Source organism: Rhinopithecus roxellana, chromosome 17 (assembly GCF_007565055.1).
Source record: "Rhinopithecus roxellana isolate Shanxi Qingling chromosome 17, ASM756505v1, whole genome shotgun sequence".
Classification (NCBI taxonomy): domain Eukaryota; kingdom Metazoa; phylum Chordata; class Mammalia; order Primates; family Cercopithecidae; genus Rhinopithecus; species Rhinopithecus roxellana.
The window spans coordinates 111890249-111960830 of record NC_044565.1 but is presented as its reverse complement, the minus strand read 5'-3'; the positions used below and the strand labels follow the sequence as shown (position 1 = coordinate 111960830).

The 70582-nt window shown below is 47.5% G+C and overlaps 2 protein-coding genes across 3 annotated transcripts; both read left to right on the top strand.

Moving 5' to 3' along the window:
- The first annotated feature begins 18356 nt into the window (after positions 1–18356).
- ITPRIPL1 (ITPRIP like 1) lies at positions 18357–23495 on the top strand. Of its 2 annotated transcripts, XM_010362078.2 has the most exons (3): positions 18357–18611; positions 18793–18899; positions 19688–23495. In XM_010362078.2, exons 2-3 carry the CDS (start codon positions 18890–18892, stop codon positions 21343–21345), a joined length of 1668 nt encoding a protein of 555 aa, XP_010360380.1. In that variant the 5' UTR covers positions 18357–18611; positions 18793–18889; the 3' UTR covers positions 21346–23495. The 2 variants fall into 2 exon arrangements, with proteins under 2 accessions (XP_010360380.1, XP_030777140.1); XM_030921280.1 differs by lacking the exon at positions 18793–18899.
- Positions 23496–28969: 5474 nt separating this feature from the next.
- Positions 28970–66845, top strand: NCAPH (non-SMC condensin I complex subunit H). Its single transcript, XM_030920533.1, has 19 exons — positions 28970–29079; positions 35745–35964; positions 36120–36210; positions 36844–36936; positions 37247–37385; positions 38527–38651; positions 46746–46935; positions 48220–48311; positions 49093–49295; positions 54000–54148; positions 55089–55195; positions 55860–55982; positions 57071–57181; positions 58793–58975; positions 60271–60387; positions 61741–61841; positions 62303–62395; positions 62771–62846; positions 66300–66845. Exons 1-19 carry the CDS (start codon positions 29061–29063, stop codon positions 66357–66359), a joined length of 2292 nt encoding a protein of 763 aa, XP_030776393.1. The 5' UTR covers positions 28970–29060; the 3' UTR covers positions 66360–66845.
- The last annotated feature ends 3737 nt before the right edge of the window (positions 66846–70582 follow it).

The following is a 70582-nucleotide window of genomic DNA, read 5'->3' as shown; positions in this document are numbered from 1 at the left end:
AAGAACTACATCTCTGAAAAAGGAAAAAAGAAGGAAAAGAAAAAGGAAAGGCAGAATGCGAAAGGAAAGGCAGAATGCGGTCAGTGCCACAAGGGGGCACTGTGGGAAATCACTTCTGACTTAGGAGAGCCTGGGAGGCCTTATAGCTGTGATGCAAAGGGTGGCTAAGGATTTCCGTAGAGGCAGGAGGTGGGGGATTTCACAGGGACAGAGAAAAAGAAAAAGCATGAAGGCGGGAAGACACAGGTGTATCTTGGGTACTGTTAAGAGCTCCATTAAAGGCCGGGCGCGGTGGCTCAAGCCTGTAATCCCAGCACTTTGGGAGGCCGAGACGGGCGGATCAGGAGGTCAGGAGATCGAGACCATCCTGGCTAACACGGTGAAACCCCGTCTCTACTAAAAAAAAAATAGAAAAAAAAAACTAGCCGGGCGAGGTGGCGGGCGCCTGTAGTCGCAGCTACTCAGGAGGCTGAGGCAGGAGAATGGCGTAAACCCGGGAGGTGGAGCTTGCAGTGAGCTGAGATCTGGCCACTGCACTCCAGCCTGGGCGACACAGCGAGACTCCGTCTCAAAAAAAAAAAAAAAAAAAGAGCTCCATTAAGCGGAGTGCAGGGCAAATGTAAAGAATGAAACAATGTGATGAGAGAGAGAGTCTAATCTTAAATCTCTTCATTCAAAAAAAAATGCCATTGTGAAGAGTTTTTACTTTATTTAGGAGACAACAGGAAGCCATAGCATGTTTCTTGTCTGAGGAGTTTTGTTTTTTACATCTTCATAGCATGTATTTGATTAGACAGAACACTTAGATTAAGCAAAAATTTAGTGTATATGTGACAAGCATTTGTAAAGTTCCACTTTAGCATACACTATCATTGAATCCCCATCAAGCCCTGGGAAATATATTGATGGCCCCCATTTTACCAGTGAAGAAATCAAGGCCCCAAGAAGATATTTGAGTTATCTGGCCTCATCTGCCGCAAAGCCAGGCCTTCTGTTCTCACCCTCTATGCACAGGGGCGTCCTCACAGAGCTGAGCTTCAGGAAGGTGATTCTCACGGTGCTGGGTGTGGAGTCCTAATTAAGGAACAGGAGTCAGGCTGGCGGGACCAAGGGAAAGCAAAAAGAGAAAGCGGATAAGCCATGAGTCTGCCACCGCACCCGGGCCATCTGCTGTGTTTCCAAACAGGCTTGTTCCCTTCCAGGTCTTCACTTTAGGAGGCATTGGTCTTTTTTAACGAAGAGGCAGTTTCATGAGGCGGTTGAACGTATAGACTCTTCTGTTATACCATCTGGGTTCAAATCCCAGCTTCACCCTTTCCTACCTGTGTGATCTTAGGCCTGTTTTTAGCTACTCTGGGCCCAACAGGGATAATTTTACCTACACCATAGGGTTGCCTGGCACCTAGAACTATACCAGGAAATAGCAAGTGTCAGGTTTTATCCAACAGCACTGTGCTTCCTAAAAACATTCCTAAACACTCTGTGTTTGGAGGCAATTTTATGACTCACAAAGGAAAACTGCCCCATTCTTGGTCATATCTATCCTTTCTTATCCCAGATGATCTTACCCAACCTGATGGCCCTTCCACCCAGTATACTTGGCTCTGAATGACTGCTGTTTCCCAGACTGCAGGCCTCATGCGGAGGTAACAGGTTGCCAGCACTGGGTATATTCAATGATGTGACCAGGTTGGGTGACTGTTCCCAGAGTACTGTCAGCTGGCCTCACGTGATCCACCTGCCTCGGCTCCCAAAGTGCTGGGATTATAGGTGTGAGCCACCATGCCCAGCCACCACCAACTTTTTAATAAGCCGATAAGGCTGGGCATAGTGGCTCATGCCTGTACTTTTAGAACTTCGGGAGGCTGAGGCAGGAGGATTGCTTGAGCCCAGAAATTTGAGACCTTCCTGGGCAACATAGTGAGACCCTGCCTCTACAAAACAGTTTTTAAAACATAAGCCAACAGACGTGGATACAGTGTGCCCTCCATTCACTGGTGACTGTGCCTGTTGTGAGGAGGGTCACCAAGCATAAGCTCTTCTTGGAAGCAGACACAGGCAACTGAGGGCAGCCTTAGTGAAAACCTCAAGTGCCAATTCATGCCAGAGCCCAACACAGGATGGGCAATCTTTGAGGCTGCTGGTGTTATCCTCAGTTCTCCATGCATTGTGCCTGGCACCCCACAGTTGCCTCTCATAATGGACATCTGCACTCTCCAGACAGGTGACAAGTTACCTGTCCTTCCAACAGCAGCAGTCTAGTGGCATTGCTTCTGGTCTTAGCCAGTGCTGCCGCATTGGAGCAATTAATATTTTGTTGCATTTCACCCAGATTATTAAATGAGTGGAATTCTTTCTGAGATGGGATCTGGCTCTGTTGTCCAGGCTGGAGTGCAGCGGTGTAGTCATAGCTCACTGTAACCTCAAACTCCTGGGCTCCAGTGATCTTCCCACCTCAGCCTCCTAAGTAGCTGAGACTACAGGCACATGCCACCATGCCAGGCTTATTTGTTGATTTGTTTTTGTTTGTTTGTTTGTAGAGATAGGGTCTTGCTTTGCTGCCCAGGCTGGTCTTGAACTCCTGGCTTTAAGCAATCCTCCAACCTTGGGCTCCCAAAGCACTGTGATTACAGGCCTGAGCCACCATGCCCGGCCTGAATGGGTATTTTTAAAAATGAAACTTGGTGATACTAGTGAAAAAGCAAAGGTTTTATAATTTACTACAGTTGGAAGTCAGTAAGCAGGCCAAAAGTAACAAACCTTTGCCACACTAGTTGGAACTCATTGGACTTAAGCCAATCCCCAATGTGTTGGGTTGGAGAATAAAATAAGGGTGTAAACAAATGCTTTGGAAATGTCATTGAAGAAAATATCTAAAAGGCAAGATGTAATTAGATATTCTATATATTTTTTGTCTCAGGACAAAAAAAACTTAAGGGATCCCTCCTTCCCTTTATAGTGTTTAAGTTCTTTTTTTTTTTTTTTTTTTTTTTGAGACGGAGTCTGGTTCTGGCGCCCAGGCTGGAGTGCAGTGGCGCAATCTCGACTCACTGCAATCTCTGCTTCCCGGGTTCAAGCGATTCTCTTGCCTCAGCCTCCCGAGTAGCTGGGATTACAGGCATAGGCCACAATGCCCAGCTGATTTTTGTATTTTTAGTAGAGACGAGGTTTCACCATGTTGGCCAGGCTGGTCTCGAACTCCTGACTTTCAAGTGATCTGCCCGCCTCGGCCTCCCAAAGTGCTGGGATTACAGGCATGAGCCGCCATGCCTGGCTGTGTTTAAGTTCTTTTTTTTTTTTTTTTTTTTTTTTTGAGACGGAGTCTCACTCTATCGCCCAGGCTGGAGTGCAGTGGCCGGATCTCAGCTCACTGCAAGCACTGCCTCCCGGGTTTACACCATTCTCCTGCCTCAGCCTCCCGAGTAGCGGGGACTACAGGCACCCGCCACCTCGCCCGGCTAGTTTTTTTGTATTTTTTAGTAGAGACAGGGTTTCACGGTGTTAGCCAGGATGGTCTCAATCTCCTGACCTCGTGATCCACCCGTCTCGGCCTCCCAAAGTGCTGGGATTACAGGCTTGAGCCACCGCGCCCGGCCTAAGTTCTTATTTAACTAGTACATGTCACTTTTTGTACATGTTCAGGAGTGTGATGTAGTCAGAACTGCCTTAATTTCTTTGACCAACTCGAATGATTGTGTAATTATTGGCATTGGTTGAGTTTATTATGTGCCAGGCATTTATCCTATTTTATTCTTCAGCACCGTCTGAGGTCAGGGTTGGGAAAGGCAGTCTGCGTGGTCCAGAGCATGCCTGCGTGTTCTTGCTGGGTATGCCAGGAATGCAAGGCCCTGGCCACACTTTCCTAGGCCCTCTCCCAGAGCTGTATGTGTAGTGGGCAACCTTGAGGGATAAGGTAATGTCTTCCACCAGGACAAAGAGAAGAATGGCCATGAAATAGGTAGTTTCCCTGAAATCAGAATTCCTTGTCTGCAATGCAAACCATTCCATGCATAGCATCCACCTGGGCCTCTCCATGTTGCCCCTGTGGGACTTGAGAGAGCAAGGAGAACTGACACAAACAGGATGCTAGTGCTGATTGTTGTGCCATGAGCCATACATTATTCTGTCTCTGACCCAGGCGTCTTGTGTCTTTTGTCAGCATCCATGAAACAGCAACAGTAACTATCTTTTACATATGGTAAAATTCCAGACTTTTGACAGTTTGGATGGAAGGGATTTAATGTCATGACTCTGGGGCTGCAAGCCCTGCAGCCCAGCCAAGAGGCAACATGATTGTGGGTGCTGAGTCACTGGGTCCCTAAAACTGAGACAAATGGCATCAGCAATGAGGATATAGAGCTTCCAGTGGACCGAAAGTACTGGAACGTGCAAAATCTCGTTTATTGGAACAGAGCTGCTGTCTCCCTTTGTGCGACTGTTTCTTTGGACCCCTCCCCAACCTCCGCTATGTTAAGGAAAAAGCTGAGTATGTTGGGGAACTTCATGGAAGGGGCTTTGTTACCGGAACCCAAGTCACCATCCTCCCCGGTCCTGTGGCAGGAAGCGGTGCTGGGTGAGGCTAGAGTGGTTTTAGAGCAGCCTGAAATAAAAGACACTCAGTCCCTCAGGGTCAGAATCAGAGGAGGCTGTGACCAGAAAAATCCCAGCTACTGGATGAGCCTGAGGACAAAGCCTAGGCAGGCAGACACAGAAACTAAAGGGCATCACAAACAGGAAATCTGACTGCCGGCAACACAAAGGGGTCACCACCTCGGTAGAAGCAGGGACCAGAGCCCCTCAAGAGTGAATGGATGGACACGCAGAACCCCCACCCCCTCCTCATCCACATGGAGAAATCTCCACTCCCTCTACAACTCACGGCCCCAAATTCTATATGGTTTCTGTGGAAGCAAGTCCTCATGCGTCTAGTTTTAGTCCCTGGAGAGCTGGTTTCTTGGCCCCTGGATAAGGTGAAAACTTGGTAGGCACCAGAAGAGACTGCCTTGTTCCCTGCTATCAGTCCTTCCCACTCCCACTTAGTTCCTTTGTCTTCTCTCCATTCTGCATGCTCTGTCTCAACGTGGGACTAAAATATATATTGTGATTAGTTACAGGGTTACTGATTGAGTAAAGTTTTGGTTTCTAAACTTGTTCTTAAAATGCAGTTGCATTGAACATTTGATTTGCCTTTTTTTATTATTATCATTGTTATTAAGACCAAGTCTCACTCTGTGACCCAGGCTGGAGTGCAGTGATGCGATCATAGCTCATTGCAACCTCTAGCTTCAACTCCCGGGCTCAGGTGAGCCTCCTGCCTCAGCCTCCCAAGTGGCTAGGACCACAGGCACTGGCCACCATGTCCAGTTAATTTTTTTAATTTTTATTTTTGTTGAGATGTGGGGGAGGGTGGTCTGGCTATGTTGCCCAGGCTGGTCTCGAACTCCTGGGCTCAAACTATCCTCTGGCCTCAGCCTCCCAAAGTGATGGGATTGCAGGTGCAAGCCACTCTTCTGACTTGTCTTCCTTCAGAAGACACTGAATTGCTTGGTACTGTCTGGGTCTCCAGTACTTTATCTATAAATAGGGATGATGTTGAAAAGACCAAATTAGTTAATACAAATAAAAGACTTACAATGGTGACTGCTGTTGCTGCCCTTCATTGAGGTGTAATCTGTGACACAGTTTCCCCATCCTAGAACATCCTCAGCCCACATCATAAACAGCTGGGCAACATCTCATGGGAAAGCCAAGGAGATAGGAAGCAATACCAATGCAGCAAAGAAATAGGGAAAGAAAGCAAACAGCAGGATGCCTACCACCCTAGGACTTCATGAAACTCCTGGGGGCCCTCCCCAACTGCTTCTCTCTCTCATCTCCCTCTACCAGGGGTAACCACTTTCTTAACTTTTATGTTAGTCATTCTCATGCTTTATGATTTTGCTGTCTATGTACAAAATCTGAACAATAGACCAGCCTGGCCAACATGGTGAAACTCCAGCTCTACCAAAAAAACACAAAAATTAGCTGGGCATGGTGGCACGTGCCTGTAATCCCAGCTACTTGGGAGACTGAGGCACAAGAATCACTTGAACCCGTAGTCAGAGGTTGCAGTGAGCCGAGATGGCACCACTACACTCCAGCCTCGGTGACAGAGTAAGACTCTGTCTCAAAAAAAGAAAAAAAGAAATCTGAACAATATATTGCTCAGTTTTGAAAAAGTTAGTAACAAGCACAAACCCAGCAAAAAAAGGGCTGTATGGCCCCATTAGATGGAGGCCAGGAGAGGCCAGACACAGAGTCCTGCACTGGAAGCTGGCCTCAGCATCCCTGAGAACCTATCAGGGTCACTCCGGCTGTGAGAAGGCAAAGCCACAAAGCAGTTCCCAGAAGCACAAAGGTCAAGGCAGTGTGGCATTGGCAGCATTGCGGTATATACCAGGACAGTTTTTTGGGAAGGGGCACAAGGAAGATACTTGCTTTTGAGACTGAGTTTGGCTCTTGTCACCCAGACTGGAGTGCAGTGGTATGATCTTGGCTCACTGAAACCTCTGCCGCCCAGGTTCAAATGATTCTCCTGCCTCAGCCTCCTGAGTAGCTGGAATTACAGGCACCCACCACCACACCCTACTAATTTTCATATTTTTAGTAGAGACAGGGTTTCGCCATGTTGGCCAGGCTGATCTTGAACTCCTGACCTCAGGTGATCCGCCCACCTCGGCCTCCCAAAGTGCTGGGGATTACAGGCGTAAGCCACTGTGCCCGGCCAGATATTTGTTTTTAAACCTGGCATGGCCCAAATTGTCTTTATCCTACTCTCACACATGTTTGATACTTTGGCTGAGTATAAAATTCTGGACTAGATACCATTTTCCTTCAAAATTGTAAAGGCATTTCTCTTTCATCTTTTTTTTCTTTCTTTTCTTTTTTTTTTTTTTTTTTTTGAGATGGAGTTTTGCTCTTGTTGCCCAGGCTGGAGTGCATGGTATGATCTCGGCTCACTGCAACCTCTGCCTCCCAGGTTCAAGCAAGTCTCCTGCCTCAGCCTTCCAAGTAGCTGGGACTACAGGCATGCATCCCCATACCCAGCTAATTTTGAATTTTTAGTAGAGACAGGATTTCACCATGTTGGCCAGCCTGGTCTCAAACTCCTGGCCTCAGGTGATCTGCCTGCCTCGGCCTCCCAAAGTGCTGGGATAACAAGCATTTCGCTTTCATCTTATTCTAGTGCTGTATTTAAAAATCTGGGTTGGCAGGGCACAGTGGCTCACACCTGTAATCCCACCACTTTGGGAGGCCAAGGCTGGCAAATCACTTGAGCTCAAGAGTTCAAGACCAGCCTGGCCAAGATGGTGAAACTCTATCTCTACTAAAATTACAAAAATTAGCTCGGCGTGGCGGTGCTGGCCTGTAATCCCAGCAGGTTGCAGTGAGCCAAGATCATGCCACCGCACTCCAGCCTAGGCTGGACCTGTTTAAGACCCTGTCTCAAACAAAAAAAAAAAAACAAAAGCGAGAGAGAGAAATCTGACACCATTTGTCCTGATCCTGTATATGTGATCTGTGTTTTTTTGTCTCCAGAAACTTGGGGAATCCTGTTTGACCTGAGTGCTCTAACATTTCATAATGAAGTGACTAAGTGTGAGTTTACTCTCATCCATGGGCTGGGCACTTAGTTTCAATCTGGAAACATCTTCCCTTTATAGGATGCTTTTTTTATTACTTCTTTGACAAGATTTCTTCCTGTCCATTTCCTGTGCTCCTTCTGGGGCCACTAATCATCGTATGTTAGACCTACTGGGTTTGTCCTTGGCAATTTTCTTGACTCTTGCCAGCTCTTTACATTTTTATTCTAATTTGGGGAGATTTCCTCGATTTTAACTTTCAGTTTCTGTATGAAGTTTTTCATATTTATTATCAAGGTTTTCATTTCCAAGAACTCTTTCTGGACCTCATTGTATCGGGTCCAAATACATCTTTCACAGTTATAAAATGTTCAAATAAATATTTGTTGGGACTGAGCATGGTGGCCCACACCTGTAATCCTAGCACTTTGGGAGGCTGAGGCAGGAGGATTGCTTGAGCCTAGGAGTTTGAGACCAGCCTGGACAATATGGCAAAACCCTGTTGCTACCAAAAATACAAAAATTAGCTGCATGGTGGTAAGCACCTTTAATCACAGCTACCTGGGCGGCTGAGGTGGGAGGATGGCTTGAGCCCAGGAAGTGGCAGTTACAGTGAGCTGAAGTCACACCACTGTACTCCAGCATGGGTGACAGACTCAGACCCTTTTTCTTTTTTTTTTTTTCTTTTTCTTTTTTTTTTTTTTTGAGGCGGAGTCTCGCTCTGTCGCCCGGACTGGAGTGCAGTGGCCAGATCTCAGCTCACTGCAAGCTCTGCCTCCCGGGTTTACGCCATTCTCCTGCCTCAGCCTCCCGAGTAGCTGGGACTACAGGCGCCCGTCACCTCGCCGGGCTAGTTTTTGTATTTTTGGTAGAGACGGGGTTTCACCGTGTTCACCAGGATGGTCTCGATCTCCTGACCTCGTGATCCGCCCGTCTCGGCCTCCCAAAGTGCTGGGATTACAGGCTTGAGCCACCGCGCCCGGCCTGACCCTTTTTCAAATAAAGAAATAAATATTTGTTGAATGGAATGAACAAGTGATTAGGACAGATGGTAGACAGAATCTACTCATATCCTTCAAATCCCTATTTAATCAAGAGCACCTATTTTATCCTCCCAACAGTACAAGTGCTACATTAAGAAGAGAAAAAACAATAAAGAAATATATTATAAGCAAATAATACACATTGATATGCTATTGAGATTTTTTTCCTTTTTTGGAGAATGGGGTCTTGCTACATTGCCCAGGCAGGTCTCAAACTCCTGAGCTCAAGCTATTCTCCCACCTCTGCCTCCTTAAGTGTTGGGATTACAGTGTGAGCCACTGCGCCCAGTGCTATTCATTTTTCTTTTATTTTTTTTTCTGAGACAAAGTCTTGTTCTTTTGCCTAGACTGGAGTGCAGTGGTGCAATCTCAGCTCACTGCAACCTCCGCTTCCTCGGTTCAAGTGATTCTTCTACCTCAGCCTCCCCAGTAGCTGGGATTACAGGCCCCCACCACTACACTCAGCTAATTTTTGTATTTTTAGTAGAGATGGGGTTTCACCATGTTGGCCAGGATGGTCTTGAACTCCTGAGCTCAGGCAATCCTCCTGCCTCGGCCTCCCATAGTGCTGGGATTACAGGCATGAGCCACCGCACCCGGCCCAGATTTATTAAGCAACAGTGGTGCATTTCATGCACAGGTAGCAGCTAGTCTAGTAATAATTCTCCACAAATCATTGGGAAAAAGGCGGCAATTTTCTACTTTTCCTTTATGTTCAGGAGCATCAGCAATATACAACTCGATGTCCACACAGGTCTTTGTTACACAGCATGAGTCACAAAATGTTTGCCACCAGAGCAGGATAAGTTTTTGAGCTTGTAATAGCAAGCAACTGGTTTGAAGAAAATCTTGCAGTTATAAAATAAAGTGATTTTTTTTTAATGTGTTGTTGAGAGAAGTGATTTGTCATGTAGTTATTTATTGTATCAGTTATTTTGCCTGGTTACCCTGATCTCCCACCTCTAACCTCAAAACTAAACATTTTAGTTGAGATCTGTTTATTTTCTTATCTGATTATTGGCCATATATCTAATTTCTACATCCCCTTGGTCAAGATTTCGTGTGTATCTTAAGCTTGCTTCCCATAAGTTATCCCCAACTGCCAGACATCTTATACAAAAAGAAGGTACAGTCTCTATCCCACTGTAAACTCTCCTATTTCTCATAGCTGGATCATCCTGTCAGTCACTCATTTCGTAACATTTAGCAGTTGCACATCACGAATTAAGCTAAGTCTAATTTTGGTCTTTGCCCTTAAGGATCCCAGTGTGATGCTGTAAGGACCCAGTGAACACTGTTGAGTCCAGGAGGGAGGTGACGAATCCGTGAGCCAGGTGCTCTAAATATACAGTAAAGGGCCATTTAGTCTTCACACCAACCTTACAAGAAAAGAACTTTTATCATCACGTTTGCCAGATGAGGAAGCTGAAGCTCAGTGAGGTTCGGAACCTTGCGGGACCGAGTTGGCAGGAGGTGAGACGGGGCTCTAAGCCCGACTCCCAGACCTCTTTCTCCCCCATCAAGCTGCGTCCACGCAGTTAGGAAGCATCGCTTGGGCCTTGGGGATGGGCCGCCGCCAAGGAGAGCTTTTTCCCGTCCGCTCGGGGAAGAGCGCGCAGGGGAAAGGGATTGTGGGTCCCGGCACGCGGCACTAGGCTCTCCGTCCCCCGCCTGGTCTTTCCTCTGCTCGGCCCGTGGGGCTGCCGCCGCCCTGAGCTTGCAGCCGGGACTCATTTCCAGATCTGCCGAAGGCAGGTCTTAAGGGCCGGTAGCTCAGAGGAACGACCGTGGGCAACCGCTGCGACGTCCGAAACTGCGTCTCCTTTTTCATTCTGAAATGAAATTCGTAGTTGGTTAAAATGGGCCTCGCCAGCATGATTTACACACAAGACGAGCGCTCGCTGCAATCACATGAGGAGAAAAGCAAAGGACGAATTCATAATGCGGTCACTAGAGCCCCGAATGTGCCTAGGGGAGCGCCCGCCGAGCGCCAGCGGGAACAGCGCCCAGCGGAAGCTGCAAGGTGTGGGGCCGCCCCGCAGGCGCGTGCACAGGCTCGCGAGCCGAAGGGCCGCGCATCTCAGCCGTGCGCCCGGTCCTTGCCACCCCAAACTCCCGCAGCGAACAACGCGTCCCCGGGGGCGGCCCTGCGGCTGCTCTTGGAGGCGGCGGAAGAGGCGCGTCCGCGGCTTGGGAGACAGAGGCGGGGTCGGGGACGAAGGGAGGCGGCTCCTGGGTCCCAGAAAGCTGGCGAGGAGGAGGACCCTCCCCCGACCTCCACTCCCAGCTCTCCGAACCGTGAAGACACTGCCTCGGCTCAAAGCGTCTCCAGCCGTCCTAGGTGCACCTGTTTCTGTAGAAAACGTGTTTTGTGCTCACGAGGCACAAGAGGGAGTGCTTTGGGCACACGGCCCATTCATACGCTGGACACTGCATGTTTATTTGTGTGAAAAGAATACCTACTTATTGCTAGACAGCTGCAATCAATCCCTCCACTTTCAGAAGACCACTGTAAACATTTAGGGATCCACCCTTTGAAACTTTTCCGAGGCATGTGATGCACAGACACACACACATAATGAGAGTAAGCCATAGCATGGTTTTTGTTTGTTTGTTTGTTTGTTTTTTGAGACGGAGTCTCGCTCTGTCGCCCAGGCTGGAGTGCAGTGGCGCGATCTCAGCTCACTGCAAGCTCCGCCTCCCGGGTACACGCCATTCTCCTGCCTCAGCCTCCCGAGTAGCTGGGACTAGAGGCGCCGCCACCACGCCCGGCTAGTTTTTTGTATTTTTAGTAGAAAAGGGGTTTCATCGTCACATATGACGAAAATATGTGTGAGATTTACGCAGTGATTTAATCTTGGTAAAGATAGCAGAAATTCATGGGTGTGCCACAGGAATCTTTTACAAGAAGTTGATGGTTTGTGAATCATTTAAAAAATACCTTCATGAGGGCGGGCGCGGTGGCTCCCGCCTGTAATCCCAGCACTTTGGGAGGCCGAGGCGGGTGGATCACGAGGTCAGGAGATCGAGACCATCCTGGCTAACACAGTGAAACCCCGTCTCTACTAAAAATACAAATAATTAGCTGGGCGTGGTAGCGGGCGCCTGTAGTCCCAGCTACTCGCGAGGCTGAGGAGAATGGTGTGAACCCGGGAGGCGGAGTTTGCAGTGAGCCGAGATCGCACCACTGCACTCCAGCCTGGGTGACAGAGAGAGACGCCGTCTCAAAAAAAAAAAAAAAAAAAAAAAGCTTCATGAACCCATGGCTCAGTTTATACCAATGATCATAATTATTTTTCCATGCAGAGTCTGCAATTCACTCTAGCAATGGGAATCTTCTATCTGTGGCTTCTTCGCATCCCTTTCCAACATTACCTGAGACAAGGAGAGAGCTCCCCTTCTTTCTAACACCAGCAGCATGTTCCAGGCTTACCTTACTTCCTGGGTGTCCTGACATCTTGTGTTGACACCCTTCCAACAAACCCTGATTTCCTTTAGAGGAGAACAGCATAGTGGGCCCAAATCTGGGTTTTTTGTTTGTTTGTTTTTGAGACAGTCTAACTTTGTCACCCAGGCTGGAGTGCAGTGGTGCAATCTCGGCTCACTGCAACCTGCACCTCCCAAGCTCAAGTGATTCTCCTGCCTCAGCCTCCTGAGTGGCTGGGATTACAGGTGCACGCCACCCCACCCGGGTAATTTTTTTTTTTTTTTTTAGAGTAGAGACAGGGTTTCACCATGTTGGCCAGGCTGGTCACAAACCCAAATCTGGTTTTAAGACTGAGGATCTGGGCTGGGTGAAGCAGCTCATGTCTTTAATCCCAACACTTTGGGAGGCTGAGGTGGGAGGATAGCTTGAGCCCAGGTGTTGGAGACCAGCTTGGGCAACATGGAAAGACCTCATCTTTAAAAAAGATGTCTGGCGACAGTGCCAGATTCCGTCTCAAAACAAACAAACAAACAAACACAAAAAAAAGTTGTGGATCTGAATGTCTTTATGTATAGTGGAAATGGAATTGTCTTGGAGTATAAATTCACAGACTAGTGCTTGTTAGAGACAAGCTTTGTAACCTTTGGCAGTAACTGTGCTGCATCTTCTCTGCACCTGGAGACCTCTCTCCTGCTTCTCCTCCTTACTCTGTGCCCTGGGGCTCCCTGGTGATCTGGCCTCGTTAGTTTTGGCCAGTGGGAGGCGAACCCAGCAATCTTTCTATGGGGTACCAGAGGATTGACTGCGTTCTCTCCACTGAAGACCCTCTCTATGTAGCCACCCCCTTCGAATTCTGGTAACAAGCTTCCCTCCCCTTTATACTCAAGCAGAGGTGGGCTCCCAATTGGTACTGACTCCAGGGACATCCATCCATCCCTTGTAGTCGTCCCTAACCCCTGAAACGCTTTTGTCCTTAATTAAACTCTCTTCAATTATCCAGGTTGAGTATGCCATCAAATCCTGCCGGGATCCTAACTGATACCATAGGATTAAGGATGATTTTTTTAAGCCGTTTTTTTAATGCTTTCTGTATTTCCTAAGCCTTTCACAATGATGATGTTTTTCATTTATGAATTTTTAAAATGTCATCAAGAAACATTATGAAAAGTCCTTTTGCTGAGAGTCATCTGAGCAACTCGTGTTCCAAGGGGCACATTTTAGGAATGTGGCACAAATCACGTCTAGAAGGAGCTCCTCCTCAAACTTGCAACACTTATCTCTGGATGGCGGGGTGTCAGGTAGCTTCTTTCTTCTATTACTACTATCTAGTATGCGTTTTTACAATGAATGTGTATCATTTTTACAAAAAGACAGCTTTTTTTTTTTTTTTTTTTTTTTTTTGAGATGCAATCTCACTGGTCAGGTTGGAGTGCAGTGGTGTGATCTCGGCTCACTGTAGCCTCTATCTCCCCCAGCTCAGGTGATCCTCCCACCTCAGCTCCTCAGCCTCCCCAGGTAGCTGGGCCTACAGGTGTGCATCACCACAACTGGCTTTTGTGTGTGTGTGTGTGTGTGTATTTTTTGTAGAGATGGGGTTTTGCTATGCTTCCCAGGCTAGTCTTGAACTCCTGGTCTCAAGCGATCAGTCAACCTCAGCTTCGCAAGGTATTGCAACCATCAGCCTCCTCACTCGTCCATTTTTTTTTTTTTTGAGACAGAGTCTCGCTCTGTTGTCCAGACTGGAGTGCAGTGGCCCGATCTTGACTCTCTGCAAGCTCCACCTCAGCCTCCCAAGTAGCTGGGACTACAGGTGCCTGCTGCCATGCCCGGCTAATTTTTTTTTTTCTTTTTTCTTTTTGTATTTTTAGTAGAGACGGGGTTTCACCATGTTGGCCAGGATGGTCTCAATCTCCTGACCTCATGATGCACCCGCCTCAGCCTCCCAAAGTGCTGGGATTACAGGCGTGAGCCACCCTGCCCCGGCCTTTTTTTTTTTTTTTTTTTTTTTTTTTTAGAGCTAGGGCTCAGTCTGCTCAGGCTGGAGTAGTGGTGCAATCATGACTCACTGTAACTGCAAACTCCTGGTCTCAAGTGATGCTCCTGCCACAGCCTCCTGAATAGCTGGGACTACAGCCTTGTACCACCATGCCTGGCTAATTTATTTTACTTTTTATTTTTTGTAGAGACATGGTCTCGCTATGCTTCCCAGGCTGGTCTCCAACTCCTGGCTTCAATCCATCTTCCCAACTCAGTGTCCCAAAGTGCTGAGATTACAGGTATGAGCCACCACATCCAGCCATAAAAATATACAATTTTACAAATAGATTTCTGAGGGAAATGTGCACTTTTTGATGCTTAAAAGCAAAGGTCAGCTAACTTCTTCTGTAAATGGCCAGAGAGTAAATGTTTTAGTGTTTGCAGGCCAAGAGACAGACTCAAGATACCATGTAGGTACTTATATAACAAGAGAGAAAATAAATTTCCACACATTCTTGTTGACAAAAAGTGGCGCGATCTCTGCTCACTGCAACCTCCGCCTCCCAGGTTCAAGCGATTCTCCTGACTCAGCCTCCCGAACTGCTGAGATTACAGGTGTGAGCCACCATGCCTGGCCGAGTACAATTTTTATGTGGGTCTACTAATGAGAATAACATAATTCTTTTTTGGGAAATAACATGTCACTTAATGTTAGTGTTTCTTATCATCCAGACTGATTGCAAACATTCATCTATTAATGTTGATCTGTAATGAGATTTTACATATTTCTTCTTCGAAAATGTAGATGGGCACTGTCAAATACTGACATGAATGCACGAGCACATGATTTCAATTGATCTTCGAAGGCATTTATATGATTAGAATCTTCTCTTGATATTTGCCTTTTAATGTCATTACATTGCAGATTAATCACTTCTAATTGAAGGTTAGAGGGAAGCTCTTCAATTGCAAAGTTAAATGAATTTTGAAATGTAGAACTGTCCTTTTTACTTGCACTAATGTCTGACAAAGTCTGCTGGAACTGTATTTTGAGCTCTGAAAATACATCTGCTGCAAATTTATGTAAAAATAGAGATCTTACTTTTGTTTTACCTTTTGTCAGCACAGGAAGTGTATTAAGCAGGTCAATATCACTTGTGAGTCAAACAAAGTTAGTTGTTGAAATGACTTCATCACAGTGTAAGTTTCACACATAAGCACCATTTTGCCTTATAATTTTAGGTTGAATTCATTAAGAAACAGTATCAGGCAACCAACTTCATTTCTGTACAGACCATGAATTAACAACCATCTAACCTAACAACCACTTTTTTTTTTTTTTGACAGCATCTTGCTCTGTTGCCCAGGCTGGAGTGCAGTGGTACGATCTCAGCTCACTGCAACCTCCACCTCCCGGGTTCAAGTGATTCTCCTGCCTCAGCCTCATGAGTAGCTGGGATCACAGGCATGCACCACCATGCCCAGCTAATTTTTTTTTTTTTTTTTTCTTGTATTTTCAGTAGAGACGGGCTTTCACCATGTTGGCCAGGCTGGTCTTGAACTCCTGACCTCAGGTGATCCACCTGCCTTGGCTTCCCAGAGTGCTGGGATTACAGGCGTGAGCCACCGCGCCCATCCAACAACCACTTTTAAAACAAATCCTTAACCACAAACACACATTTTAAAGCACATGGTTTTACAGATGCTGGTGAGAATGGGGAGAAAAGGGAACTCTGATATGCTGTTAGGTAAACTAGTACAGCTGCTATGGAGAATAACATGGAGGTTCCTCAGAAAACTACAAGTAGAACTACTCCCATGATCTAGCAATCCCATTACTTAAAATCTATCCAAAGGAAAGGAAACCATTATATCAAAGAGACATCTGCACCCTCATGTTTATAGCTGCACTATTCAGAATAGCCAATATGGAATTGACCTATGTGTCCAACAACAGATGAATGAATAAGGAAAACGTGGTATATGTACACAATGGAATGCTATTCAGCCATAAAAAAACAATGAAATCCTGTTATTCACAGCAACTTGGATGGAATTGGAGGATATTAAGTGAAATAAGCCAGGAACAGAAAGGTAAACACCACATGTTCTCAGTCACATGTGGGACCTAGAACACGTTGATGTAACAGAAGTAAAAGGTAGAACAGAGGATGCCAGAAGCTGGGAAGGGGAGGGGAAGGTGGTGACAGGGAGGGATTTGTTAAAGGATTCAAGATTATAGTCAGATAGGAGGACTAAGTACTAGGGTTTCACACTGCTGTAGGGTGACGATAGTTAACAATAATAGACCAGGCGTGGTGGCTCATGCCTGTAATCCCAGCACTTTGGGAGGCCAAGGCGGGCAGATTGCCTGAGTTCAGGAGCTTGAGACCAGCCTGGGCAACATGGTGAAACCCCCACTCTACTAAAATACAAAAAATTTGCCAGGCTTGGTGGCATGCACCTGTAATCCCAGCTATTTGGGAGGCTGAGGCAGAATTGCTTGACGCAGGAGGTGGAGGTGGCAGTGAGCTGAGATGGCGCCATTGCACTCCAGCCTGGGCGACAGAGCAAGACTCCATCACACACACACAAAATAAGAGTAATAATACATAGTTTCAAATAGCTGGAGGGAGGATTGAACCTTCCCAACACAAAGAAATAAATGTTTGATATGATGGATATGCTGATTACCCTAATCTGAAATCATTATACATCATACGCATGAAACATGACTGTGCACCCTATAAATATGTACAATTATTATTTGTCAATTAAAATAATACAACTTAAAAACACATGGTCTTAAACATGATTGTTTTTGCACACTCTGAAGCATATATTTTGTGTCCTGACATCATGTCATAAGTGAAAAGATAACAGTGACTTTCATTATTACCGCTCCAAATGCATGAATGCTCAATAACCTGTGATCTACTTTCCATAATTCACGTTTATAAAAAGTAACTTTGGAACTTCAGTCATTGTCAGCCAGCAGACAGTTTTTCCCGCTCCACAATTAAATAAGTCAGAATTTTTGGAAGTACAAGTTGTTTGGGAGCTCCCTACACATTGCCACTGGATAAGAAGACCTGAAACCCAGCCGGGTGTGGTGACTCACACATATAATCCCAGCACTTTGGGAAGCCGAGGCGGGCGGATCACCTGAGGTCAGTAGTTCGAGACCAGCCTGGCCAACATAGTGAAACCCTGTCTCTACTAAAAATATAAAAATTAGCCGGCCATGGTGGCTTATACCTGTGGTCCCAGTTACTCAGTAGGCTGAGGCAGGAGAATCACTGGAACCTGGGGCGGGGAGGTTGCAGTGAGCCGAGATGGTGCCACTGCACTCCAGCCTGGGTGACAGAGCGAAACTCTGTCTCAAAAACGAACAAACAAACAAAAACCCTGAAACCTGTCTTTCAGCAGAGGGATTTTAGTGAATTAGTATCAATTTTAGTGAATTAGTCATCACTTCCTTTTCTCCTTGGAGAGCTGACACAGGACAGGAAGACTAAGTGCTCTTTCTGATATCTTAAGATCCCTTTCAGGAAACCCATTCTGTTGGTCTTTCTTAAGGTGTGATAAAGCTTGTCCAGCCTCCACACTGTATAAAGTTCTCTTTTATACACCCATGTATCAGCAGAGCTGCCCTGTAGGTAGGATTCTTACTCCCACGTGGCTAGTGAGTAGCAAGCAAGGCCACAAGTAAGGTCTTTGGGTGCTGTCTGTTCTTCCAGGAGAGTCACTTTGATATGAGAAAGGGGTTGGGGAAAGACGCCTGAGTCTGGGCGTGGTCTGGGAGAGAAGCACTTTTAGGGTGCTGCAACCACATCTTATTTCTTGTGCCATTTTTCTCAGGGCCAGCCCGAAGTGAGAATGGCTTTTCTCGGTCAATTCCCAGTTTTGCCACCATCATCCTTAGCCGAATCCTAGTAAGTCTATTCTCCACTGAACTGAACCGAGTGCAGCTGACGGCAGGCACGCGGTGCCCCATTTGCCACCCCAGGGAGGCCGAGCAGCGGCGAGTGTGTGGCCACGGCCCCTCCACTCCAGCAAACCCACGGTGTGTGGCCATGGCCCCTCCACTCCCAGCAAACCCACGGTGTGTGGCCACGGCCCCTCCACTCCCAGCAAACCCACGGTGTGTGGCCACGGCCCCTCCACTCCCAGCAAACCCACGGGGGCCTGGGTGCGGACGGAGACCCGCTGTGCGGAGGCCGCGGCCCCTGCAAGCTGAGCCACCGGGGTTTGGGCGGGGAGGAGCTTGTACTGGGTGGGCGGGGAGGAGCCCGGACGGCGGGAGCGGCTGCGGCGCGCGGCTGCCCTCGGAGCCGCGTGCTGGGGGTCCTAGGGGCCCCCCGCGCCCAGGCAGACTTCAGACGCTCAGCCAACCATGGTCTGTAACCCAGGAAAGGGGAGCAGGGCCACTCCCGCGCGCGGCCCCAGCGCTGAACCGGACGCCCCCACTCTGCCGGGAAAAAGGCAGTGGCGGTCAGGCCGCGCTGTCTCTTTAAGACCGTGTTCCTCCTAACACCGAAGGTGAGTAACCCGGCCCTGGGTCCCGGGAGACATCCCGAGGTGGAATGGGCCCTCGGCCTCCTACGGGTAGGCGGGTGAGAGTACAAGTCTCTGGGCGTGGCATCTGGGGAAGTTATGAATGGGGGGAGGGGCGGGTTCCGAGTTGAACCAAAGCCCCCAGGTACCTTGTGCGTTTTAACAGGGCTCCTGGACAGGGCGGGGAGACTAACTAAGCAAGGCCAAGTTCCAAAGGGAGGAGAGTCCCAGCTGGTTTCAGCGTCCACACGGTGCAGTCCTTCATGAATCTGGGTAAGCGCGGTAGCTTGTGAATTAGGGTGAATGGCAGAAGCTCGGGCTTCACGGGTGGGTGGGGAGGCAGTGGAACTGAGCCCTGCGGCTGTCAGGTAGGCCTTGGGCACCGGGTTCTGCAGACAGTTTTCTGGACTAAGACGTGAAGTTAGCCTGCCCACACACTGGGTATCCACTGGCCCCTTAGGAGCTCAGAGGGTACCGTAGCAAGCAGCTGGCAGCACTGTGCCTCCCTGGCACTCCCTGGCAGAGAGGGAGAGGCTGAGTGATGAGGCTCACTGCATTTTGGGTGAGCAGAATAAAGACTGTGAAGTCACAGAGGAAGTGGAATGCTACAGCTGGCTGCCGGGGCAGAGGAAAGGTGTCACCCAGGCAGGCTCGGGGCTTTCTGGCTATGAAAGGAGCCTCTGGGATCAGCAGGGCACGTCTGGTGCCCATGGTTGACTGATGAGTCGGGTGAGGCCACCCTACCACAAGGGTCCCCCTCCCTATCCTACACAGGAATGAAAACAGTCCCATGTCCACTTTCTGGAAGCCTAAATACCACCCACACCATGTGGAAGGAAAGCAGGAGAGAGACTGAGGGGCACATCCTGCCACCCTCTTTTCTCTCGAACCTCCTCCCAGGCCGACACCCTTGCTGTGTCCAAGCCAAGCTCTGTGGGCTTTCTGTTTCTCCTGAGTAGTTGATTTTCAGAATTTGGGGTACCAGGGCTCTGGGGAGTGTGAGCTAGAGAGCCGATGAGTCTGGAAGATGACCACTGACTCCTACTCTCCCACTTCTCCAGATGCAGAGGCCTCCATGGCTGTGATAAGCCTGCTGTTCTTGGCAGTGATGTATGTTGTTCACCACCCCCTGATGGTCAGTGACCGGATGGACCTGGACACATTAGCCAGGAGTCGGCAGCTGGAGAAGCGAATGAGCGAGGAGATGCGCCTGCTAGAGATGGAGTTTGAAGAGAGAAAGCAAGCAGCTGAGCAGAAGCAGAAGGCAGAGAACTTGTGGAGAGGAGACACATCCAGCGACCAGTTAGTGCTGGGGAAGAAAGACATGGGGTGGCCGTTCCAGGCCGATGGACAGGAGGGGCCTCTGGGCTGGATGCTGGGAAACCTGTGGAACACTGGCCTCTTTTGCCTTTTTCTCGTCTTTGAGCTCCTGCGACAGAACATGCAGCAAGAGCCGGCCTTTGATTCCAGCAGTGAGGAGGAGGAGGAGGAAGTCCATGTTGTCCCTGTCACCTCTTACAACTGGCTTACTGACTTCCCCTCCCAGGAGGCCCTGGACTCCTTTTACAAACACTATGTCCAAAATGCCATCCGTGACCTGCCTTGCACCTGTGAGTTTGTGGAGAGTTTTGTGGATGATCTCATCGAGGCCTGTCGAGTGCTCAGCCGCCAGGAGGCTCACCCACAATTGGAAGACTGCCTGGGCATCGGGGCTGCCTTTGAGAAATGGGGAACCCTCCATGAGACCCAGAAATTGGATATCCTGGTGCCCATCGTCCCCCCGCAGGGCACCATGTTTGTCCTGGAAATGAAGGACCCGGCCCTGGGCCGCCGCTGTGGCTGTGTGCTGGTGGAGTCAGAATGTGTGTGCAAGCGTGAGAAACTCCTTGGGGACGTGCTGTGCCTGGTGCACCACCACAGGGAACCCTCAGCAGTCTTGGGGAAGTGTAGCAGCTCCATCAAGGCAGCTCTCTGCACTGGCCTCCACCTAGACGTGTGCAAGACTGTGCAGTGGTTCCGGAACATGATGGGCAATGCCTGGGCCCTTGTGGCCCACAAGTATGACTTTAAACTCAGTCTCCCACCATCTCCCACCTCCTGCAAGCTCAGGCTAGACTATCGCTCAGGCCGCTTTCTCTCAATCCACTTGGTCCTGGGGGTGCAACGAGAAGACACCTTGGTCTACCTGGTGAGTCAGGCTCCTGACCAGGAGCAGCTCACCAGTGTGGACTGGCCTGAGTCCTTTGTGGCCTGTGAGCACTTGTTCCTGAAGCTGGTGGGGCGCTTTGCCCCCGAGAACACCTGTCACCTCAAGTGCCTCCAGATCATTTTAAGTCTCCGGCAGCATCAGAGCTTACCCCACGGAGCATCCCGCCCCATCCTCACATCTTACCACTTTAAAACAGCTCTCATGCACCTCTTGTTACGGCTGCCCCTCACGGACTGGGCCCACAACATGCTCTCTCAGCGGCTCCAGGACATTCTCTGGTTCTTGGGCCGTGGCCTCCAGCAAAGGTCCCTCCATCATTTCCTCATTGGTAACAGTTCTCTGCCCCTGACCATCCCGATCCCTAAGACATTTAGGAGTGCTGAGCCTGTCAATCTCTTCCAGCACCTGGTGCTCAACCCCAAGGCACATTCACAGGCAGTGGAAGAGTTCCAAAACCTTCTGACCCAGGTGAAAACTCTGCCTCGTGCCCCACTGGCTGCAGCACCTTGATGTAAAGACCATTTAAAAAAAAAACAGATGAAGGTATTTCTAATTCCTTGGGCTACACAAGTGTTTATTTTTCAGATCTATCAGTGGCATATGTGACCTTCACCTTGCCAGTGGGGGCTATGATAAGACACCTTAGGGAGTGTGTGAGGTGGTGATGAGGATGGGCCTAATGACCCTGCGGGGCCTAATCAAGGCTGGGTCATCTGAGGTTTTGTTCTGCTAACTTTCATCATGACCCAGAGAAGGCCGAGGGTAGCGGATGTTATGGGAGGATCTTGCTGCTAAGGAGGTGAAATCCAGAGGGGTACTGTGAAGTTGTGTTTTTGTATCAACACTGGAAGCGAGAGAACCAGAGAATACCTTCATTCCAGCTTATTCCTTTTTGTGATTGACTCCCAGGTGTGTTCTCTGTGAATTGGTTTCCTTGTTGAACTGTTAGCTTAATTCTCATCTGAGCTGGTGGCACTCCATTTTATCCCAAATACTGTGAAGGGCAACTTCTCCTACTTTAGGATCTAATTTTTCAAACCTTCACTATGTTGAAAATATAACCAAGGCCGGGCGCGGTGGCTCACGCCTGTTAATCCCAGCACTTTGGGAGGCCGAGGTGGGTGGATCACCTGAGCTCAGGAGTTCAAGACCACCCCGGGCAACATGGTGAAACCCCGTCTCTGCTGAAATACAAAAAATTAGCTGGGCATGGTGGTGCGTGCCTGTAGCCCCAGCTACTTGGGAGGCTGAGGCACGAGAATCACTTAAGCTCCAGTGGTGGAGGCTGCTGCAGTGAGTTGAGATCGCACCACTGCACTTCAGCTTGGGCTACAGAGTGAGACTCCGTCTCAAAAAAACAAAAAGAAAATATAACCAAGATGTTTACATTCCATTTTCTTAACTTAGCTCTATTTTCATATGACAAGAGAGTTGTTTTTATCCATCTGAAAAAACTACCTAATTTATTCACATTGATTCACATATATTGTCAGTAGTAACCTGTCTCATAATTGAGATAATGTGTTTACTATAATCAATGAAATGGCTAACATCTGATGACCTTTTTAGGGCCCGGAGGCAACATTATAAAGGCCTTCACAAGGACAATCTTTTTGGGGGCTCTGAGATGAACAGTTGCTTTGTTTTTTGTGGGGAGCCACTTGTTAAGTGTCAAGAAGGTTTAGCTGCCATGTTTAGCTGTGCTTTTTCTGTCTGGTCATGCCTCCTCTGTATTTTTTTTTTTTTTTTCAAAAATGACAAAGAGATTACTTGAACTGTGTGTGTGGTTTTGAAAGGGGTCCTCACCATCCAGGCTCACTGCCAGGTTTGTATAGGAAAGGATTGGGAAGCAGTCCAGCTCTAAAGTTGTGATTCTAGAGATATGATTGGTGTGTTTTTCCCTGTTTTCAAAACCATGGGATGCTGAGGAGGAGTGTTAAGAAATGCAGCTATAGTTATGGGTGTGGTTGTTTTGGAAATGCCAATGCTGTTCTGTCTGCACTGCCAAGAAGATCTGCTGGGGAGGGTAACCTGTCCCCAATGAACTTGACCTCAGCAAGGATCAGATGCTGGCTGTTATGGGCTTCAGTCATAGAATACACACCCTCCCCTCCAGCAAAAATAAATTTAAAATGTCCCAAAGTCAGGTGCGGTGGCTCACACCTGTAATCCCAGAACTTTGGGAGGCTGAGGTGGGCAGATCACTTGAGCCCAGGGGTTCAAGACCAGCCTGGGCAACCCGTCGCGATCCCGTCTCTACAAAAAATGAGCTGGGCATGGTGGCATACACCTGTGGTCCCTGTTACTCTGGAGGTTGAGGCAGAAAGACTGCTTGAGCCCGGAGGTCAAGGCTGTAGTGAGCTCTGATAGTGTCACTGTGCTCCAGTGACCCAGGGCAAAAAAAGTGAGACTGTCTCTCAAAAAAAAAATATTGTCCCAGAAGCTGATGCCAGTCAGTATTTGGGGCTCCTAGTGCACAATAGCTACCGTGTTCCCACGTTGCCTGCATCCGTCCGGTACTGCTTTCAAGGCAAGATGCAATCCTGGTGGTTCCCTGCTGGTGGGATTTTGGTGTTCTAGAAACGTCCATATACTTTTTGTTTAGAAAATTATGTGCTGATGTTTTAAGTCAGAGTCAATAAAGGAGGCTATTTTCTGTATACATGGGAATCTCTGCAGTAACACACTCAGCAGATCAGCATTCTCACATGCCTGTTCCCAAGAAGTTCGTGTTACCCTGATAGCTCCATTCAGTACCTCCTGGTGTTGCTCAATGTACTTGGAACGAGTCTGCCTTGTGGTTGCCCAGTGGTATGGCCAGTAGCCAGAAAAGAATAAGAAACATCTAGGTGACTGATTTTCATGGCGCCCAAACCAAAATATCAGCCAAATTAGAAGATCTTAGTGGTTGCAAACAAGCATACACTCTAACAAAAGTCTTCTCAGGTAGGAAGAAGGTGGTATGATTTCTAGGAGTGCATGGTTGTTTCTAGTCTAATAGATAAAAAAGAAAATAAAGGCCGGGCGTGGTGGCTCACACCTGTAATCCCAGCACTTTGGGAGGCCGAGGTGGGCGGATCACTTGAGGTCAAGAGTTCCAAATCACCTGGCCAACATGGCGGAACCCCGTCTCTACTAAAAATTTAAAGACGTTTGCCAGGCGAGGTGGCACACGCCTGTAATCCCAGCTACTCAGGAGGTTGAGGCAGGAGAATCGCTTGAACCCACGAGGCGGAGGTTGCAGTGAGCCGAGATCGTGCCACTGCACTCCAGCCTGGGCGACAGAGCGAGACTGTCTCAAAAAAAAAAAAAAGAAAAAGAAAACATACAGTTAGGATAGTGGGCAGATGACTACAAAGGGAGCGGTCAGCAAAACTTGGGTGGAGCAGAGGGTGCAAGAAAGAGTATTAAACACATACATACACACACACAAAAAAACAAGTAGTAATGGAAAGAACAGACCTGCAGTACTCTGGGAATACTCTTAGAATTTTTTTTTTTTTTTTTTTGAGATGGAGTCTCGCTCTGTCGCCCGGGCTGGAGTGCAGTGGCCGGATCTCAGCTCACTGCAAGCTCCGCCTCCCGGGTTTACGCCATTCTCCTGCCTCAGCCTCCCGAGTAGCTGGGACTACAGGCGCCCACCACCTCGCCCGGCTAGTTTTTTGTATTTTTTAGTAGAGACGGGGTTTCACCGTGTTAGCCAGGATGGTCTCCATCTCCTGACCTCGTGATTCGCCCGTCTCGGCCTCCCAAAGTGCTGGGATTACAGGCTTGAGCCACCGCGCCCGGCCCACTCTTACAATTAAAGAGGAAACCTCCCCAGCTAGGAAGCTAAGCTTTATTCTAAAACAAAACCTGGCTGGCCCCCAGGATACAACAGCAGTTATAGTAATGGGAATGCTTACTGTTCACTGAGCTTTGCCAGTGTTCGGGACACTGTTCTGATGGCTTTACATCTGGTAACTCATTTAATCTTTACACTGTAACCCCATGAAGTGGGCCCTTCATCCCCTCCATTTTACATGCGAGGAAACTGAGGCGCAGAAAGGGTATGCAACTTCCCCAAGGTCACTTAGCTAGTAAGTGGCAGAACCTGGAAGAAACTATCTGCCATCGCAACCTTTCAGCTTGGTCTTGGAAATAAAACAAGATGTAAGGGTTAAAGGGCTTTGAGAAGCAAAAAGCACTATATTTTAAAAGATGGTATGTTACTGTTTAGAAATTCTAGAAGACAGAAATTGTTGGTTCTTAGCCCAATCTTGAGGTCAAGAATTTCATATCACAGGCAAAAATTAAAGGCATTTGTGCTGGGCACAGTGGCTTGCTCACACCTGTAATCCCAACACTTTGGGAGGCTGAGGTGGGTGGATCACCTGAGGTTGGAAGTTCGAGACCAGCCTGACCAACATGGAGAAACTCTGTCTCTACTAAAAATACAAAATTAGCTGGGCGTGGTGGCAGGCGCCTGTAATCCCAGCTACTCGGGAGACGGAGGCAGGAGAATCACTTGAACCCAGGAGGCAGAGGCTGCAGTGAGCTGAGATTGCGCCATTGCACTCCAGCCTGGGCAACAAAGCAAAACACCATCTCAAATTTAAAAAAAAAAAAAAAAAAAAGCATTTGCTTTAGAGGCCAAAATGAACGCAAAGCCATTTCAACTACGTGCCCACTGAGTCCCAGTGACTTGATGGTTTCTATCACAGACTACATCATTATACAAGCCAGCTGCAGGCTGGAAGGTCAGGGCACATTTGAAGTCAAAAGATTGCTTGTTCAGGTAGCCAGTGGATAACACTATTGTTCACCTAAACTAAGGCAGTTTCCCATTTATTTGAGGGAAGTAGAATCTCCATGAAGAATAAAATGGGGTGGGGAAGGGAGACAACACTAGCTCTGCTTTCTGGCAGCCTAGGAGTAGTGGAGGAACTTAACTACTTTACTTTTGCACAAGCAGTGGTATTGAGCTTTGTACACCACTGATATCAGTGATAAATCGTTCACTTTTTTTTTTTTTTTTTTTTTTAAGACAAGAGTCTTGCTCTGTCACCCAGGCTGGAGTACAGTGGCACAATGTTGGCTCACTTCAAGCTCCGCCTCCCAGGTTCATGCCATTCTCCTGCCTCAGCCTCCCAAGTAGCTGGGACTACAGGCGCCTGCCACCACACCCGGCTATTTTGTGTGTGTGTGTTTGTGTGTGTATTTTTAGTAGAGATGGGGTTTCACTGGGTTAGCCAGGATGGTCTTGATCTCCTGAACTCGTGATCTGCCCGCCTAAGCCTCCCAAAGTGCTGGGATTACAGGCGTGAGCCACCGCGCCCGGCCAAATCACTCGTTTGGCATCCTTCATAGCCCTAAAAACAAAACAAAGATGGCATTCAGAGCAGGAGGTGGAAGACCTGCCCTCACGAGGCAGCCGTGGCCCAGAGAGACACTGGGCATGGAGCTGGCTTTGCCTTCCTGCACATGAAGCTGGAAGCGGCTCAGGCGGCTCCATTATCCCCACAGAACAGCCTCAAGGCTCACCTAGTGGGTCACCTGGTAGCTTTCCTCCACCAGGGCTTCCAAGCTGTTCTTCACCTCCCAACCCTTGCTGCTCTTAGTGTACACATGGAATCCAGAGGATCACACTTGTCCCAGTGTCCGCCCTCAGATGCATTCAGCAGAGAGAACAAGTGAGGGAGATGACAGGGACCCTAGCGTATACTGAGCAAGTCCAGTGAAGGGGATACTGCCTTCCCCATTTTATAGATGGGGAAGAAAATGGGGTCCAGAGAGGTTAATGTGCCCAACCCAGGATTTAAAATTGTCTTCCAGCTGTACTCACTGAATACATATTTAAGTACTTGCGGTGTCCAGGGCCAGCACCAGGCCGTGGGAAAACCATAGTGAGCAGATACGGCTTCATCTTCATGGAGCTGACAGTCTATGTAGGAGACAGACATGAAATCATCACCCTAGTACATGGAAAATTGCAGCTGTGAGAAGTTCTCTTGAAGCCTCCAGTATGGAGAGTTGTGTGTATCAGGGAAGGCCTCCTTGAGGAACCTGAGGGGAGTGGAAACCTGACTGGAGCTACAGGGGTGAAGATGGGGATGAAGAGGATCCTGAGGCCTGGAGGTAGGAGCAGGCGTGATGAGGGGAATCTGAAAAAAGGCCAGGGCAGCTGGAGGGCAGGGAGCAAGGGGAGCAAGGTCCCTGAGGAGGCTGGAGAGGCTGCAGGGGTGGGAGGGGGGCAGGAAGACCCTTCCATGGCCTCGTAGGACGATTAGAAGTTCCCAGGGCAGTGGAACCCCTGAAGGGTTATACTTCCGGGAGGAAGTGGTGGGGGACAAGTGGGAGTGACAGCTCAGATTTGGACTCCTCATATACTACTCAGGGCCTGATGGGGGGCCAGAGCAGGCCAGTGAGAAGGTAATGCGGATGGAAGGAGAAAGGCAGGATTGACGATTTTTAGGAGGTGAAAATAGCTTGCTTGATAATGGCATGCGTGGGGAGAGGCCCTCCCAGGGAGGGGCCCCCCAGGATGACTCCTGGGTGCCGATTTGGGTTCTTGGATGGCTGATGGTATCATTTGCTGAGATGAACAGTGTCAACCCGTTTTCTCTAACCCATACAGCTTTACACTGAAGATCTGAAGGTGTTCACTAGAAGAACAAGTTTATAACAACAGATAGGCTTAAAAAGTGGTTTTCAGCCAGGTGCAGTGGCTCACGCCTATAATCCCAGCACTTTGAGAGGCCAAGGTGGGTGAATCACCTTAGGTCAGGAGTTCGAGACCAGCCTGACCAACATGGTGAAACCCCATCTGTACTAAAAATACAAAAATTAGTCGGGCATGGTGGCGGGTGCCTGTAATCCTAGCTATTCAGGAGGCTGAGGCAGGAGAATCGCTTGAACCCGGGAGGTGGAGATTGCAGTGAGCTCAGATCATGCCATTGTACTCCAGCCTGGGCAACAAAGCAAGACTGTCTCAAAAAAAAAAAAAAAAAAAAAGTGGTTTTCAACAAAGGGTGGCACTTTTTGATTGCCAAAATGACTGAGAGCACTGATGGCATTTAGCGGGCAAATGGTGTCAGGGAGGCTTAAGAGCTCACAAAGAGGGCAAACATCCTATCATGCCAAGAATTGTTTCACCCTGAATGCCAATAGTGCCCTTGAAGAGAAACACTATAAAATGCCAGATATGATGAGAGTTACAAGAAATTCTAGGATGTGCTAGGGATATTCCAGGGAATGACCCTGGGCTTTACTCCCATAATTCAATACTTAGGGTTAGATGAAACTGAAAGGACAGATGGCATTTTGTGCTTATTTTGCTTTTTCGACCTTTATTTTTTTTGAAGGGTGTTTCCAGGTATCTATTCACAAGAATCTGAATAAAATGATGGCCTTCATCTTATATTTTATACTATATTAAATGTACATTTTGTACTATATTAAATGTATATATAGCATTTTTGCATCAGTTCTTCCCCACCTGGACCGCTCCTCGTTCCCATGTAGTCTCCCGCTCCCCTCCGTCCCTTTCCTCCCAGGTTTTCAGCGTTTTGCTGCCTACACAGCACAGGTCTCGTCTTCTCGATCATCTGCCTCCCCATTAGAAAGTAAATTCCACGGGCTGAGCGCAGTGGCTCACGCCTGTAATCCCAGCACTTCGGGAGGCCGAGGCGGGCGGATCACCTGAGGTCAGGAGTTCGAGACCAGCCTGGCCAATAGGGTGAAACCCTGTCTCTACTAAAAGTACAAAAATTGGCCGGGCGTGGTGGCGGGCGCCTGTAGTCCCAGCTACTCGGGGGGCTGAGGCAGGAGAATCGCTTGAACCCGGGAGGCGGAGGTTGCAGTGAGCCGAGATCGCGCCATTGCACTCCAGCCTGGGGGTCAAGAGCTAGACTTAGTTTCAAAAAAGAAAAAAAGAAAAAGTATATTCCACGAAAGACGGGCTTTGCTTGTCCTGCTCGACGCTGGGCCAAAAGCCCAGTCCTGCACCTAGTGCTCGAAAGGAATGGGTTTTCACCCTATTTCAGGGGGTCCACAGACCCCAAGAGCCCAATCAGACGGGGTCCTCTACCCGGATCTCCTCACCCTGGCGCCGCCCGCGGAGGCCCGAGGTGGTCTGCGCAGGCGCGCTGCTGGCCCCGCCCGCCGGTGACGTCACGCGGCCGTTACGACGCTCAGGCGTCTCGACGCGCGCGATTTAAAACCAGCTCAGGAGACGCCAAAGCGGGATGGGACCTCCCGGCCCAGGTGAGGCTGGGCCGTCGGGGGGCGCGGCGGGAAGGGCCCCGAGCGAAGCAGTACTTCGGGCGGGAAGGGCTGGCGGGCTCGCCTGGGCGGGGAGAGAGAGGATATGCTCAGCCCGGGTCTTGGCCCTGCGGCCGACTGCAGATGCAGGTGCGGGGGGAGGGGAGGGCCGGCGCTGGGCGGGCTGGCCTTGTGCGCTCAGCCAATCAGAAAGCGGCTTCGGACGGCGTCGCAGCGCGCGCGCGGGCCCGGCCCACGCTCCTCAGTCCCCCGCGGGCTGTGGGGCGGCCTCCTCCCGGGGCTGCTAAGGCATGCTCGGCGTCTCTCCGTTACAATGGTGGTTTTCTTGGAATAGACGGTATTTTCAGGGCCTTGGAAGCGATGTGGTTACCAATGTATGCTTAGCATACATGCGTTTATTTTGCATCTGTTCAAAAGTACTGAGCTCTCCCGTTGTGCGAACAGAACTGATCATATCTCTATGCTGTTGGAGTCGGGGAGACAGACAGTAAACAAAAGGAATCATTACAGATGAGGCTGAGTGCTGTGGTTGAGTATAGCAGAGTGGGGGTGGCTCCGCTAGGAGGTCAGGGAAGATCTTTAGGCAGATCCTAGGGCACGTGTTTGAGGCAGAAGGAGCAAGTACAAAAATGAGTCAGGGAAGAGCTGGCCTGGCCTAGGACCTGACCAGAACGTTGTGACCAAGCTGAGTGAGGCCTGACACCTAGGCAGGGTCTGGAGGCCTTGGGTAAGAGATTGGGAAATTGAGGTACATTTTGGACCTGGTATGTGTGACTTATGGGAGAGAGACTCAGGTGAAGGGGTCTATAATCGCTTAGATGAGAATATGGCTCTCGGGGAGTTATATGGACCACGCAGTCAAGTGGCCCATGGACTGAGAAATAAATTTGGATACCATTATCATATAGACCGTAAAACCATGGGAACAGGTGAGAACACTAGGAAGGCCATGCACATCTAGGATCAACATTTAGCAGCTGGATAGAGAAGGATGAGCTGGAAAAACTCAAAAGACAGTGGTATAGGAAGAAGCCAAGAGTGTTTCAACAAGGAAGGAACTGTCAGCTGTTTCAAATACTGCTGAATTCCAAGAGAAAGGCCAGAAAATGACCGTAGGGTTTGGCAACATGGAAGTTGTAGAAGATCACGAAAAGATAGTTCTTAGGAAGTTGGAATAGAAACTAGACCAGAGTGGGTTGAAAAATGAGTGGGAAATGAGGAAGTAAACATAGGAAGCGTCTGAGCTCAGTAACCATCGGTTGAATGGATGCATGTCAAAGGCAAGGAGAGAAACCACGGGAAGATGATTTGGAGAATTAAAGCATGCCTCGAATTCCAAGTTTAGTTTCTCTCTTAGACAAGGTTCTCCTTCAGTGCTTCCTATTTCTGTTAAGGTATCCTGTCCCAGGGTCCAGCTTCCTTCCTTAGCCTGTAGCCTACTGTGCTCATGTCCAAATACTGTCCTCACAAGTCCTCTTGATTCTGTTTCTAAAAATGTCTCTTGGCCTCCTCCCTTCTTGTTTTTACTTTGTTTGTTTTGACCCCAGGTGAGAGTTATGTTAATCATACTGTTCAGCTTATGGGAAGCCATTAGAGTACATATGAGGTTCTTATATTTTATTTATTCCCTTTTATCCCTATTCACCACGCCGTCTTCCCTCCCATGGGCAACCATTTCGTGTTTATTGTGTATCACTATTTTTAATATATTCCTATTAAATATGTTGTACATTATTTTTTCCTTTGTATCATCAATTCTGAACCAGTCGTGGTCTAAATTCTTATTTCCATTTGGGGGATGAAACAAATTCTTAGAGCATTTACTTGTGTAAATTTCACTAGCTAGTAAACAACAGAGCAGGAGTTGAAGCCAGGCCTTCTGGTTCTTACACCTGGAAACTTTCCCTAAGGTCTCTCAGTCTGTTCATCTCTCTGTGATCTTGTCTCTTACTCTACCATAGTAAAGTAAGTAGGCCATAACCACTCACTCACTACCATAGCCATACCGTAGACCTTGTCATTACCGATAGGTGCACTACTCTCTCATCTTAATTTTAAGTATTCCACTTGTTACAAATTATAATTTTTTTTTTTTTTGGTATGGAGTCTTGCTCTGTCGCCCAGGCTGGAGTGCAGTGGCACGATCTTGGTTCACTGCAAGCTCCGCCTCCCAGGTGCACACTATTCTCCTGCCTCAGCCTCCCGAGTAGCTGGGACAACAGGCTCCCGCCACCACGCCTGACTAATTTTTTGTATTTTTAGTAGAGACGGGGTTTCACTGTGTTAGCCAGGATGGTCTCGATCTCCTGACCTCGTGATCTGCCTGCCTCAGCCTCCCAAAGTGCTGGGATTACAGGTGTGAGCCACCTTGCCTGGCCTATTATTTTTTAGAGACAGGATCTTGCTGTGTTGCCCAGGCTGGAGTGCATGGCTATTCACAGGTCCTGTCCTAGCTCACTGCAGTCTCGCTGAGCGCAAGCAAAGTCAACCTCCTGAGTAGCTGGAACCACAGATGCCTGGCAAAGTACCCCACTTCTCAATACACCTATATCTTTCTAATTCACTCTCTCGTTCTCTGACTCCAATGATCTTTTGTTTGTTTGTTTGTTTTTCTTTTTTTTTTTTTTTTTTTTTTTTGAGACGGAGTCTTGCTCTGTCGCCCGGGCTGGAGTGCAGTGGCCAGATCTCAGCTCACTGCAAGCTCCGCCTCCCGGGTTTACGCCATTCTCCTGCCTCAGCTTCCCGAGTAGCTGGGACTACAGGCGCCCGCCACGTCGCCCGGCTAGTTTTTTGTATTTTTAGTAGAGACGGGGTTTCACTGGGTTAGCCAGGATGGTCTCAATCTCCTGACCTCGTGATCCGCCCGTCTCAGCCTCCCAAAGTGCTGGGATTACAGGCTTGAGCCACCGCGCCCGGCCTTTTTTTTTGTTTTTTGAGACAGAGCCTTGCTCTGTCTCCCAGGCTGGAGTGGAGTGGCTGGATCTTGGCTTACTGCAACCTTTGCCCCCAGGCTCAAGCAATTCTCCTGCCTCAGCCTCCCGAGTAGCTGGGACTACAGACATGCGCCACCACACCTGGCTAATTTTTGTATTTTTAGTGGAGATGGGGTTTTGCCATGTTGGCCAGGCTGGTTTCGAGCTCCTGACCTCAAGTGATCATCTCACCTTGGCCTCCAAAGTGCTAGGATTACAGGCGTGAGCCACTGCACCCAGCCTTGTTTTTATTTTACTGGGGGAAAAAAAAAAGCAAACAAAAGGGAACATCCCCAAGTCTGCCATTGCACCTGCTCCCTACCTGCATCTGTGCCTGTGCCTCTGTCTTTCCTCCTGTTGCTGAGGATGGGCTCTCTGTGTTCTCTACAAAGGCAACCCCTTTACCTACTTGAGTATGTTGTTCAGCAAATTTTACCTTTTATTTTGGATGGTCACTGTGCTAGGCTGAATAACACTTCCCCTGAAGGTTTCCAGAATCTGTGAATATGTTATCTTACATGGTAAAAGGGACTTTGCACATGTGATTAAGGCTCTTGAGAAGGGGAGATTATCGTGGATCATCTGAGTGGGCCCCGTTTAATCACAGTAGTCCTTATAAGAGGAAGGTAGTCGGGTCAGAGTGAGAGCACATGTGATGACAGAACACGAGGTTAGAGTGATGGGGTGGACAGTGAGCCCAGGAATGTAGGCAGCTGTGAAGCTGCAAAAGGCAGGGAACAGATCCTCCCCTCAAAGCCTCCAGAATGAATGTAACTCTCCACAACTGCAAGCGAACACATATACATGTGTGTTGTTTAAACTGCTAGGCTTGTGGTCATTTGTGACAGCAGCCATAGAAAACAAATACAATCACTTTGCTTCATTCTTTCTACCATGCTGAGGTTTGTTTTGTTTTGTTTTTTTCTGTCTTAAAAATTCCTCACTTCCCTTTCAACTCTCACCCTCTCATCTCTCTCCTCCCTTTTATAGTAGAAGTCCTTGGGCTGGGTGCGGTGGCTCACGCCTGTAATCCCAGCACTCTGGGAAGCCAAGACAGGCAGATCACGGGGTCAGGAGTTCGAGACCAGCCTGGCTAACATGGTGAAACTCCATCTTTATTAAAAATACAAAAAATTAGCCAGGCATGGTGGCATGTACCTGTAGTCCCAGCTACTCAGGAGGCTGAGGCAAGAGAATCTCTTGAACCCTGGAGGTGGAGGTTACAGTGAGCTGAGATCCCGCCACTGCACTCCAGCCTGGGTGACGAAGCAAGACTCTGTCTCGGGGGGGGGAAAAAAAAGAAGAAGTCCTTGAACACCTTGTCACTGTTTGCTGTCTCCAGTTTCTCTTCTCCCATCTTCTCTTGAACCACTCTAGTTCAGCTTTCTCTCTTACTACTCTAAGAAAACTGTTTTTAATCAAGATCACCAGTAACCCTAGGTTCTAAATCCAATGATCAGGTTCTCAGTCCTTGTCTACATAGTTTATCACATCCTTCTCCCCTAAAATTACTTTCTTCACCTGGCTTTTAGAATGCCACATTCTCCTGATTTTCTCCCCACCTCACTAGTTGCGCATTTCCCAGCTCTTTTGCTGGTTTCTCCTTCTTCCCTGCTCTTTATTTATTTTTTGTGACGGAGTCTCACTGTTGCCCAGGCTAGAGTGTAGTTGTGCGATCTGGGCTCACTACAGCCACCGCCTCCTGGATTCAAGCGATTTTCCTGCCTCAGCCTCCTGAGTAGCTGAGATTACAGGTGCCCACCACCACACTCAGCTAATTTTTGTATTTTTAGTAGAGACGGGGTTTCACCATGTTGGCTGGGCTGGTCTCGAACCCCTGACCTCATGTGATCCGCCTGCCTCAACCTCCCAAAGTGTTTTCTTGCTCTTCAAACCTTTAAAGTGTTCTCTCTACTCAGTTATTTAGTGATCTCATCTAGTGTTATGGCTCTGAATACCCTCTACATGCTGATGACTTCCCAGTGTGTGTATCTCACCTGGAACTTTCCCTAAACTCTGGGATTAGATATCCACCTGTCTAACCCAGTTGGATGACTAATACTAATAAGCATCTGTTTTTTTGTTTTTGTTTTTGTTTTTTTTGAGACAGAGTTTCGTTCTTGTTGCCCAGGTTGGAGTGCAATGGCACAGTCTTTTTTTTTTTTTTTTTTTTTTTTTTTTTGAGACGGAGTCTTGCTTTGTCGCCCAGGCTGGAGTGCAGTGGCCGGATCTCAGCTCACTGCAAGCTCCGCCTCCCGGGTTCACGCCATTCTCCTGCCTCAGCCTCCCGAGTAGCTGGGACTACAGGCGCCCGCCAGCTCGCACGGCTAGTTTTTTTTTTTTTTTGTATTTTTAGTAGAGACGGGGTTTCACCATGTTAGCCAGGATGGTCTTGATCTCCTGACCTCGTGATCCGCCTGTCTCGGCCTCCCAAAGTGCTGGGATTACAGGCTTGAGCCACCGCGCCCGGCCCTATGGTACAGTCTTGGCTCAGTGCAACCTCCGCCTCCCTTGAGTTCAAGCGATTACCTCACCTCAGCCTCCTGAGTAGCTGGGATTACAGACGCTCACCCTCATGCCCAGCTAACTTTTGTATTTTTAGTAGAGACGGGGTTTCACCATATCGGCCAGCTGGTCTCTAACTCCTGACCTCAGGTGATCTGCCTGCCTCGGCCTCCCAAACTGCTGGGATTACAGGCGTCAGCCACCGCGCCCAGTAGCCCAGGCCGTTTCTTAACTCCTGGCCTCAAGGGATCCTTCCACCTCCGCCACCCAAAGGGCTAGGATTACAGGCATGAGCTACCATGTCCAGCCTTTTTTTTTGGTTGTTGTCTTTTAAATTAAGAGACTAAGTCAGTTTTCTTGAAAACTGTCCTGCATTCTAGATTTGTCTGAGTGTTTCCTTGTGATATCATTTAACTTGTTCCTCGACCCCTTGTATTTCTCATAAACCAGAAGTTAAAGATCTAAAGTTCGTTGGTTAAATTTACGTTAAACGTGTTCGGTGGAAATATTTCCTGGGTGATGCTGTGAATTTCACATTGTGTCACGTGAAGAGATGAGTAACTTTCGGATTGATTTTTAGTGAGGCTACATTTGACTGGTTAATGTGGCAACTGGTAGAGTTTTTGTTGTAAAAGACATTTTTCCCTTTGTAGTTAGCAAGTAATTGGATGATTCTTTGGAACTTTCGATTTGTTTTACATGTTTATGTTGTTTTTTTCTCTGCTTGCCAAGCTGTGGAGGAGCTGGGATCCGAGCCCAGCTTGTCTGACCCTGTAGCCCTTACCTCACCCTTATCTCAGCATCTGTCTCTTGCGTACCTGATGATGGGTTATATGTGTCTGTTGTCCAGTTTGTGAGCTTATCATCCATCTTTATATCCGTGCAGTACTTGCATTCACAACAGCTGCAGAGCAGATTATTTGTCCCAAATTAGCAAAGAAGCATCAGAAACCTATGGCCTCCCCCCGCATCTCCAAGAAACCCAAACTCTAGAGGTTCTAGCCATTAAGTATTAGAGTTGGAGAAGATCTTTGTGGAGAGTGTGTGCTGAACCTCCAGCCCTGTGACGGGCTCATGTCTTCTTTGGATATAGGAAATGTTCTCTTGAAGGTTTCTTGAGCAAGAATTTTGTTCCAGCACTGCCAGCCACAATGAATAACTCTTCTTCAGAGACCAGAGGACACCCCCACAGTGCCTCCTCCCCTTCAGAGCGGGTGTTCCCGATGCCCCTGCCCAGGAAGGCGCCTCTCAATGTTCCTGGCACCCCAGTCCTCGAAGACTTTCCTCAGAATGACGATGAGAAGGAGCGGCTGCAGCGGAGGCGGTCGAGGGTCTTTGATCTGCAGTTCAGCACCGACTCACCTCGCTTGTTGGCCTCCCCCTCCAGCAGGTGAGGGGCTTGTGGGCTGGCTCTCCTTGAGGCAGCCGCCTTGATGTGGGCTGCGTAGGTCCAGGCATCTCCACAAAACTTCATGGGTCTAGGTTTTGAAAGTTTAAACTATCATGGATTCTTGCCAGAGTTGTTTGTTTTTGTTTTCCATTTAGGATTATTGATGTTTCAGCTACTATGCCTAAGTTTACAAACACGCAGATTACAGAACATTACTCCACCTGTATCAAACTGTCCACTGAAAATGTGAGTATCTGCTGGTTTATTACTGAAGATGTGATCCCTTGATCATAGGGGCAATCCAGCTATCTTGTTTCTGTAGAGAATGCACAATCGATGATGATTCTCCAGTGAGTCATCTTAGTGCTGGTGGTTTCCACCAGAAGTGCTGGTGGTTTTACTGTTTCCTCTAGACCCGTGGTGCACCTCCTGAGAGGCTGCCTGCTATCTGCTGTGTATCTAGAAAGGCAGCATGGCGCTTGAGTGAACAGTAGAGTTCTGGAGCTAGCCTGAGTTGGAGGCTACATGCTCTAAGCTGTGTGGGAGCCACCCAACCATTTTGCTTCCGTGTCCTCTGGAGAATGAGGGTAGTGCCTGCCTCATGAAGTTGTTTGGAGGGTGAGTCCCTTTGTGTGCAGTGCTTAGAGCAGGGCCTGCACACACTGAGCATTCAGGAAGTTTGTGCCATCATTCCCTAGCCTTGAACATGAGGACATGCCTGTGAGGATTTGGCTCTTGACAAGTGTTTTTGGGAAAAGAGATCAGTGACAATATGTGGGTATTCCTATATAAAGACTTAGCTTCCTCTGTTCAAAGCAGCATTATTTACATGAGCCTAGGCTATAAATAACAGTCCTTTCTGCAATTTTCTGTTTTCAGAAAATCACTACCAAGAATGCTTTTGGTTTGCACTTGATTGATTTTATGTCAGAGATTCTTAAACAGAAAGACACCGAACCAACCAACTTTAAAGTAAGAAGAATGTCCACTTTCTCTCGCATCTGAATTAAATGATAATTTCTACTATTTGGCATAACACAGTTGAATTCTGCAAATACACGAGAGACTTCTCATTTAGATGTTATGTTAGTTAATTTACTTTCTTTTCCTAAACTGATGAAATACAGACAGAATATATGTTCTGTTTATTCCCTATCAGTCATAGAGGGATCTTTGTCATTGTTTCCTTGGGGCAAGTAAATATTTTGTGAAGCTTGCTGTGTTTTACCTGTTGAGAAGTTCTTTTTTGTGCATCTTTGTGAGTGCAGCTCTGATTGACTAGGTGGCTGCAGGTACTCTGGATGCCAGCACTAAGATCTATGCCGTACGCGTGGATGCCGTCCATGCCGATGTATACAGAGTCCTTGGGGGGCTGGGCAAAGATGCACCGTCTTTGGAAGAAGTGGAAGGCCATGTTGCAGGTAGGTGGCTAGGGATCTGGATTTAAGTGGCTTTTTTTTTTTTTTTTTTGAGATGGAGTCTCGCTCTGCCGCCCGGGCTGGAGTGCAGTGGCCGGATCTCAGCTCACTGCAAGCTCCGCTTCCCGGGTTCACGCCATTCTCCTGCCTCAGCTTCCCGAGTAGCTGGGACTACAGGCGCCCGCCACGTCGCCCGGCTAGTTTTTTGTATTTTTTAGTAGAGACGGAGTTTCACAGTGTTAGCCAGGATGGTCTTGATCTCCTGACCTCATGATCCGCCCATCTCGGCCTCCCAAAGTGCTGGGATTACAGGCTTGAGCCACCGCGCCCAGCCTTAAGTGGCTTTTTTTTAGGGCATACCAGGTAGTTATTTGAGTAATATACTAGAAGAAGGTCACAAGAAATCAGTGATCTCATTTTATTGAAAACAGGACATTTTTAGAACCATATATGGTCTTACATGAGAAGATACTCAAACACTGAAGTTATATTTCCTAGAAAAAGAGAAGGGCCTTATCAAAGCGTTTATATTTTATTTATGCCAGGTCGAGTAAACATCACCAAGTGAGGAACTTCTCATCTGGGAGTCTTTGGAAATGGACTTGCATGAGAAGCCAAATCTTATAGTTTGGTTTCTCCATAAGTTGCAGATTAAATATGCCTGATGTTTTGAGAGAACTGCATGTTTTTTTGTTTGGTTGGGTTTTTTTGTTTTGTTTTGTTTTGTTAATTTAATTTTTTTTTTTTTTTGAGACGAGGCTCACTTTGTCACCCAGGCTGGCATGCAGTGGTGTAATCTTGGCTCATGGAAGGCTCTAGCTCCCGAGTTCAAGCGATCCTCCTGCCTCAGCACCCCAAGTAGCTGGGACTACAGGTGGGCATCTCCATGCCCAGCTGATTTTTGTACTGTTTTGTAGAGATAGGGTTTCGTTATGTTGGCCAGGCTGGTCTCGAACTCCTGAGCTCAAGCGATCTGTCTGCCTGAGCCTCCCAAAGTGCTAGGATTACAGGCATGGGCCACCACACCCGGCCTCACATGTTTAAATTACAACCATTCTTTCAGGTTTTGAAGAACTTGAGTTAGTAAGTTCATCACATGCTTCAAAGCAGCCCTTGCAGTACACAGTTGTATTTCTCCTTTTAGATGGAAGTGCGACTGAAATGGGAACAACCAAAAAGGCCCCAAAGCCAAAGAAGAAGCTGTTACACAGAACCATCGAGCAGAATGTAAACAACCTCAATGTCTCCGAAGCAGATCGGAAGTGTGAGGTGGGGAACCGTGTGCGCACTGTGGTTTCTGACTAATTCAGAACCTTAGGGGCCGAGACTTGGCAGGGCTAAGGCTGCCTTGCTGGTATGTGCCCATTTAAGCCTCAAGGGAGTAAAACATTCAACTGATATCTCTGCATTATCATCCTTTAACTTGACAGTAAAGACTAAAAGTGAGTCCCTCAGTGTTTCAGAATGATTAAGAGACTGCAAATTGCTGAGAAATCTAATTGATAAAAAATTAATTTTATTTCCTAGTAAATGTAGCAGTGGTTACGTTAGGTAACATTTAATATGCACATGGTGAGCACCATATGCTTCCTTAAACCTGTAACCTGTGTTAACTCATCCGCACAACATTCTTGTGTCATTTTATGAAGGGGTAACTGAGGCACAATGACTTGCCCAAAACGACACATCTAGTGAGTGAGCTAGGAGTTGAAGCTAAGTGGTCTAACTCCAGAATCCTAGCTTTAAATCATCTATCTAGCAAATCCTAAGGAATCTGCTTAAACAGATGGTACTGGAGGCCTCATTTATAATTAGCACAGTTAATTTAAAGCAAACAGGTGTTACTACAATTTTATTTTTTAATTTTGCAATTAAAAACATTGTTTCAGTGAGTATTCTAATACGTATTATCTTTGCACTCGCATGGGAGAATATAAGAAAATTCTGAGACATGGATTTTAAGTTGCCCTCCAAAAAAGGTACTGATTTACTCTCCCACTAGCAATAGACTAGATTACTTCTGTCTCTTACCTCCACAACATTCATAAATGGCAATTAAGGTCACAAAACTGGAATTGGTCACCAAGGACATGAGTGTATGTGGGAGAAAGACTGGGAGTTCCTTTTCCCCAATGTTAGGAGTTCAGAGAGCTGAAGAAACATCCAGTAGGTAGGAGGAATACCAGAAGAGCGTGGTATTCAAATGGGAAGATATTTCAGGGAGTGGGGAATGGTCAACCATGCCAAATGTGGCAACCTGAGGCCACTAATGAGCTTGGAGGGGGGCCCTCTGGACCTCAAGCTCAGACCTCCAGGGAAGGGCTTGGCCAGTGCTAGTGTCCCTGAGTTTGGGGGAGGGGATTGTGTGTCCAGGACCCAGACCCTGGAGTGGGGGCATGCTGGCTGGTGCTGGTGTCTTAATAAGGCTGGTTCTGTGAGTGAAAATCTGCATATGGGGTTCAGCTGCTGCTACAGGTGAGCCCTGCTGCAGCTGGGCTGGAACACTGCTGGGTGATGCTCTCCTAACATGCAACCTACAGAGAGGAGCAAGTGCCTTCTTCCCCTCGGAGCCTGCAGTCTCCCTCTAGTGCCCCTTCTTGGTAGAGCCTAACAGGCAGCAGCTGGCAAAGCTGAATGTCCCAGTTTCCGCATCACAGCCGAGGAGAGAGGGTAGGCTTAGAGCTGAGAGGCAGTAGCTTAGTAACTGCCACATGGTGAAGTGTCATGAGGATTACTGTCAAAAAACTCTGGGGTGGGGGGAGAGAGAGAGATATTATGTATAGAAAGTGAAAACATACACAAAATGCCACCCATGGGGGAATCTTAAGTCGAAGTTTTACAGAGATTTACATGACTGTTTCAACGTTCTTATGGATTTTAAATTTTTTATGATAAATGGGAGGAAAGGACTGAAAACACTTGAATATAGGCAGTTGTTTTGAAGAGTTTTGCTATAATTTGGAGCAGAGTACTGGGATAGCAAATGGAGGGAAAGGTAAGGCCAAGAGTTTTTTTTTTTTTTTTTTTTTTTTTTTGAGACGGAGTCTCGCTCTGTCACCCAGGCTGGAGTGCAGTGGCTGGATCTCAGCTCACTGCAAGCTCCGCCTCCCGGGTTTACGCCATTCTCCTGCCTCAGCCTCCCGAGTAACTGGGACTACAGGTGCCCGCCATCTCGCCCGGCTAGTTTTTTTGTATTTTTTTTTTTTTAGTAGAGACAGAGTTTCACCACGTTAGCCAGGATGGTCTTGATCTCCTGACCTCGTGATCCACCCGTCTCGGCCTCCCGAAGTGCTGGGATTACAGGCTTGAGCCACCACGCCTGGCCAGGCCAAGAGTTTTGATTTTGTTTTTAAATGGAAGAAATGACAGCATGTTCTGTTGATGGCAGCAGTCTAGTGGAGAAGGGATTATTGATGATGCAGCAGAAAGGAGAATTGCCAGGGTGATGTCCTTGCTCAGGTGAGAGGGAAGGGAATGGACAGCACAGGTTGGGCTTGACTGACAGGGATGTTGTTTGGGTGCACTCATGGCGGATCCTTCTGGATACTGTCTTAAAACAGGAAGCCAGGTCATCAGCTTACAGTGAGGATGGGGGAGGAAGGCCCTGGGGGTGTGAGGGAAAGGGTAGGAGAGAGTCCTCTAGGAGGTGAGTGAGTGAATGGACTAAGGAGATACAGTGTGACTGTCAGACAACTTAGGGTCTACCTGAGGGTGGTGGCAGATGGATTTAAAGTGAGGTCCGTCAGCATGATTTTGTTTCTCCAGCTGTGAATACCTGTGTGGGTACAGTCATGGAGTAGGCAGAAAGTTGAGTTTCATACGGGATCCTGTTGAGCTGGGTGAACGGACACAGCTGGAAAGGGGCATTGGCGGTGAGAGCGTGTGTAAAGGCATGGTCGCATCCACTGTGTAGGGAATGTTACCTGGGAAGAGAGGGGAATGAGGGGCAGTGGAAAGTAATATAATCAGTAGAGTGTAGGCCTGGTGGGGTGAAAGACTTCTTGGTGTTGGGGACAAGAAGGGGTGAGCTGGAAATGTAGGAGGTCATTGTCAAAGAGGGACCCTTAGAATTGAACATATGGAGAGATTGCAGTCATGGTTAATGACTCAACTCAGAACAGGCGAGGGAACAAATGGCGGAGGCGGGGTGGGGGTCTTACTAGGCTGTCTTGGAGTCCTGGGTTGCTTAGGATGAAGGCGACCATTGAAGGAGAGGATATCAACCAAGAGGCAGTGTACTAGATGGATCAACATATGAATATTGAAGGCCGGGCGCGGTGGCTCAAGCCTGTAATCCCAGCACTTTGGGAGGCCGAGACGGGCGGATCACAAGGTCAGGAGATCGAGACCATCCTGGCTAACACGGTGAAACCCCGTCTCTACTAAAAAATACAAAAAACTAGCCGGGCGAGGTGGCGGGCGCCTGTAGTCCCAGCGACTAGGGAGGCTGAGGCAGGAGAATGGCGTAAACCCGGGAGGCGGAGCTTGCAGTGAGCTGAGATCCGGCCACTGCACTCCAGCCTGGGTGACAGAGCAAGACTCCGTCTCAAAAAAAAAAAAAAAACAAAACAAAACATATGAATATTGAAATCAGTAAGAGCTACACCAGGAGTAAATTTGGAGACTGGTAATGAGCCATGAACTAATACTAAGATCTTCCGAGAAGAAGGGCAGGTTGTGACCTGGGGGAGTCGGAAAATGACTCCCGCGCAGATGGGCAGACAGTGGCGAAGGCGGATGTGATACTCAGAGCTGGGGGCATCAGAAATTGGGAGGGGGGAGAGTTGGATGCTGCAATCACCTAACCCACCTGTAGGCCACTGGTTTGAGGGCTGTGAAGAGAAAGCAGCCACTGCAGAGGCCTGCAGGGAAAGCATATCCTCAGGCTGGCACCATGTCTCAATTGGAGCAGTGCCCCTCAGCCTGTTTTTTATCACTTTTGCCCCTTCAGACCCTTTTAGACATTTTGTGCCTACTCCTTCCCCTTGAAATGAAATATGAAGGAATCAGGTTGTGTCGGACAGGGTAGGGTTTGGATAGGCAAACATTACTGTAATATCTAAGATTGTTTTCCACCTTGCCTCCAGGAAACAGTTTTCACCCCTCGAGAGGGAAATGAGAACCCAATTGAGAACACATAAATGAGAACAAGTGGGTGGAGAGAATCCTCAGGAACTAAGTGGGCCATAGAATTTTGCTAATGACTGAATCTAGAGGGCCCTGAGGAAATACCAGTTTTTGAGGAGGAATGGGAGATGGGGGCCGTGGTGGGGATAGATCTTAGAGTCCAAGAAATGCAGAACTGTGGGTGTCTTGGGTCTTTTTGTGTAATTAATTAATAAGCCAGATAAAGGGCAACAGTGAGATGAATGCCAGTGTTCTTATAGCGACGACAGTGGTAAGACTGAGTGTGCAGGGGCTAGGGAAATGGGGCCTTGCTATGCCCACTCTGAGTGGTGAGGTGAGCGGGGCATTACTGTGCACGGGCAGGGAGGGGCCAGAGGAAGGAGAGTCACTGAGAATGAGGCCTAAAAGGGAGGGGAGAGGCGAGAGTGACTGGCTCTTGTGGGGAGAGGGAGTTGTATTTTTTCCTTAAGTGTGTGTCAGCATTAACCATGGGTGATGCCAGATGTGCAGGCAGATGATGTAAAGCTCAGATCCAGGTTCCTCCATCCTTAGCTGTGTGACCTGGGAAGAGATACGAATCTCACTGTCATATACTGTAAAAACAGGGAATGCTGGCTAACCCACATCTGGGTTTCATATTAGTGAATCTGTTTATGTTAAGGTCTTTTTTTTTTTTAATTTTTTTTTTGAGACAGAGTCTTGCCCTGTCACCCAGGCTGGAGGGCAGTGGCGCGATCTCAGCTCACTGTAAGCTCCACCTCCTGGGTTCATGCCATTGTCCTGCCTCAGCCTCCCGAGTAGCTGGGACTACAGGCACCTGCCACCACATCTGACTAATTTTTTGTATTTTTAGTAGAGAAGGGGTTTTACCGTGTTAGCCAGGATGGTCTTGATCTCCTGACCTCGTGATCCCGCCTGCCTTGGCCTCCCAAAGTGCTGGGATTACAGGCGTGAGCCATCACACCCAGCCTATGTCAAGGTCTTTAAACATGGTTATATGCTACACACGTCGGAAGCGGTATTACTTATTAGTCATAGGATCCAGAAAGCCCTTCTACCTTCCCTTCCCTCCCCCAATTCTTCTTGTTTTTTCCCCTTCCTAGATAATCTGGAATTTATCTTACTGTCAGTCTTTTTTTTGAGATGGAGTCTTGCTTTGTGGCCCAGGCTGGAGTACAGTGGCACGATCTTGGCTCACTGCAACTTCTGCCTCCCCAGTTCAAACGATTCTCGTGCCTCAACCTCCCATGTAGCTGGGACTACAGGCACGCACCACCACACCCAACTACTTTTTTATGTATTATTAGTAGAGATGGGGGTTTCACCATGTTGACCAGGCTAGTCTCGAACTCCTGATCTCAAGTGATCTGCCCACCTGGGGTACCCAAAGTGCTGGGATTACAGACGTGAGCCACCGCTCCTGGCCTTTACTGTCATTCTTACTTTTGGTTCTATAGTGAAATGTTCAAATCAATCAGGGATTATTAAGTATAGGATGTTGGAAATTCTGTTTTGTAGTCATCTTCTTTCTTACCAGGTAGTCTCAATTCTGAGGGCCTGAGGAAAACGGACTGTTTCCCAGGCCTGCATTAGCCTTTCCCATGATTATAAAGAGAAAAGGAGAGAGCAGCAAGTAGGGCTGCTTCCTCTAAGCCTGATATTGACAGGCTGTGGTATGTTTATGCCAAATGAAATGAATGCTGTCATGAAGAAATGCCAAATACTCCAATCCTGGAAAGCTTTTTTTGCTCTGTAAGCTGCAGTAAACTTGTAATCGCCAAGAGTATGGAAGATAGAAAAAGGGATGGATTGTCACAAACAGAATTTAAAGCTTCAACCGTTTATTAAACTCTCATTTTCTTTTCTGTTTTTTTAAGACAGAGTCTCACTCTGTTGCCCAGGCTGGAGGGCAGTGGTTCAATCTTGGTTCACTGCAACCTCCATTTCCTGGGTTCAAGCGATTCTCCTGCTTCAGCCACCCAAATAGCTGGATTGCAGGCATGCACCACCACCCCCGGCTAATTTTTTAATTTTTAGTAGAGACAAGGTTTTGCCATGTTGGCCATGCTGGTCTCGAACTCCTGACCTCAAGTGATCTGCCTGCCTCGGCCTCCCAAAGTGCTGGGATTACAGGTGTAAACTCTCATTTTCTTGGAGGTCAGAAAGCAAATGTGTGGGTGTGTCTAGACCAGTTGAGAACACTTTTTTATATATGAGCTGGTCTCTTTTGGACACAGCTCTTCAGTATGTGCACAACACTTGCTGTCATAGAGGATTCAAACATGATTATGCTTCAGTTCTTCATACCGGGATAATACAGGTAGATGAATGCAAGGAAGGTCAAGGCATATACTATAGGAAACCAGAGTTGGTAGGGCTCAGAGTTTATGGAAGAGGCAAGACTTGAACTGGGCCTTGAAGGAAGGCTAGGTGTCTGTCAGGTAGACATTGCCAGGGAGGTGGTTTTAAGTAGAGGTGTAAGCAAAAGCCACAGCACAGGAAGGTTCTGATTAGGAAGCTGGAGAGTATACGAGTTTGGCTAGAGCCAAGGATTTGCTTTTAGAAATCACCTAAAGAGATCGTGAACTTTATCATTCGGTCTATTCCAAGGCCTTTTATTGTGGTCCTTCCTTACTGCAGACCCTTGTTTCAGAAGGTTTCATCTACTGTCCCATTGAATTGTTTAGGGATATAAATCCCTCTCTTCTCATACATGATATAATTCTAGACACAAGTGAGGAACATTATCATAGTGTTTTCAGCTTTAATGTGGGTCAATGTACAGTTTCCATGTTGGCTCTGAAGTGCTGAGTATAGTTCCATTAACCACCTACCCAAGACTTCTAGGGATGCAAGCCTCCAGATGGGAAACCGTTACTCTGGATAGCATTTGAGAAGGGAATAGGAGTAACAGCACTGGTATTTTTAGGATGGGAATTGGGACAGGCCAGACATAAGGGTCATATTGCTGGCTCTGGGGATGGAAAGATGCACTGGGAGGTAACCGACCTGGACGTGTGACTGCCTGAGGGCTAAGGGGACGGGAGAACGTGGCGATGACGAATGTGCTGCTCTGGGATGAAGAATGGTGAGATGGGCTTATGGTACGGCAGGAGCTGAACCTCAGTTCCGATGAGCTTGGACTCTGAGCTAAGGGGGCCAGGGAAGAGCCAGGGAGCCACATCTGCGTTGTCCTATCCAAGCCCCTCGCTCTATAGCAGCCATGTTCTGAGGCATCAGGGAGACCCGTGAACCCAATCCCCCGCCGTATCTCTTGTCTCGAGGTCACCTGCAGAGTCCCAGGGGGCTTCTAGCCTCTTGCTACACATGTGTATGACTTGCCCTGTCCATATTCTTATGCCCAGTGCCTTATTCTGCCTTTGGGCTTGGTGTCATATGACCATGCCAATCCTGCTCCTGACCCAGTCTTAGGGACCTTCTTAAAACCTCTCAGGTTTTATCCAGCCAGCTAGCCCTACTGACTCTGTCTGTCCTTTGCCTGGATATCTTGGGTATGTGCTTCCAAACTTTAGAAGATAATTCTGTTCAGAGAACAATAGAGCCCTGTGACTAGCTCTATCACACAGGCTTTTTAAGCCAATGGAATTTGTTAGTGACTTATAAAAGGAGACCAGCAGCAAGGATACACGTCCAGGTGTATTATAAAAACGCCAATTGGCACAGTGTACACTTGCCACCATGTACTATCTTCTGGAGCAGTATACGTTTATCCCCTGACTATAACCAGCCTTTCTTTTGAACCGGGATTTTATCTGATCAATTAGAGAAGCCACTTTTGTCGGGTGTGGTGGCTCACACCTGCAGTCCCAGTACTTTGGGAGGCCAAGGTGGGTGGATCACTTGAGGTCAGGAGTTTGAGACCAGCCTGGCCAACTTGGTGAAACCCCGTCTGTACTAAAAATGCAAAAGTTAGGCAGGTGTAGTGGCGCATACCTGTAGTCCCAGCTACTTGGGAGGCTGAGGCCCAAGAATCGCTGGAGCCTGGGAGGCAGAGGTTGACAGTGACCCAAGATCATGCCACTACACTCCAGCCTGGGCGGCAGAGCAAACTCCGTCTCAAAAACAAACAAACAAAAAAACACACTTTTGACCATGAGTGTAGATATTTCAGTCCATTGTATACACCTGCTAATGAGCGGGGCCAAATGCATAAGAGTTTATATTTCCCTTGGCTACATGCCGTAAATCTTCAGTTTCTTCTCTCTCTGTGTTCAGATTGATCCCATGTTTCAGAAGACGGCAGCCTCGTTTGATGAGTGCAGCACAGCGGGGGTGTTTCTGTCCACTCTCCACTGCCAGGACTACAGAAGTGAGCTGCTGTTTCCCTCTGATGTCCAGACGCTGTCCACGGGAGAACCTCTCGAGTTGCCAGAGTTAGGTTGGGTAGAAATGACAGATTTAAAAGGTAAGTACAAGTGATGCCTTTCACCAGAACATTTCAGTCATTGGGGAATTTTTTACATAACCATGGGGTACAATAAGCCCATCATGCTCTTATGTTGCTTAAATTACCCAGAAATTTTCTCTGGAATGCCAAATTGTGTATTCTTTTGGGAGTGCCTTGCAATCCACTAACTTTTGTCTTCTCTGCGACATGGAGTCTAAAACAGTAAACCATTGCCTCTTGGTCTTGATGTGCCTTGTACCTTAGGTGCCCACTGTTTGCAGTCAGCTCTCCAAGTCACATTTTGGAGCCCTGGATTCCTCCTGGAGTGTCAGAGTTTGTACTTGGGAAGGGGACTTAGAGAGACCTTTGCCTAGCCAGAGAGGCTTTGTCTTTATTTGCTCCCCATCCATGGGGCCCTGAGAAGAGAGCATTGTGAATTGTTTTGAGACTCCTCTGCAGCAGTCTAAGAACTGATCTCTCCTATTATCAGTCCCCTATACTGGCTTGACAGAGATTTGGCATCCCTCCCATTTATGCCTCTGCCCCTGAGTTGGAGATTCTCCTCGGGATGTTGTAATGAGGTACCGGCAGGTGGGGAGGCCAGGTGTGTGCAGCGCAGTAGCTACACTTGGGCTCCCAGAAGAGCTGCCGCCTTCTGCAGATTTCCACTGCAGTGTTCGTACTCTCGCTGAGCTTCATCTCAAGTGCGGTCATTTGTACATGGTGAATGAAATTGATACTCCTCCTCCAGGCTATGCAGTTGTTCCAGCTCCCATTCTTGTCATTTCTATTCTTGCCTCAATTTTATTTGGTATAACTTTTGTGCTAACAATCTATTTTCCAAGTTTATGCTCTCATTGGGGCTCTAATCCTCTGAAGTAAGTCTTCTCTAGTTAGTATGGGACAAAAAATAAAGTACCATTACATGATTGCCTGTGCACTTAGTGTATTTTTAGGACGAAGCATTTCATTTCCCAGCTATAGCATAGGTCACGGAATTCATTTCAGAATCAAATGTCTGTGCTTTAGGTTTCTCCTCTAGTGTTTTACTAATTTGTGTGATGACAGTGCGTAGCCTCACTCCAGTGTGGTTGTGGCCTGTGCATCTGCTGGCCCCCAGGAGAGGCAGGGACACAGAGATTGGCAGCCAGCCAGCCACTGATGATACTTGAGCCTTTGCTGGAGAACAGTGAGGTAACTGTGCCTCTCGTCTCTCTTGCCACTCAGTATCATTCTGAAGGGAGTAAGGAATGCACTTGACCCACTTCTAATCTCTCTTTGTGATCTTGCTATCCTCTCCAGCGCCCTTGCAGCAGTGTGCGGAAGATCGCCAGATCTGCCCTTCCCTGGCCGGGTTCCAGTTTACTCAGTGGGACAGTGAAACACATAATGAGGTGTGGTCAGCTTTTAGTAGCTCGTGGTTTCAGTTAGTTGGCTCAAGATTGGTCCTGCCCAGTGGGAACCAAAACTGTGGCACCATCTTTATTTAGCCAGGAGTACAGAAAATATTTCCTTTGGCACTTCCGTAGGGACAAAAACCCTGAGGGAGAAGAGGTAGGGTTGTGAACCCCAGCAGGACTATTCTAGAGGTAAATGAGTTCCGGGATCAACTTCATGTCCTCTCTTCTGCTGTCCTAGGGTAAGGCAGCCCTGACATGAATGGGTGAACATTTATAATTAGATTTACTGTTGAATGTAGTTATCCCAGTGGCCTCGAATCTCTGAGGCTGCTGTCAAGCTTGAGGAATTTCCTGCTCTTTGGGGTTGAGTCCCGTGGCACAGAGTTTCCTGAGAAATTGTCATGTGTAGAGCTTTCCTCTGTGTATTTTTAGCATGGCCCCCTTTAGCCTACTTACTACAATTTCCAAAATAAATGGTCTCCAAGGAAAACTGTTTTCTGCAAACATGTAGTTAATGGATACAGAATCCTGTTTTATGTTTCACAAAATGTACCTGACAACAATGCAGCTTCATCCTGTGCTGCACAATATAAACTTCCTCCTCACTGTGCTGTTGTGAGAATCCTGGTCTGGGCAGGCAGGGGATGGGGAAGGGCGGCTCGGGGGATGGAGGAGGCTGGAAACTGAAATTTAAGGGTGAGAAGGCTGTCCCTCCAGTGGTGATTTGGGGTGGTTACAGGAATGAGACTTAGAGAACCCTCTTTTGTCCCTCCAGTCTGTGTCGGCCCTGGTAGACAAGTTTAAGAAGAATGACCAGGTGTTTGACATCAACGCTGAAGTTGAGAGTGACTGCGGAGACGTCCCTGATGGGTCCCTGGGGGATGACTTTGATGCCAACGATGAACCCGACCACACTGCAGTTGGGGATCATGAAGAGTTCAGGAGCTGGAAGGAGCCCTGCCAGGTTCAGAGCTGCCAGTAAGGCTCCCAGAGTCACAGAAAGTGTTTCCATAGGAGTTTTCCATTGGTTCTTTTTTCTTTTTCTCTAATTTAAAAAAAAAAAAAGTCTTTCTTTTTTTTTTTTTTTTTTTTTTTCAAAAATAGAGACTGGCATCTCACTGCATTGCCCAGGCTGGTCTTGAACTCTTGGGCTCGCAGTCCTCCTGCTTTGGCTTCCCTGAGTGCCAGGATCACAGGTGTGAGCCACCATGCCTGGGCTCTATCAGTTCTTAACAGATTTCCTGCTGGGGTGATTGAATTTGATGTCTGATTGGCTGAGCTGGGTGCTGTGTCATACCCGACAGCCGAGCTTCTCAGCGGAGCCTTTCTGCCTCAGAGGAGTCACACCTGGCTTTGAATGTCAGCTTAGCCACTTTGGTTATACGACTGACATTGCAGGAGTTTGTAAGGATTGGAACAATGTGAAGTGTTTGGAGCAAAGCAGCTGGGATCTAGTAATGGCGTCAGTGTGGCTGCTGTCACCACGTGCACTTTGGTAGCAGAGAGCACGCTCCCTTTGTCCACGCTGCTGATAGCGTGGCTCTCGGTGACTCTAAGCCACCAATTTGCTGTCAGAAAGGTAAGCAAGTAGGGGTTAGGCAGTGTTGGGTTACCAGATGGGCAGACTGGGGACGAGCAAGGCAGCGAAAACAAAAACAACCAACAAAATTGAGCATATTTGGAGGAGGAAAAGGGTAATTGGTTTAGTAATTTAAATTTTTGATTATCCTGGTAAACATCATAAAAATAATCAGAACTTGGTTGACCTTTATGTATTTAATAGATTAGTGCTGTTTTAATTCTAAATATGATTTGGAGGCAGGGTCCCACAACCCTTTAGTGTCACGGTCATGTAAAGGTCTTGAATGGGCCTGGGGGTAGGAGATTTCATGAGATTAGAGTGAACAGTGCCTCTGTTAACTCCTGTGTCTGTAACAGAGCTTTGCAGGCCTGGGATTGGGGACAGCCAAGCTGGTCTTGTTTGACTAAAACCTTAGAAGTTGCTTAGTATAATTTCCCACCATGACAAAAATCTCTTCCAAGAGCCCTGCTTGAATGTCTTTCCTAGGCTCATTTTTTGTCTGCCCTTGTGGGAAATGATTAGGCTGATAATGTCTTTCAAAATCTGAGTAGGAATCTGGAGGGCTGAGCATCTGGCACCTCAAGGTGCTACTGCCCATCCAGGCCCAGTGGCACCCTGCTGTCCAGAATTGTTGTATTCACATGGCTGCAATTTTGCCCCATTCTCATCCTGTCTTTTTTTTTTTTTTTTTTTTGAGACGGAGTCTTGCTTTGTTGCCCAGGCTGGAGTGCAGTGGCACAATCTCGACTCACTGCAAGCTCCATCTCCCGGGTTCACGCCATTCTCCTGCCTTAGCCTCCTGAGTGGCTGGGACTACAGGCGCCCGCCACCAAGCCCGGCTAATTTTTTGTATTTTTAGTAGAGATGGGGTTTCACCGTGTTAGCCAGGATGGTCGCGATCTCCCGACCTCTTGATCCGCCTGCCTCGGCCTCCCAAATTCCTGGGATTACAGGCGTGAGCCACTGTGCCCGGCCATCCTGTCTTCTAAGAAGGGAGAAATGATAGGTTGATGGGATGAACTCTTTTTAAAATGTCATTTTCAAATGTCAGAGAAAAGCTATCACTTTCTAAAACGGTGAAGTGACATCTGAGGGACTGACAATAACAAAGGGCTTCCAAGACTTTCATTTGGTTTCTGGAAGATGATTTCTGCTGGTTATTTTGAGCAAATGTCTCCACTTCTCTCCCCTATTCCAAATAGCACAAAATCTTAGACTCTATCCTACCTAGTACATTAGGGGCGGGAGGCTGCACTTCTAGTCTGGGGTTTTACCCATCCTTAAATCCCCTCCCTTTGCCACATCGCTGGCCTTCCCTGGGAGTTCAGTGAGTGATCTGAGTAGACCTGATCTTGCCGTGACTAGCCGTGAGATGTGGGACAATGTTACCACCTTTTGCGGTCTTTGTTTTCTCATGCATGAAAATGCAAGGTTGGGACCAGGTGATAATAACAATATCTGATATTTATTGAGCTCCTCTTTCTTTGTGCAAGATGCTGTGCCAGGTGCCTTATGTGTGTTATTTCACAAATTTACATAATATCTAAAATTAATTATTTTATTGCAGCAACCCTATAATGAGGTCCTATTATCCCCATTTTACAGATGAGGAAATAGGCTCAGAGAGTTTAATGGGGTGGAGCTGGTTGCCACCCAGCACCTTTGATCAGTCCTGGCCACATATAGCGAACTTTGGATGGCAGGCTCCAGTCCACACCAGCTGAGCACCTCAGTGGGTAGAGGGGACCAGATATCACATACCATCCCCGGGTGATTGTGTTCTGCACCCAGGGCTGGAAACCACTGTACTCTACTGAAAGGTCTTTGGGGGCTTCTGGATGAAGGTGGGGTGGGGCAATGCTGAGTGATAAATACCAGTGTTGTGTAGGTGCCTCATGTCATTGGTCCTTGCATGGCAGCACACTGACAACTGCATAGCGTAAAAGGTGGAGCTCTTTGTGCACGTGCATTGGTAAGGACTGGTCTGCAAAAGTGCTTGTGTCTAAGAGTGAGCTCCCTCTCTCTGTGCAGCAGCAGGAGCAGCCGCCGCAGCCCAAGAACACTTGGAGCCAAGTGTTCTCTGTTCTCTGGCCAACCCTTCTGTAGTACGAGCATGCTGATATAAGGCAGTCACTGTGGTTAAAGCCCTGGTCGGGGGTCAGAGCCCAGAACACAGTCTGCTCCACGCGTGCGAGAATGAAACATTCGGCTGCATGCTGTCTGATGTGCTGAGCCAGCTGGGAGGAGACCTTATCTTGCCAGTGTTAGGACAATGGATTGAACCACGGCTAAACTGAAGGAGGGACCCTGTGATATTATGGGGAGGGGACAGAAGAAATAAAGAGTTTTCCTGGAGGGACTAGAGATGTTTGAAGTGGGCAGCCTTGAAAAATGGATAGACTATTTTGGACTATAGGTGGATTCATTTCGTTGTTGAGTGGTGAAATTGGGACTGGTAGGATGCCTGTGACATAGCATTGTATGTTGAAAGAATTATTGAATTACAGCCAGGCACAATGGCTCACGCCTGTGATCCCAGCACTTTGGGAGGTCGAGACGGGCGGATCACGAGGTCAGGAGATCGAGACCATCCTGGGTAACACGGTGAAACCCCGTCTGTACTAAAAATGCAAAAAATTGGCTGGGCACAATGGCGGGTGCCTGTAGTCCCAGCTACTCGGGAGGCTGAGGCAGGAGAATGGTGTGAACCCGGGAGGCGGAGCTTGCAGTGAGCCGAGATCGCACCACTGCACTCCAGCCTGGGCGACAGAGCGAGACTCCGTCTCAAAAAAAAAAGAATTACTGAATTACTACAGTTCAGAAATCCTGCAGCGCCTCTGTCCAGCTGCGTCACCAGAATCAGGAATGGGAGTCACTCTTCCTCATGGAATGATATCCATCAGAATGAAGTGGGGATGCTGTTGAAACTGTCTTCCTTCTCCCTCTGGAGTTTACAGCACAGTGCATTTATTACTTAATAACGTGCTAGGTGTCAGATTCTGTTATAGCACTAGGCCATGCAGACTAGAAATGTGATTTTTTTATTGTGTGTTTTAATTAGGTTTTAATTACACGATAAATACACAAATATAATCTGTTTTTGTTTTTTAAAATTCTGTATATAAAGACAAAATCCCCTTTTAAAAGCCTTTTTAGCTTATTCCATATGGCTTATATAAACGGGAATTATATGTATGCTCAGTACAAATACAGAGCCACTCTTCTGAAACTCCTTTGTTACCGTACCTTCAGAGGGCAATACAGCAGCACCAGCGTCCTTTCTGACATGTCGGAGCCCTTTAGGAGAAAGCTTGTACCCTGTGGAAAGAGTGAAAAATGGCTGGGTATGGTGTAATCCTGACACACCTGTAATCCTAGCACTTTGGGAGGCTGAGGCGGGAGGACTGCTTGAAGCTAGGAGTTCAAGACCAACCTGACCAACATAGTGAGACCCCGTGTCTATTTTCTAAAAGTGTAGAAAGAGTGAAAAACCCAATCGAAACTGCCATGCTGCACTGACCACTTAGACACTCTACACACGGCAAAGAATAAAGCTGGATGACCTAACAGATTATAAGGGGGGCCCCCAAAGCATTAGAGGAACTAAATAATTAGACAAACATTCTTTTCACTTTTAATAGGAACTATAGCGGTGTCTTTTGGAGGCCTCATTTACGGAAGGATGGTGAAGAATGAGGGGTTTGTCATCTTGTATGGCAAGAAGCCTGTGTGTGGAAGGACCCTGAGGCTGGGATTAAGGGAATTGTGTCCAGCTCCCAGCTCTGGCATTTTACTAGCTGTGGATTCTTAAACCAAAAGAATTCTCTTTACTTTTGTCATCTTGTCTCTCAAATTAGGTAGACTAGCATTTTATGGTGCACTTTGAAACTTCCAGAGTACTCGTATAGACATGATTATATTATTATAAAATTAAGAGAAGCAAAAGTACTTGAGAAGTAAAAGGAATTATTAATAATGAAGTATTTGTATTGGACTCACTCTTAGAAATGCAGCTCATTTGTGGACATACTTCATATGTAAATGCAGCATTGTAATATATGTAATATACATGTACAAATATGATTTCACGTGTGTTACAGGGAAGAAATGATTTCCCTCGGGGATGGAGACGTCAGGACCATGTGCCCCCTTCTGTCTATGAAACCTGGAGAATATTCTTATTTCAGTCCTCGGACCATGTCAATGTGGGCTGGCCCGGATCACTGGCGCTTTAGGCCTCGACGCAAACGTATGTAATTCTAGGTGGAATTTTAAGAAAAGAAGTAGTGTACATGACCAGCCAGTCAGCAGTTAGCCAAGGAAGAGAAATGCCAGTCACAGCCCTGTTGTGTCTCTTAATAAGTCAAAGAAGCATACAGATGAGCCAGCCTCCTGGTTGGTCAGTTTGCCTGGCCTGGGATGAAGGGACAGTGAAAATGGAAGCCTCTGAGTGAGAAGAGTGTGTAATGGAGTCAGGAGAACGGGGCTCCCAGCCTCACACTGCTCCCTAGTATACACATGACTTAACTCGGGCCGTGGGTGGGCATGACCCCCGGGCACTAGAGGGCATACAGGTGCTAATGCACATGCTGACATTCTGTAGAACTCTGAAGGGCTGTGCTGACCTTATGTGTTTTGCAATGTCTCTTTGAAAGAAAGGGATAAGCATCTGTTGTTCTATGTTTTGTTTTGCTTTTGAGACAGGGTCTCACACTGTCACCCAGGCTGAAGTGCAGTGGTAAATCATGGCTCACTGCAGCCTTGACCCTCCCAGGCTTAAGCATCTTCCCACCTCAGCCTTCTGAATAGCTGGGACTACAGGGGCCTGCCAGCATGCTCAGTTAATTTTTAAATTTTCTGTAGACGGCATCCTACTTTGTTGCCTAGGCTGGTCTGGACTCCTGGCCTCAAGCGATCCTCCTGTCTTGGCGTCCCAAAGTGTTGGGATTGCAGGCATGAGCCACTGCACCCGGCCAAGCATGTGTTTCTGATGTGTTTTCTTAGCCAAAACACAAATGATAAGTTTAGGATGAAAAGAGGGTGGCGGTTGAGCACTCCTACCATTGTGATGCTCAGACACGATGCCGCCTTGTGGTTTTGATAAGCCTTGATAAGGCTGTCAGCAGATCTTGTGAAATGAGTAAGCAGGCCACAGAAGTGAAATGCTGACATTTGTGTTCACTCTGCAGAAGATGCTCCCTCCCAATCAGAAAACAGAAAGAAGAGTACAAAGAAAGTTTTTGAAATTGACTTTGAAGATGATATTGACTTTGATGTATATTTTAGAAAAACAAAGGTTTGTACTGGATTTATTAGGATTGTACTTTCTTAAATTCTCTTCACACTCGTTTTTCCCTTTCAGATGTGATTTTTTTTTTTTTTTGAGATGGAGTCTCGCTCTGTTGCCCAGACTGGAATGCAGTGGCACGATCTTGGCTCACTGCAAGCTCTACTTCCTGGGTTCACGCCATTCTCCTGCCTGAGCCTCCTGAGTAGCTGGGACTACAGGTGCTCGCCACCACGCCCAGCTAATTTTTTGTATTTTTAGTAGAGACGGGGTTTCACCGTGTTAGCCAGGATGGTCCCGATCTCCTGACCTTGTGATCCTTCCGCCTCGGCCTCCCAAAGCGCTGGGATTACAGGCGGGAGCCACCACGCCCGGCCTCAGATGTGATTTTTTAAAATTCCATATAAATTTAATTCTTAGAGCAAACAGGTGGTTTCATTCTTCCTTGTTCCCTAAAGGCACTATTGAGAAATAGTCCTAAACTCAGTGGCAGAAAGAATCAAATTGAGAATAAAAAGAATAATGCTAGCAAAACACTTTTTTACATAGAACTACGAGAGTGATGGTAGACTCATGCTGCCCAAACCCTTCCCAGACTGCTTTAAAAAAGTAAGATGTTAATTTACCCATTGTTAAAATGCCTAAAACACCTTTTAAAAAATAAAAATTATAGGCCGCCACTATTCTGACCAAGTCCACTTTGGAGAACCAGAATTGGAGAGCTACCACCCTTCCTACAGATTTCCACTACGATGTCGACACTCTGGTCCAGCTTCACCTCAAACCAGGCACCAGGGTAAGCCCATTTCTTGGTTCCTTTAAGCACGCAAGGTCTCAAGTGGCTGATAGTGTGACGGTTAGGCAGTGCCTTTGAGGAAGGGGAGAGTGTGAGGAGGGGTTGTGTTAGCCAAGGGGTGTTGCCAGGAAATCAAATAGATAAGGCAAAGAAAGCTAAAAGGAAAGGCCTGTGTGATGGACACACAGTAAACACTCGGAAATAGTTTACCTGGCAAGAATGCTGGAAACTGAAGCCTCCATGCTGAAATTTAGGGGGCAGTGGGTGTAGTTTTTTGGTGAAGTTTCAACAGTTTTTTAGTTATTTCTTGTTTCCTTTGCTTTCTCCATTTATTTATTTATTTAGAGACAGAATTTCGCTCTTGTTGCCCCAGGCTAGAGTGCAATGGTGCAATCTTGTCTCACTGCAACCTCTCCCTCCCGGGTTCAAGCAGTTCTCCTGCCTCAGCCTCCCAAGTAACTGGGGTTACAGGTGCCTGCCACCATGCCCAGTGAATTTTTTGTATTTTTAGTAGGGACAGGGTTTCACCATGTTGGCCAGGCTAGTCTCGAACTTCTGACCTCAGGTGATCCACCTGCCTCAGCCTCCCAAAGTGCTGGGATTATAGGTGTGAGCCACCGCGCCCGACTGATTCCTTTGCTTTCTCGTTGAAGTTGTGGATTTACTCACCAATTGCTTTATACAGTGAGGTTGCCTTACTCATGATCCAAGGTAATGGGTTTTCTATCAAAATTGTTCAAGTGCACCAAGTTGACTTTCAGAAAGCCGGGGGGTAGATTTTCCAACTTTTGTTTTTAGTGAAGGAACTCTTTTTCAAGTAACACTGTGCAGAAGGCCTAACCAGCCAGTCACACAGAATAGAGCTGCTCTGGTTTATTTGGGACTAGTAGAGACACTGAGCCCTGCTACTCCAGGTTTGCGCTGTGCAGTGGAAAAGTCTGTTAGACTTAGATGACTTGTGAGGGCCCTTCTGACGCTAAAATGGTATAATTCTAGGATGAGATTGGGCATAGGAATTAAGATTTACTTCTCTAACCTGTTCAGTAGCTTTTTAAAAAATTGCTTTCTGCATTTATTCTTTCCTTTAGTTAGTTAAGATGGCCCAGGGCCAAAGGGCAGAGACTGAGCATTATGAAGAAATTGAAGACTATGATTACAACAACCCTAACGACACCTCCAACTTCTGCCCTGGATTACAGGTGAAGGGGGAAAGGGGCTCTGTCCTCTCTTCTAAGCCAGGGAGTCATTTTTCTCTGCTTCCCATGTCCCCACTTTATGTGGCGGGAGACTGTTGGAAATTTTGAATCTAATAGAGGTTTTCTGGGTGAAGGGTCTGCCTTCCACCCAGTGCTAGGAGCTGAGCAGAGTCGAGGAAACAACCTCACCCTTGGCCTGCCTTACCTCACATCCTACATGCAGGAAGCAAATGGCCACACTCGAGTGAATGCGTCCACATGTGAATGAGTGCTTAGCCTCTGCTGCAAAGTACTAATATTGGCTGTTGTGGGATTTCAAAGGAATATAAACACTTTGTCCTCTTACGAGCTAGTATTTTGGCCAGGTAGACAAAACGCATAGACATGTGAAGGTGGTGTGATCTGGTGTGGCGAAAAATAAGTCTTCGGGGTGTATCTCCGACGACCAGGTTTCTAGCTCTGAATGTCGTTCTCATATTGCAAGCTTGTTGTGAACTTGTACAAGCCATCCCCGATCTTTAGATCATGGTTTAGACTAAAGAATTTCCATATCCCTTCTCTGAGTCTACTGATGAGATGGCTGATACAGGTAACAGAAACTGGAAAAATAGGCTTCATCTGTGCCCCTGTATGTGGAAAGGGGGAAAAGAACTGGAAAAAAAATTTATTCACCTTATATTCTTACTCGGAAGAGAGTTAGGCTGTTATATTTTAGTGAAAATCCAGACTGACCTTTTGACCAGTGCTTCTCAAACTTTAACTTATATACAGATCACCCAGGGAGCCTATTTAAAGACTGACTTCTGACCTGTGTCCCCCAACCCCACCCCCTGCCCCTAGATACTGACTGATACATTCACTCTGGATGTGATCCCGAAAATGACTTTCTCATTTGTTTCTGGGTGGTACCCCTGCTACTGACCAGATGGCCCCAGGAATCTCCTGTGCTTTCCTTGGGTGGTATGTGCAGGTCATGTCTCCGGTATTTGAGAAATGTTTTCTTTTTCTTTTTTTTTTTTTTTGAGGCGGAGTCTTGCTCTGTCGCCCGGGCTGGAATGCAGTGGCCAGATCTCAGCTCACTGCAAGCTCCGCTCCCCGGGTTCCGGCCATTCTCCTGCCTCAGCCTCCCGAGGAGTTGGGACCACAGGCGCCGCCACCACGCCCAGCTAGTATTTTTGTATTTTTAGTAGAGACGGGGTTTCACCGTGTTAGCCAGGATGGTCTCGATCTCCTGACCTCGTGATCCGCCCATCTCGGCCTCCCAAAGTGCTGGGATTACAGGCTTGAGCCACCGCGCCCGGAGAGGAATGTTTTCTGTAAAATGAAATCCTAAATCAGTTAGAAGCTGAAGGGGGGACATAGTGGCAATTATGATTATTGAATTCCTTTAACTCCCACTCGGAGGGTCTTAGGTTGATAACAGACACCTCTCTAACAGGGTTTATATAAAACAGGATGACAACTAGGGGCACCGAGAAGTTCATCGCGGTGTAACTCACTCAGTGAACTATCAGATGGTCTCTTCTTGCTTCCTAAACACGGAGTCTATTTCAAGGGTGTTTCTAAGCTCCTCTGGCAACTTCCACCAAACTCAAAGAGCTGTTTCTTGCCCAGGCTGCTGACAGTGATAATGAAGATTCTGATGACTTATTCGTGGGACCAGTTGGGAACTCTGACCTCTCACCTTCTCCTTGCCATCCACCTAAGACGGCCCAACAGAATGGAGACACTCCGGAAGCCCAAGGATTAGACATCACAACATATGGGGAGTCAAACCTGGTAGCTGAGCCTCAGAAGGTACGGATGAAACGGCAGAGAATTACACTGTTTGCCTGAAGTCTGTGTAATTTCCTCTTACATGAGAGTCATGGCAGTCTGAGCTTGTTTTCTTCTCAATTTTAGCCTGTTGCTCCGAGTTTTAAATAGGGTTGTGAGAGTGAGCTGATGCTAATTAGGTTGTGTGGAACTGACCATCTCTGACCATCTCTCCAAAGACCTTGAAAAGACAACTGGGGAGGAACTGGTCACCCAAATAAGGCATATGAATGAAGGCTGCAGGCAGAGAATATAAATTTATATGCTAATTCAGCAAGGCTAGCTAGCTGTGTGGCTCTGAAAAATCTTGGCCAAATTCAGTTTGTATTAAACTATCATGCGTTAAACATTTATTTCTTCCATACCAGCTGGAAGGCTTTATGCTTGCCTTAGTATTTGATTCACTTATCTCTTTTACACTCTGGAATTCCAGTTAGCCTTAATGTAGAGTGCAGTTGATCAAAAAGAAATTAGATTTCATATGAGGGATTCTAGTTTTAGTGTCCAAAGAGAGCTCTGGGCTGGGCTCGGTGGCTCACGCCTGTAATCCCAGCACTTGGGGAGGCCAAGGCAGATGGATCACCTGAGGTCAAGAGTTTGAGGCTAGGCGCAGTGGCTCACACCTGTAATCCCAGCACTTGGGGAGGCCAAGGCGGGCGGATCACGAGGTCAGGAGTTCGAGACCAGCCTGGCCAACATGGTGAAACCCCGTCTCTAATAAAAATACAAAAATTAGCTGGGTGTGGTGGCAGGTGCCTGTAATCCCAGCTACTCTGGAGGCTGAGGCAGGAGAATCATTTGAACCCGGGAGGCAGAGGTTGCAGTGAGTCGAGATCGTGCCATTGCACTTCAGCCTGGGCAACAGGGTGAGACTCCATCCCAAAAAAAAAAAAAAAAGTTTGAGACCAGCAGTGGCCAAAATGGTGAAACACCATCTCTACTAAACATACAAAAATTAGTGGGTACCTGTAATCCCAGCTCCTTGGGAGGCTGAGGCTGGAGAATCACTTGAACCCAGGAGGTGGAGGTTGCAGTGAGCTAAGATTGCACCACTGCAATCCAGCCTGGGTGACAAGAGCGAAACTCCATCTCAGAAAAAAAACAAAAAACAAAACAAGAAAACCAATAACAACAACAAAAAACAGAGATTTCTGTAGCTTCTTGGTTGAAATTGGATTCCTTCTTTAGTTGAACTCCAGACCTTTGTTTTTACAATGGATTAATGGTAAAAGTTTCTTTATTCTACTTAGTTTTACTCTGTCATATACCTATTTCAGGTAAATAAAATTGAAATTCACTATGCCAAGACTGCCAAAAAGATGGACATGAAGAAGCTGAAGCAGAGCATGTGGAGTCTGCTGACAGCGCTCTCCGGAAAGGAGGCAGATGCAGAGGTCAGATGCTCTGCCTGTTCTGTAGGTGCCCAGCATGCGAGAGGGGAGTGGTTGATGTCTACAGCCGAAGACACCTCGATTTGGTCAATGCCTCCAAGGCAGAAATATTCATTCAAAAATACAGAGAGCTGGGCATGGTGGCTCACGCGCGTGATCCCAGCACTTGGGGAGGTTGAAGTGGGAGGATCACTTGAGCCCAGGAGTTTGAGGTCACAGTGAACTATGATACGATTGTACCACTCCACTCCAGTCTGGGCAAGAGAGAGAGATCCTTGAAAAACAAAACAAAAATACAAGGAAGACATCATGCCTCTAAGAGAGAAATGAACCAAGTGTACAAGCAGGCAGATCACACAGACTGTGATACAAATAGCAGACTAGTGTGTAAGGCATGATTCAGCCTTGCTGGTAATAAAAAAAGACAAGTGAAGCTTGTCAGACAAGTGAATCCTGATGCTACTGTAAAACAGCAGCAGGTTTAGTAATTCAGCTGTTTTCCATTAGTGAGGAGGGAAATTTGGAGTTCTTATTCACTGCTGGTACAGTTTAAGTTGCTATATGCTATGAAATGTTTAAACCCTTTGATCTAATAATTCTGATTTCAGGAATGTATTCTCAGTAGGAAGATAGTGGAAAAATAATTATTATACTGTCAGATTCTGCTTCTCCTTCAGAACAAGTTGAAACCTTGATTAACTTGGTCCACCTCAATGAAAGGAAGTATCAGTTAATTAGAATGCTTCCCTCTTTCTGACTCCTTCTTCTCAGGTAATATTCTGAGTTTAGACCTTTTGTAGCTGAGAAATGAAAACTGGTAAGTTGATTGAGGGCCCTAAGCTGGATATCAGAGAAAGCTTCAGTCATATTTATAAAGTTTTATCAACTAGAACAGAATGGGATGCAAGTGTGTGTCTTTGTCTTAAGTGGAAAGTTTGACTTTACTTTTCAATATGAATTTTGTGCTGCCCTTAGCAGTGCAGTCCAGTTGAAGCTACAAGTAATCATGGCTTTGGCTGGGCACAGTGGCTTACGCCTGTAATCCCAGCACTTTGGGAGGCCAAGGTGGGTGGATCATGAGGTCAGGCATTCAAAACCAGCCTGGCCAACATGGTGAAACCCCGTCTCTACTGAAAAACCAAAAAATCAGCCAGGCATGGTGGTGGGCGCCTGTAATCCCACCTACTCAGGAGGCTGAGGCAGGAGAATCGCCTGAACCCAGGAGGCGGAGGTTGCAGTGAGCCGAGATCGTGCCACTGCACTCTAGTCTGGTGACAGAGTGAGACTCCGTCTGAAAAAACAAAAACAAAAAAATCATGACTTTTTATTACTGTTTTTTTTCTTGTTTGTTTTTAGAGCACCCTAGGACACCTTTGCAGTGTCTCCTTTACCAGGGTGATGCTGACCATTGACATCCATGTTCACCACAATGTCATTAGAGCAGGACTGAGACACTGGTTCCCTTTATAGATCCTTTTTCTTCAAAATAACTAAGAAATTTGTTTTCATTTAATTTAGGTATAGACTTTTTGGTGATACACCTTTATTTTTGTTGCTCTTTTTTTTTTTTTTTTTTTTTTTGAGACAGAGTCTTGCTCTGTTGCCCAGGCTGGAGGGTAGTGGCGCTGTCTCAGCTCACTGCAAGCTCTGCCTCCCAGGTTCACTCCTGCCTCAGCCTCCTGAGTAGCTGGGACTACAGGCTCCCACCACAACACCCGGCTAATTTTTTTGTATTTTTAATAGAGACAGGGTTTCACTGTGTTAGCCAGGATGGTCTTGATCTCCTGACCTCGTGATCCACCCGCCTCGGCCTCGAAGTGCTGGGATTACAGGCGTGAGCCACTGTGCCCGGCCTTTTGTTGCTCTTTCAAAAGTGCACTAGCCCTAACTGTCCGACCTGTAAATGTGCTTCTGTTAGGCAAAGCCACAGGGAAGCTGGAAAAGAAGGGGCCCTGGCAGAAGTGGCTGACAAGAAGATGCTTAGCGGGCTCACGAAGGACCTGCAGAGGAGGTGCGGGCTGGCAGGCGTGGGGCTTTGTGGGGGGCTCACCTACTCTCCTCTGAGCTGTCCGGGTGGCGGGCCCTCCACACACACACACACAGCCTGTTTCCTATGACCCTTGTAGTGGCTGTTCTGTTTTCTTTCTGTGTTGATAGATAAGTTAATACAGACCACCTTTAAAAAAGGTGTTTTTCTGTGCCAGTGGTCAGAGTGTAACAGGAGATATTTTATCTCAGAAACTAGAAAAATCTGCTTATGAAAATGCATCTGAAAGATTTGTCTCTCATTACTTTAGTCATTGCTTGTGTGACTTACTCATACTTGATGAATGAGCCTTTGTTCTAACAGTTGCAGTGACCTAAATACTTGCCCCTTTCTTTCCAGCCTGCCCCCTGTCATGGCTCAGAACCTCTCCATACCTCTGGCTTTTGCCTGTCTCCTACATTTAGCCAATGAAAAGGTAGGTAATTAAGGTAAGCATGGGAGTATTAGAGTATTCCCTGTTTACGTCAAGTCATTTAGCTTTTTATTTGATCTTGCATGGGCTACTATAGGATTTCTTAAATACTGTGACTCATGTGGTACCTTCAACCCAAATGATTAGCCAGGCACCTAGAAGTAACTTAGGAAAAAACCCATCAGGTTCGATTAGCAATGAAAATAGCACAGAGGACCCAAATGGTAAGATTTTAGATGACGGAAGTGTGATCGGTAAGTTCCCCAACCTAAGAACACAACGTGCTTTTACTTCACTGGGTGTCAAAGACTTTAAAGGCCAAAGCCTGGTTGTACCAAAGTCAAGACATATGGGAGACCTGGCAGAGGAAAGAGGAGAGAGATGAGGATGGAAAGAAAACAGTTGCAGAAAGAGAAGAGTACGTTTGGGCGTTGCTAAACACTTGGTGTCCATTAGGGTCCCCAGCCAGCTGATAACAGCACAGCCTTTGGCACCTGCAGTAGAGGCTATGGGCTGGGCCACGGCGTGTGCGGCAAGCACCACCCTGGGGCTGGGGCACCGTGGCCATGGTGTGCACCACCACTGTCAGCTCCCCAGGAGGAGGGGTGGGCACTGGTGTGCAGGTACTGTCTGAATGCCGAAGTGTGGTTTTAGTGGGTGATTATGGGAATGGAATGGTAGCAAAAATGGGGTGCTGGTGGAAGCAGCCAGGATTTCCTATGTGCCAACATGTGACCTCTGGCCTCCTAGTGAAATCAGGAGCAGTGAGGACTGGCTCCATTTTCCAGGTCTCACTCTGCTTCGGAGAGAGGTTGCCCTGGCCTGTGTGGCACAGCCATTAGCCAATCCCAGTGACCTACCACTGGAAGTCAGAGACCAGTTTTTCTCTTGTCAATACCTTGCTTAGCTCACAACCTCATGAAGAAGAAGAAACTGTCCAGTTAGCAGAAGCTAGTTTTGATTCTGGGTGGGGAACAGGTGCAGAAGAGCCACTGGGCCAGGACCAAGTGCTGTATGTCTCCGACAACTGTACTGACCACTGGGCTCGTAACCACCAGTCTGGGTGTTCAAACCTCAGGCCTAAACAAAAGAGCCCAGTGTAGTTCCCAAGAAGGAACAATTGTACATCAGAGCCCTTGGGAATGGTTTTAACCCAGGAATGCTGAACTTGCATGGCTGCTGTTGGGGGGCAGTAAGACGGTGACCAGTGACTGTGGAGAGAGGACGTGCCCCATTCACAAGCCTGTGAAGGCAGACATGCCCGTGGTTATAGGAGGTGGTAGTTCCTATACCTGACACATCCTAAGGTATCCGATGTCACATGCAAACTATGTGAAGAGAGAATGACTAAGAAAATAAAAAATTAAAAAATATACTATTATCATTGTTCTGACAAATTCATAAGTGGCTCTGCTGAGGATACAACATCTGAGGTGGGTGGTGTGCAGGCCATCCATCTGTCTGACTTGAGAAGTGTTGGGGGAGGCCTGGAATCTCACTTGCACACCATCTTGGTGGAAATAGGTGCTGGTGACTCTCCCACATGGGTGCTGGTCTCCTAGCACACCAGGCTCCTAGGCTGGCCTCCAAAGCTCAGAAACCTTCTGAGTCCAATTTAAGAGTGTTACTGCCTTCGCTCATCAGCCCCAGCCTGAAGGTCAGAGTGCTTCTCTAGGCTGTGTCTCTCCACAGAAACCTGCCTTGAGAAAGCGACTTCATGGCCCTCACTTGTTTCTTAAGGAGTCAGGCCAGGACAACGCTGCTAAGATACATTAGTGACTCTGCGGCTTCGCTGAGGTCATTTTCACTGAGGCCATGCTGCTCCGACCCCAGCTCTGCACCCCTGCTCTCAGTGGCAGTGCAGCCTCGTTCATTTTGCTGTGATCAAGTCTTGTTTTAAGGGTCCCGGAGCTCTTGGGGTTTGTAGAATGACTTGTGAGGCTGAGTGCTGGGGCCTGGCTTTGGGTTGTTTGAGAAAATGGGGTTGGAACATTGGCCACAATAGTTACTCTGGTAATCTACAGGGATCTGTGATAACTCGGAGCTTAGAGCCACCAAGAGAAATATTCTCAACACTTCACAGCAGAACTTCACCTCCTCTTGGACTTCTTTCTCTCTTTCTTTCACTCCTGTCTGGAGTCTGTTCCCCCACCACTGTGATAACAATCTCCCCTCACATAGCCAGGCAGTGTGTGGGGCTTAGGAGCCGGTGATGGGCATGAGGCCTTCTGCCTTCATGGCTCTCTACATGCCAGCAGCAGTGTGCGGCCTCCAGAACCTGAACTGCAGAAAACCTGCGAGGTATGACTTGAGCGCTCCGTCTTTAATGGCAAGGAAAGGTGCAAGTGGCTGTTGAGCCCTGGCACATCCCATCTGCCTCCGGTGCAGAGTCAGGGCAGGCTGGTTGTGAAGTTCGTCGGGAAAGGCGTCTCACGGCTGCGTAGTCCTGAGGGAAATACTGCCTGGGGTTGGGGAGGAGCTGGGAGGGAGGTAGGGAAAGGCCTGTGCAGAGACTGGCAGGAGGGCACTGCTGTCAGGAACTAATGGAGGGATGGGGCAGTGGGGCAGTTGGGGGTGCCTGGAGGAGGTGTGCATGGACGGGGTTAATACAGTAGTGCCCCTGTTTCCACAATTTCACTTTCCATGGTTTCAGTTACCCACAGTCACCCATGGTCTGAAAATACTAAGTGGAAATCCAGAAATAAAGAGTTCGTAAGTTTTAAGTTGCAACTGTTCTGAGTAGTGTGATGAAATGTCACAGTGTCCCGCTCCATCCTGCCCCAGATCTGAACTGTCCCTGTGTCCACTGGATCCACACTGCAGACACGGCTCTCCCATTAGTCACTTGGCAGCCATCTCAGTTCCCAGGTCAACTGTTGCGGTACTGCAGTGCTTGTGTTCCACTCCCTCTTACTTGACTTAATTTTTCTATTTTATTATTAGTTATTTAATTTATAAAGTAAACTTGATCATAAGTGTATGTGTATAGGAAAAACGAGGTATGTTTGTGTATACATATACATAAAAATCATGCGTTGTGTTTGATTTGGTACTATATGGGTTCAGGCATCCACCAGGGACCTTGGAACATCCCTCGAGGATGAGGGGGGAACAAATGACTATATGTATGTGTTGTGGCTCCTGATGACCTCCCATCTGCCTCCATGAGCATCTTTAGGGCAGACAGCTCAGCTCTTAGGCCCTTTATAGGGGGTGGGTTGCAGGAACCAGAGCCAGACAAGGCTTGCTTTTTGCTTTTTTACCTAAGTCATTTTGTTGTAACAAGGATTGGGAATCAGTTTTTTCATGCAAGTTATACTTGCTATGAAACAGTTTTTCTTATAATCATGGGACAGACTTTCTTCTCGTTGTCACTATCTTGTAACTGTGATTGGAATTGATGATTCTTTTATTCTCAGTATACCAAAGTCCATGCATGTTTTGGTCTTGCCTCAGAATCTAAAGCTGGAAGGAACAGAGGACCTTTCTGACGTTCTTGTGAGGCAAGGAGATTGAGTTCGCTGTGGAGAAGTCTGGAGGCCCGTCACTTACTCAGCTGCCGGGACATCCCCAGTCTGGGTGGAAGAAGATGCCATGGGCTTCTACCCAGGCTGTAGCCAACTACCAGCGTGCCTGTTTATTTGTAGCTCTTTCCTTCTCTCCGTCACGGTCTGGGAGCCAGCGCCCTGAAACTCTGTGCTTGACTGATGAAACCTTACTGCCCTATGGTGACCATCTAGGAGAGGGGAGGGCAGAGCGGGTGAGGGTACTGCTCTGGATTGAGAAAACCTATATCCATTCTTCGTATCAGTGTATAGTTCTAGTCTCCTAAGTTGATCTGTTATTTTCCAAACTCTACTCTTGTAGAAAATTTTCCAGTGGGCACTGAATGTTGCCCTTGAAGAACTTCATAATCCATGTACATGAAATACACCATATGTACACTTATAAATGTATATAGAATGCTCAAAAATAAAATTCTTAGTAATATAACTGGCAAAATATTTGAGTGTCCACTAGATGAGTATCAGACCTAGTCCTTACCCTTGAGGGGATGCAGTCCTGGTAGTTACCCGGGATACCCACACGTCAATATAAGGCAGAAGACGCCTAAGGGCCAAGATGGTTTGCCTCGGAGGAGAATGGAAGAGAGAGAACACTGGCTGGACATTGAGATTGCAAGATTGGGTCCTGCTTAAATCCCAGGATTCTGCTGGAGGGAGCCGGTAGTGATTCTTGTCCCTTCTGTACATTGCTTCGTGTAGTGTTCTCAGCATCCCTAGGAGGAACTTACTGTTGTGACTCTCATGTTGCAGAGGAGGAAACAGACACCCAAGGTAGAGTAACTTGCATAAGGGCAGCCGGCTGACTGTCAGGGGTGGGCTGAGCCTGGTAATCTGCCTCCAGAGTCTGCTCTCAGCCACTGTGCTCTGTGCTACCTGGGTGGGTCATACAGGCTCAGCAGTGGGTGGAGAGCAGTACTCAGATTTGTCCATCTCCACAGAATGCAGCACACACAAATGTACAAGTTCTTCCCCTAACCTCAGAGAAATAGGGGAATTAACTTTGCTTGCAATTTGAAACAATATTTTTTTGTTGTTTTTGTTTTGTTTGTTTGTTTGTTTTTTTTTTTTTTGAGACGGAGTCTGGCTCTGTCGCCCAGGCTGGAGTGCAGTGGCCGGATCTCGGCTCATTGCAAGCTCCGCCTCCCGGGTACATGCCATTCTCCTGCCTCAGCCTCCCGAGTAGCTGGGACTACAGGCGCCGCCACCTCACCTGGCTAGTTTTTTGTATTTTTAGTAGAGACGGGGTTTCACCGTGTTAGCCAGGATGGTCTCGATCTCCTGACGTCGTGATCCGCCCGTCTCGGCCTCCCAAAGTGCTGGGATTACAGGTGTGAGCCACCGTGCCTGGCCTTGAAACAATATTATAGATGTTGATCCAAGTAGTTCTGTTACTGGCTGGTCCTGGATCTCTGCCAGAACATCCGTCATCATTGAGTGGCTAAATAGAGATCTTGGATATAGGCCAGAAGCAGTGAAGTATATAATCAATTGACAATTGCTCTTGATAATAACTTGCTTCTTAGCCAGAAACTACACAAAACAAAAATAATCCCCTCCCCACAGGAATATGCTTTCCAAATTGTGTCCAAAACATTCCCTGCTCTATTGTACTGAGAGGGTTAGAGACTTAGCTGTCACACCATGGAACTCTAAAAGAGCATGCTTTAGAAAGAGCGGTGGTGCTGCAGGCGAGAATCCACACTCTGTCTTGCTGGGTCTGAAGCTTCCATCACTTTCCCAGGCCAGGTCAGTGCTGGGCTTCTTGCTCTGCTATTCCTGAAAGTAGAACTGGCTAAGCCCATTCCTTCCCTCAGTCAGCCCCACTTCTCTACAGTGGGGTCTGGGCGGGGGCTGAATTACCAGTAAAACTAGAAAGACTGGGACCAAGTGCAGTTGTCCACACCTGTCAATCCTAGTGCTTTGAAAGGAAGAGGCAGGAGGATTGCTTGAAGTCAGGAGTTCGAGACCAGCCTGGGAAAACAGACCCCCATCTTTAAAAAAATGTTTAAAAATTAGCCAGGCATGGAGGTGTGTGTCTGTAATTCCAGCTACTCAGAAGGCTGAGGTGGGATAATCACTTGAGCCCAGGAGTTTGAGGCTGCAGTGAGCTATGATCACACTACTGTATTCCAGCCAGGACAACAGAGTGAGAGCCTATCTCAAAAAAAACTGATGAGTTCAATACCAACTTCTTCAACGAAATCCCCTCCCCTTCCCCTGGCTTCTCCTGTTTCCCTCATTACACGGTTGCTGTGGGCTACGTGTGCTGTGGTCTGAATGTTTGTGTCTAAAATTCCTATGTTGAAATCCCCTAATACATTTGGTATTGAGATGGGGCCTTTGGGAGGTGATTAGGTTATGGGGGCAGATCCCTTGTGAATGGGATTAGTGCTCGCTCTTACAAAAGAGGCCTGAGGAAGCTTGTTCAGCTCCTCTTGCCCTTCTGCCGTGTAAGGATGCCATGAGAAGGCACCACCTGTGGGCAGTGAGCCCCTCAGCAGACACCAGACCTGCTGGCACCTTGATCTTGGACTTGTCAGCCTCTAGAACCATGAACAATAAATCTGTTTATAAATAAGCAGTCTAAGTCTTTTTTTTTTTTTTTTTTTTTTGAGACGGAGTCTGGCTTTGTCGCCCAGGCTGGAGTGCAGTGGCCAGATCTCAGCTCACTGCAAGGTCTGCTTCCCGGGTTTCCGCCATTCTCCTGCCTCAGCCTCCCGAGTAGCTGAGACTACAGGCGCCCACCACCTCGCCCGGCTAGTTTTTGTATTTTTTTTTTAGTAGAGACGGGGTTTCACCGTGTTAGCCAGGATGGTCTCGATCTCCTGACCTCGTGATCTACCCGTCTCAGCCTCCCAAAGTGCTGGGATTACAGGTTTGAGCCACCGTGCCCGGCCTAAGTCATTTTGTTATAGCAGCCCAAATTGACTAAGACAGTGGGTATGCAAGATAAGTTTATTTTATATAAAATACTTTGGAAAGTACGTATTCCAGGACTGGTGTGACGGTTCCATGAAATTATGAGAGACCAGGGATCCTTCCAGCTCATCCTTCTGTTTCAGTGTGGCTGCTGGAGTCCAGCCATCACATCCATAGTCGAAGCAGCAGGATGAAGGACTGGGGGGTAAGAGAACTGCTGCCCCCTGTTAAATCGGTTTCCTGGGGGGTTGATACGAATATTTGCCACCTCAGGATGCCACAAAGGTCCCCACTAGCAAGAAGGCTCCCACCAGATGTGGACTCAACCTGGGACTTTGCAGCCTCCATAACTGTAACAAATTCCTTTGTCAATGACCCAGTTTCAGGTATTCTGTTGTAGGTAACAGAAAACAAACTAATACAAATGGTAATGTGTCCAGCTAAAAATGTGGGTTTTGTTAAGGTTAAAAGAAAATTTGAGGTAGCCAGCAGTATCTGCCTCAGATGCTGAGAAGCCTCCTGAGACAAGAGCACGTACCATGTCCATAAATGAAGTTTTAACATTCTCTGCCAAACAGAACCAGAATTGAAGGGCAGGAGAGTTTGCAAGATAGAATTGTGGGGCCCTAAGAGAGAATCCATCCAAAGGAAGAGGGAACCAGGCATTACAAACTGAATTGAACCCGGAGGACAGATGTCTGAAGGGGGTTTGTAGTTCCCAATAAAGTATGGTACAGCTAGGTGCACTTCCCTGGCTGGACCACCCTATAGTGTATGATCCCCCTGGGGAGCAAGAGGCTGCAGGTAACGCTTTGGTGCCCTAGCAATTCTGCTGTGGTACAACTATAATGGATCACAGGCAGAGTGGGGCGTTGTTCCCCTTCTTAGCACAGGACACGGGGCCATTTCAACACCACAAAGATTTGCAGCATCTGTGGCAACCAGTTTGGTGTCCTGGAGCAAGGAAAGGAACCATTGATGGTGGCTGAAGCCAACCTGCTCAGCACTGAGGCAGCAAGCCATCATCTAGGTCTGCGAGCAGCATTCTCAGTTTTGAGGTTCATTTAAAAATGTTTTTGAGGGGAAGTGGGGATCGTTCATGGTTACCAAAAGAAAAAAAATGAATAAGACCTACTATTTGATAGCTCAATAGGGTGACTATAGTCAATAATAAAAATCATCTATTTTAAAACAGAGAATGTAATTGGAAAGAGTAAATGCCTGAGGGGATGGACCCCCCCCACCCCGTTCTCT

Coding starts and splice junctions, on each gene's coding strand:
- NCAPH (XM_030920533.1), top strand. Junction 36,211..36,843: donor TCAAACTGTCCACTGAAAAT/GTGAGTATCTGC, acceptor TTCTGTTTTCAG/AAAATCACTACCAAGAATGC. Junction 57,182..58,792: donor ACTTCTGCCCTGGATTACAG/GTGAAGGGGGAA, acceptor TTTCTTGCCCAG/GCTGCTGACAGTGATAATGA.